The following is a 60,948-nucleotide window of genomic DNA, read 5'->3' on the forward strand; positions in this document are numbered from 1 at the left end:
GTAGTCAGGGGCATCACCCGTACACATGGCAGTGCCTGATGGTCTGGAGGGCATAGTGTCATTGCAGAGGTAAGGCCAGGTTGTTTACCATCTCACCCAAAAGATTTCTAGTTGGTGACTCCCTGTCCATCCAAGCTGTGTGAGCAGCAGTGTCCGTTGGGAAGGAAGAACCCAAGAACCCAGTGTAGAGCAGGAGCTTGGGCCTAGAAGCTTGTTATAATAGTAATGGGGAAGGGACTGCCATTTTCTAGACATCTGGGTCTCTCCCTGCTAACAGCAGAGCCGCTGATAACTTCCTGGTATGTTTTAATCATAACTTCATCATCCAAGACTTGGAGAAGCCAACAATGAGAAATTCTATTCTGGAGATGGTTTCCATTCCTAGGGAGAAACTGAATGTGCAGGGTTCAAATGGTGGGTATGTCCTATGTAAGCAACCTTTGAGACAGGAAGTATCACAACCCCCTTTTCTACTGATCAGGAACAGACTGGGAAGGTTAATTGAAATGCCCTGAATGACTCAACTAGTAACCGATTTAGATAGGAATTGTACTCATATTTCTCACCTAAAGGCGAGCACTCTACTGTTAAAAAAGAAAAACCAAATGGCCAGTATCAAAAATGTAAAAGTAGGTATCAGAAGAAATTGAAAATAAAGGATGCTATTAGAAAGTGATTTTTGTCCAACTAGATGTGAATTAAACTGATAAATTCATTCTTAATATTCCTATAATATCTAGATGTGACTTTTATTTAATATACTTGTATCATTTTAATATTTAATATCTACAGGTCATCCATTTGAAATTTTTTTGTTTTTAAAAATGTTTTTGATACTTTAGGTTTTTATATCATTGTAGTTTGTATATCATTGTAGTTTTCCCCAGTGTACTTCTCTCTCCATTTCCTAGAGAGCCATCAAAGACAGAAGAATAGAGTAAATGAGCACAACTATTCGATATGATGAAAAAGTCAAAATGTGTGCAATGTGTAATGCCTGTGGATCTCCCAACTTCACAAAGGAATGGTTTGGGGGTATTCTCTCATCTTTTCAAGTCCTGCTTGATCTTTATAATTGTTCTGTGTTCCAAGATTTTTTGGCATGTAGTTGTAGTTTGTTGTAGTTAGTATTATGTTCTTGCCTCTGCTGACTTCACTTCATCAGTTCATAAAATTTTTCCCATGCTTCTCTATTCATTGTGCACATCATTTCTTACAGCATACCATTCAAGTATCACAGTTTGTTTAGCCATTTCCTGATCATTTGTCATCTGCTTTGTTTCCAACTCTCACAAAAGGTGCTGCTATAAATATTTTATGGTATGTGGAAGCTTCTTAACAATGGCTTCCTTGGAATATAAGCACAGGGATGGAGCTTCCAGTTCAAAGGCTATAGGCATCTTAGTCACTTTATTTGCATCATTCTAAATTGCTTTCCAAAATGGTTGTACTGATTTACAGCTCTACCAGCAATGTATTAGTGTGCTTACCATCCCCTCAAATGCTCCAAAATGGTGCCATCTAAAAAATCCTCTTTGCCTATTTGTAGGTTGTGAGGTGAAACTCCAGTGTTTCTCTCTTTTTTTTTTTTGTTTTGTCTTTGGAGGGGAGAAGGGAAGGCAACTGGGGTTAAGTGACTTGCCCAAGGTCACACAGCTAGTAAGTGTTAAGTGTCTGAGGCCGGATTTGAACTCAGGTCCTCCTGACTCCAGGGCCAGTGCTGTACTCACTGTGCCACCTAGCTGCCCCCAAGGTTTCTCTATTAGTGATTTAGAACATTCTTTTATGTGATTGTGAATATTTTGCAGTTCCTCTTTGGAGAATTATTCATATCCTTTGACTATTTTTTGAGGAATGGCTATTGGAGAATAGTTATATATGAAAATAAATAATATGATATGATGTATAGGACAGTAATGTATAGGTATATAATGTGTGGTAACAATAAAATTATGGTAATTCTAAATATATGACAAATACACTAGGTATAAATATATAAAATTGCATGTATATATGTATATATACACTTACACGTGTATACACACACACGTAACCTTTCCCTAACAGTTAAGTGGTCAAAGAATATAGTGTGTGTGTGTCTGTCTGTCTGTCTATGTCTGTCTGTATATGTGTGTCTGTGTGTGTGTGTTTGTGTGTGTCTTGAATGCCTACAAATGAGATCACAGATCACAGTGCTTTGCAGGCATCATTCCTTCAGTCACTTCACTGCCTTCAGGAGGTCCTCTCAGTACATTCAGAAAGTTAGCAGTTCTGTATCTGGTCTCTTAACTATTTGTGTCTCTCATTTTCTCTGAGAGAACTTTTCTTTATAAGTTGACATCTTCCTTTTGCAGAAGTTCTTGTTGCGCTGTTTTCAGCAGCCAAGGTGTTCTCAGCATGGGTGCGGATGCCCTTTCTGAGTCTGATGTTATGAATTCAAATAGGAGACTGTAAGGCCAGGCTTTCCTGCCCTAATTATGCCAGTCATAGGGTGGTATACCCCCCGAGAGAATACAGAGATACCGAAGAAAGAAGGGCTCATTTGAGCTTGGTTATGGATAGGTTTTATAAGGGTTGATTGAGTTGTTTAAGTGAGTTTACTCACAAGAGGCAGCAGGACAAGGGAACAACGTGGATCCCCACACTAACCCCAGGCCAGGCAGGTATTATGCAGAAACGGAACAAGGAAGACAGGGGGCCAGGATGGCCCAGGGCAGGTTTCCCCACGGGATAGTTGGAACTTTCTTACACTTCCTTAAAGGAATTTACATTGTCTGTGGGACTTGAGGTCACTCCACTACCCCTGTACACTCCACCCCTCTTGACCCGCTCAGACAGTCTTTCTGATAGTGTCTTCTGCAGAGTTCCTGAAGTGATACATGAGCAGCGTTGTTAACATAGAGGAAGCAGAGGAGCCTACCAGTGAGTTACAATGGAGACTCAAACCGCAACAGCAATACAAGTACAAGCAGGGAGACAACAGGGCCATGATTAGCAGTTGTTACTGTTTTCTCCCATCCCACCCTTAGGGGTCAAAGGAAGAATTAGTGGCATTTGGGGCTTAGCTGTAGTAACTGGGTTTCTGAGCTGGACTCAGTACATGCCCACTGAGTTTCTGAACTAAGTTCAGAGACAAAGAAGCAAACAGCTTGGGTGGTTGTACAGCATTGGAGGTGATACAGAATAGAGTCAGTTAGAAAATGGAATCAGAATAATTGGATTTTCTCAATTTGCCCCTTTTTTGGTCAATGGGAGACCTGTCCCAGTTTTTCCTGACTAGTCGGTATAAGAGCAGCAAGATGGATTAATCCCAGTACAAGCCATAGCATGTATGTCTAAGGCCACTGCCTAATTTAGAGGGGAAGTGACGTGACACCAAGACAACCGAGAGAAGGCAGTGAAGCAGAAGTCAGAGTAGTACAGTAGTGACCATCGGCATTACCAAACGTTGAGTCTTTTTGCATTTTAGTGACCTACTCCCAAAGTCCATTTAATCAGCAAATTTCATCTTAGCTCAGATGTCCCGTGTAGTTGTCTGGTTTTAGGAAACATCTTTTCTTGGACATTCTGGGGTAGGTCTTCTCTCTGGTTCCAAGTTACTTGTAAAGACTCCTTAGATATTCCTGCTAAAATCTTTTATAAGACGCATCTTAATACACAGTACAGCCTCTCAAATTTTGCTTCTCCAATAACTGGTTCATGTGGTGAAAACCAGCCCAAACCTTATAGTTCTGACCTTATTAACAATATAGCTATAAGAGGAACATCAAATGAGGAACCTACCATTCACTTGAAATTTCTGGAAATTTATGTTTTTACATGCCCCCATATAATTATTTACATTTGACTTACAGAATTGTCCGATTTTGTTGCTTTCTCAAAAATTTTCTATCCTAATAATTCCAATTCCTTTAAGAAGCTATTGAGGATCTAATCCTGTATGTGAAAATGTAGGTAACAATGCTCTTGGTAGTTGGAGGCTTTCCATCTTTGGTTCAATGCTTACACAAATGTATTTATAAGAGGCTAATTTTTCTCCAATTGTAACAAAAAACTTGGGTTGTGTACATATATTTAAGTAATTAATTCAAATTGTATGTGGAGAACAGTGTCTGTGAGATGGGTTGCCTGTGACAGAACATGTTCAGTTGTTAACCATATCCAAATGGAATAGATATTATACAAATGGTACTCTTCACTAAGATGACCAATGGTATTGAATTTCTGTTTCTTAAAATAAAACAGAAGAGACTTTAACCTCATAAATTAATAGATTCCTCTCTGGCCAATTATTCCCATAGCATTTTGAAAGAATGGGCTATGTAAGTATTAGCAGGTACATGACAAGCCCAAGTACTCCTTTCCTTGGTTGTTTGGGATATCGAATGACTACAATTAAGATTGAAAACAGGGGCAGCTAGGTGGCCTAGTGAGTAGAGCACCAGCCCTGGAGTCAGGAGGACCTGAGTTCAAATCCAGCCTCAGACACTTGATACACATGAAAGCTTTGTGATCTTGGACAAGTCACTTAACCCCAACTGCCCTGCCTTCCCCCCTCCAAAAATAAACAAACAAAACAAAAAAAGATTGAGAACAGTAAGATATTACATGCTTGCATTGTATTTAAGGGGTTAAGTCCCTTGCCCAGACTCACAGAGCTTCTCAAGTGTCTGAGGCAAAATTTGAATTCCTATCTTCCTGACTTCAAACCCAGACTATCTATTATACCATGTAACTGCCCAACATGAATGCACAACTCTGGAAGAATTGCCAGTTACTTACAGCCATGTGAAAGAATGCTGTAAGTCACTAAGAATTAGTGAGATTCAGGTCAGAACAACCCTGAGGTTTCACCTCACGAATTGGCCAGGGGGAGAAGAGTCAGTGGTAGAGGGGCTGTGTAAAGACAAGCATACCAGTGCTTTGTTGGTGGAGCTGTGAATTGGTCCAAAGTTATGGAAATACTCTTTAAGCCAGAGATTTTACTGCCAGGCATATATATGTCAGATACCATATACACAAAACATTCATCAAAGCATTTTTGTATGTGTGGCAGCAAAGCATCAGAAACAAAATGGATGTCCCTGTATTGAGGACAGGCCCCCAAACTGTATAATAGAATATTACTGTGATGTGAGAAGCAAAAGACATAATGAATCAGGGTTAGAGACAGAACAAGAAATACTGTCTTCAGAAGGAGCAGGCTGTGTATGAGCCAACCCTTGTAAGGATTGCAAAGAAAATGTCCTTCATGTCCCTGGAAAGGATTCTTGGCAAGTGGGTGGTTCAGTGGGCAGAGCAAATGGAAAGATTTCTGCTAATTCTTGCAACGTGAAGTAAGCAGAACCAGAAAAACAACATACAAGATGACTACGGCAATATAAATTAATAGTTCACCAGCAAACTCAATGCTTCAGATGCTAGTATTGCATGTATAGGGCCAGTTGCTAGGACCTGTGAGGAGCCCGGATGCCAGAGACATGCACACACAGACACAGACGCACACACAGACACACACACCCCAGGAATACTTTAAAAGGTACCATTATCTGGAAGAATACAGAGAATCACCTGTAGCCTACTCCACCCAGGCCAGGGATATAAAGGAGGACTTCAGAATCCTTCAGCCACTTAGACACTCATACCAGGGTAGACTTGGCACTGTGCAATGCCAGGTACTGGAGAGTTTTGGTGCTGCCTGAGGGCGTGGATCAGAGCCTAGTAGCTTAGAGAATGCTCTGGATAAACATTTGCCCAGGCGAATCACAGATTGCCCAGAGTTGGAGCTGCTGCAGGCAGCTTCAGGCAGGGCATTAATTAGTGTAGGGTGCAGGGTCTGAGGCAAGAAGTAACCCTAAATGGGAGTGGTCATGGCAGCCCCTAAACTGAGCATCATGGGGAAGAGGCCCCAGGGGAAAAAAAACTAGGGGGTACCCTGGGAACCCTGTGTAAGAGGGAGCACCAGCTCTGGAGCAGCCCTGAAGTCCTGAGGAAGAGTGCCATCATACTCAGGACTGTGCAGGCCTGCTCACCACATTCCAGAGTATAGCAGTAGAGCCCGACCCAAGTCTAGAACTCCCATCCTAGACTCTGAAGTGACTGATGGGAAGAAGCCAATGAAAACAACAGATATGATGAGGAAATACCTCGGACAATGTGATAACCACAGCAAGCCCAAGGAAGTTTTGGAGAAAAAATGTCCTGGCTGTAAGCGCTACAGCCATATCTGGGAGAAAGGAAATGAGATGCAAAATGTAATACTGAGGGAGGAAAAATTGGCACCCTGGAACAGACTTCATCCAAGAACTGTCTTCTGTTGCTATTGTTCAGTCACGTCTGACAATCTCTGACCCTGTGTGGGGTTTTCTTGGCAGACATACTGGAGTGATTTGTCATTTCCTTCTCTAGCTCATTTTACAGATGAGGAAACTGAGGCAAACAGGGTGAAGTGACTTGGCGAAGGTCACACAGCTAGTTTGTCTGAGGCCAGATTTAAACTGGGGCAGATGAGTTTTCTTGACCCTGTGTCTAGCCACTGGCCACCTGACCATCCTCAAAATTAGAGTGAGCCAAACCATTCAGTGAAACCACAAGAAATATTAAAGCCAAATCTCCAAATCGAAAAAAAAAAACCAACAACCTGAAGACAAGGTGTGAAAAATAATATAAAACACAACTTACCTGGTCAACAGAGAAAGGAGAGAAGACCCAAGAACGATCACACTTTCTGAATATTAGGACCAAAAAAGCTTGGATACCATAGTTCAAGAAAATGTAAATGAAAATTGCCCATAACTCTTAGAACCAATTGGCAAATAAAAATACAAACCATCAACTGGTCAACTTCTTTTAAAAAATACATTTTTTCTAATTATATTCTGTTTCTTACATCATTATAGTTATCATAAGTACCCCTCCCTCGCCATGAGAGAGATAATCAGCTTCTCTTCTATTTGATAGTGTGATGAGGTCAAGGAACCATTTAGATTGTATTGTGGAATGTGACGCACTGGACAACTCTTCAAAGAAACCCTGAAATGAAAACTCCCAGGATCGGCATAGCCAAAATCTAGAATGTCTAAGTCGAAGAAAAATATTATATGCAGTGCTCCCCCGCAAAAAGAAACAGTTCAAATACATAAAGACCTCATCCAAAAGTGTAGGAAAGCAGAAATCCCAAGATCATATCGCAACAAAGATTATACTTAATAAAAGTTCCTTGAGGAAAGAATTAACAAATAATTGTAAACTAAATTATATAATTTTAAACAACTGATATGTCAAAGAACAAATTATGGAAACAACAGAAAATTTTATGCAAAGATGAACAATGAGATAACGTGAAAACTTACAGGATGAAAATAAAGGAGTTCTTAGGGCCAAATTTATATTTCTAATTGCTACCATCAACAAAAGAGATGAAACAAATAAATGAATTATTTAACTTTTTTTTTAAAAGTGGATAACAGCAAACCAAAAAAGCTCCAACTAAGCATTAAAGTAGAAATTCTCTTAAGTTAAAAAGAGAATAATAAAGCAGAAGCAAAAAAAAAATCCTATTGAACTGAGATATCTAGGAGCTGTATTTAAAACAACAAAAAAAGATGATTTTAAGTAGGCTTTTTTTAAAATGAAAGAAGTCAAACTATATTAAAAATTCACAATTGAAGAGAAATGATGTTATTGTTTTGTTATATAAATATTTTAATAAAGGAAGTTATGACCACCTATTTTGTCCAGTTACATGCTCATAGAAATAATAGAGGAAATAGATCAATATTTATAAAAATATAAACTATCTTGATAAAAGAAGAAACTTTTATATAACCGAATATCAGACAAAAAAATTGAACAAGCCATAAAGGAAGTCCCAAAGAAAAGGTCTTTAGGTCTTTACAAGTGAATTCTATCAAACATCCAAATAATTTCAGGAATCTATGAACTATTTGTAGTAAAAGGAGAAGGGTACCCTTCCAGTCTCAATCTCTCTCTTCATATGTACACACATATATATGTATATATTAGTAGCTTTTGAATGCCTTCTAAACCTTAACATTGGGGACCGAGCTTGTAACTTTAGTCGGTGACACAGTTTTCATACCGAAGTTTGCTAGCTGCTTTTTCTAACCTCCGCTGGCTGATCTGCTAACATTGCTAACCTGCTCTGGCCTTCTTTGACAGCACACCTGTATAGGCTAGCATTCTGGGCAAAGAGCCAGCCCCCACAAGGTGGTGGTGAAGCTGGGACACTGGGTGACCCTTGGGTCCCCTGCATCTGGGGATAAGGCCTGTAATGGCTGAGGCATTTAGGGAGAAAAACTCCCCTCCTCACTGTGAGATGAAGGGTAATGCTGCACTCCCATCCAGAAGGGGGATGTGCCCGAGAAAAACTACAGAAAGCACACTGAAACCCTCAGCTGGGGGAGCAGTTGCTGGCCATGTGTGGACTGCTCAGTGGTCTCCATCTCTAGGCTGATGCCCAGAGGTCTTCCTTTTCTGTCCCTCAGGGTTCACTTAAACCCTGGCCTCTGCCCTTCTTTCCTCCCCTACCCAGAATTAGATCTCGCTGTTGCTCTGCCGACTGCCTCCGGGACCACTAACTGCTGGTGCTGGTATCAGTGAGCCACTGATTAAACCTGTAGTAACTCTAGGAGTCATCTCTTCTTACCAGAATCCAAATGAAACGCTCAACGGTCAGTAGGTCAAACCAAGACTACAGATATCTTTCTTTAGTCCATGAGCCACTGCCCAGAGGTGTGACTTGGTGGCCTGACTGATGCTCTTCCGTGGAGGGGGCAGGACAGGCATCTTCACTGTCACCTCTCATTCATCCTGGAGTAGTCAAGAGTCAGGCCATTGAATTCTGTGCTCCAGTGGTAGGAACGCTGGCATCCCTGGTAGCTCATGAACTGAAGAGGGATCCCTCAGCCTGGCAGATGCATTGCTGTCCTGGTGGGCCTGGGACTGTGATTCAGAACTTGAAAATGACAGCTGAGAGTCTCAATCTTGTGTTTCTGTAGACCTGAGGGCTGGCCAAGGCTGTGACTAGGGCCTGCAGGGGCTGCTATCAGGTGTGGAGTTGGAAACATGTCTTGTGGTCAAGGCAAAGCCAGCACCCACCAGGGCAGTGTACTGACATTACCAAAATGTCATCACCACAATTTGTTACAGACCTGCAAATGCTAGCCACAGCATTAAGACAAGAAAGAAAAAATTAGAGAATAAGCAGGCATAAAGACAACTTAAAGTTTGCTTTTTTTGAAGATATGATGAATTACTTAGAAAAGCCCAAAGTGTCAACCAAGAAATTAATGGAAACAATAAATTCAATAAAGTTGTGAGATATAAAGCAAATCTACAGAAATCTCCAGCATTCCTTTATATTATCAACAAAACACAGCAAAAAGAGCTTGAAAGAAACGGTACAAAATATTTGGGAACTTATCTACCAAGATACACCCATCAGTTATATGAATCCAGCTATACACTTCAGAAGTAAAAACACACCTAAATAACTGAAGAAAGATCCATTGCACATGGGCAGGTTGAGGCAACGTAATAAAAATGTCAATATTCCCTAAATTAATTACTGCTTAGTGCTCTGCCAAACATATCATATCACACTTCATGCCGAGGTAGGTGACTTAAACATAAAAGGTGATATCCTGACTAAGTTAGAGGACTAAGAAGACACTGCCATTCCAGTCTATGGATACATGAAGTGTTCCTGACGAGTGATAGAGTGAATCCCACATAGTAGCACAGATAACTGATTATATAAAATTGAATGGTTCTGCACAATTTTAATGCCATTAATATTAGAAGGGGGAAATCTCTGTAGTTAAGTTTTTCCAATAAAAGTCGATGATCCAAGATGCAGAACCATTCCCAGTAGGTAAATGGGCAGGGGATACGAATGAACAGTTTCTAGAGGAAGAAATGCAAGCTCTCAATAATCCTATGGAAAAATGTTCCAAATCACTAATTAAAGCAACTCTAAGGTTCCAACCCATACTCTTTCAGATGGGAAAAGATGAGAAAAGAGGAAAATGACAAATGTTGGAGGGGATGGAGGACGAGGAGCACCTTTGTGCGTGGTCAGCGGAGCTGTGCAGTGGTCTGGGCTTTCTGGAGAGCAATATGGAACTGCGCCCCCAACATCATTAAACTATATCTGCCCTTCAACCCAGCTCTACCGCTCACCTGCGTATACACCCACCCAACGGGATCGAAGAGGAAAAGCACCTGTATGCATGAAAATAGAGCCACTTTTTTCACAGTAGCCAGAATCGGCCCACCAATTGGGGAATGGCTAAATAACCTGTGGTATAGGAATGAAAGGGAAGATAATTTATTGTGCCACAAGTAAGGACAAACTGGACATTTTCAGAAGAAACAGAAGACCTCTATGATCTAACTGCCATAGAATTTACACGATGACAACATTTAGAGAAAGAGAATTTTGAAGGATCCATGGTTAATGTATTGGTAGTCCATGGGGCCAGAGGATTGGAAATGAATCGTGTGACCCAGAAAGAGACGTTATTATGGCCAAGGTGGGAATTTCCATTGCTGGACTGTGAGCTCAGCTCTGTGAGAAGCTCTGTGTGTGTTTGTTGTTCTCTTTGTAATACGTGTAGAATATTTGTGAGTGACGGCAAGTTTACGGGTGGGCCTGTGGCTGTGTCTGCCTGCAGATATGAACTTGTGATTTCAGGACTGGGGCAGTTCAGCCTGAAGAGAAGACTTGGGACAGCTGAAGTGACTGACTCACTGTGGGATCGCTTGTTCTGTTTGGTGCTAGAGGTCAGAGCCAGGAGCAAAGGGAGGCAAACTTGGGCTTAATGTCTAGGAAAACTTCCTGGCAATTAGAGCATCCCCAAAGAAGTGTTATGGGGTGCCCCGCAAGGTGATGACCTGAAGCTGCTCTCTCCAAGGTGACCAGTGCAGTGACTTCTTGACCTCTTTTAGGCCTCTGACGCTTGGTCACCAGCTTCTGGCTCCCTTCTCCTTTCTGGGTTTTCATGGCATAGACTGCTGGTTCTAATTCAGGCCACTCATTGGAGTCAAGAAGACGAGTTCAAATCCTGTCTACAACGTCCTCATATGTAAAGGAGAAATCACAATAACCAGCCTCCCAGGGTTAAAAGAGATTGTAAAGTACTTTAAAACCTTTAAGTTCAACGGAAATGCTGCTCTCCTTCTCCACATCGAGTTTCCCGGGGCTCTCTAATCCCGTCTCTAGACACTCCCTGGTGATCCCTTGGCATCCACGATCGGAGCCGGATGTGGCTCTTCTCTCTGCCTCCTGGGCTCCGGTCACTTAGCACCAGCCGCAAGTGGACCTTTGCACCTGGCCTCGTCAGAGTTAGGCGAGGATAACCGCATCCCTGCCGTCTGCCCTGCACCGCCACACTCGAGCTCCAGCCCTTCCCTGCGGTCAATCCTTCCAGGACACACCTGCCCTCCCACAGCCTTCTGGGTCCCCTCTTCTGGGGCCGCTTCCGCAGCCTCCTGTTCAGCCAGGCCAGGCTCAGGTGCACGTGGAGCAGGGCTGGGCGTGTACGGGATGCTCTGGGGGCGGGGGAGGGGGCTGGGCGTGGGCCTAATGACCTGGGGCCGGGGAAGGGGGCTGGCTCTAGGACTGACCCTCTAGGGGTGGGGCTCGGAGGGGCCTGATGCTCTGGGGGCAGGACAGTGAGCGGGGCTGGATTTGGGATGGGGTGGAAACGGCAGGAAGCTGGGGCCGCGATTGGGCGATTGTCACAGCGCCGCGAGCGGACCGGGCCTGTGATGGGAGGCTAGGGGCGGGGAGAAGAGGGCAGCGGGGCCTGTGGTTGGGCGCTTGTGTGGGCAGTGGGCGGGGCAGAGCCTGGGATGGGGTGGGAGCGGGGCAGCGAGAGAACAGGGGCTGTGGAGAGCCTTGGATGATTCTGATTGGCGGAGACGTTGCGGGCCCCCTCCCTAATCCCTTAGTTCTCCTGCTCCGATTGGGAAGTCTGGTCATGGTGAGTTCCGCGTGGGAGCCTCGCCTCCCTCCACGCCCCCTTTCCACCGCCCGCCCACGGAAGGTTGGAGGGGATGAAGGCCTGAGAGAAAAGGCTCGGCGTGGGGATCGGGCGGCCACTCGCAGCGATGAGTTAGCGCATGCGCGGCGGGGCCGGATTCGCCTGTCTCTGCGGGAGGGTCTTGGGGGGACCGTGCCTGCGTGAGAGTATATATGTAATATACCCGTATATACAGATACAGATAAAGTATATGTGCCCGCGGTAGACTGAGCATGCGCGAGAGCTGGAGCGCCCGACCGGACCTGGGAGACTGCGCCTGCGCTGAGGCCCGAGTTGGGGACACTTCGGGGGGGAGTGGGGGGGAGTGGGGAAGGGTTCCAGGTGAGACTGAGCATGCGCAGAGGCTGACCAGCCCGCCCTGGGAGCAGTCTTTTGGGGCGCCCTCTGTCGGGTGCCTGGGATGGAGGTGAGACTGAGCATGCGCAGTCTCCCCACCCCACCCGCATTGTCGTGGGGGCCTAGGAAGGAGGCCTAGGTTGGGGGCGGGGCGGGGCAGGAGAGGAAAGCACCTACTGTATGCCAGGCACTGTGCTTGGTGCTGGGGATACAAGAGAGGAGCTGCCCACAATCCAATGGGAGAGACAAGAACCATCCGAGGGGGGAGGGGCGCGCAGATCTGAGGGGGTGTGAGTTACAGAGGTGATGTCATTCTGCAGGGTGATGAGCGTTTGGTGATGGGGAGAAGGGAAAAATGGGGTGAGGAGATGGGGCCGACCTTGGGGTGTCTGCATCAGATTGCTCGTCCTTCACCCCCATGCACCCGTGCCCGCCGGGTGCTGTTGCCTGTGTCTTTCCCCCGGCCGCCCTCCTAGAAATGGCCCTTGGTAACTGGTGCCACCACCTCCGTTCTTCTCCCTCTCCTTGTTCCACTTATCTGATGTAGAAATGGCCCCTTCTCAGGCCTCCTCCTCTTGTCCCCCCTTCCCGCAGCCCGTCACCCTCTTCTTATACTCTTCTCTAGATTTTGGGGACACTGCTCTCCCTGACCTCTCCTTAGCTTCCGTGGCTCATCCCTCCTCACACTTCCGATGGCTGTCCTTCCGTGCACCATCTCAGCTGTGATCTTTGCCTCAGATTTTACAGGAAAAAATTGAGGCTGTTCGCCATGAGCTCCCTCTTCTCCTTTCTTCTTCCTCATTTCATCACTCATGCCTTCTGCCTCCCCTCCTTCATCCCATCTCATGGGAACAGGCAGCCACCTTTCTGAGACCAAACTCAATACTTGTTCAAGTGGTTCCATTCTGTCTCGTGTTCTCTAACAGATAGCCCCTTCTGCCATCCTCACTCTATCCCGTATCCTCGATTTCTCCCTGGGCCTACGTACAGACATGCCCATGTCTCCCCCATGCTCAGAAAAACCTTTCTCTCCCCGTTGTTGTCCTGTCTCTTTGCCCTTGGTGGCTGAACTCCTTGGAAAGGCCGTCCACAATATGTGTCTCCATTTTCTCTCCTCTCATTCTCTTCTTAACTCTGTATAATCTAGCTTTTGACCTTCTCATTCCTCTAAAACTGCTCTTTCCAAATCCAGTGGCCTTTTTTTCAGTCCTCATTCGCCTTGACCTCTCTGCAGCCTTGGATGCTTTTGGTCACCCTTTCTTCCTGGATATTCCCTTCTGCCTAGGTTTTTGGGATGCTACTCTCTCCTAGTTCTCTAATCTATCTGACCACTCCTCGGTCTCCATTGATAGATCCATTTCCGTGCCCTCTAACCATGGGTGTTCTGCAAGGCCCTGTCCTGGGCCCTGTTTTCCTTCTGTATGACTTCATTTGGTGACCTCACCAGCTCCCATGGAGTTAGTTAGCATCTCTATCTATGCTGAGGATTCTCACATCTACCTATCCTGCCCCAACTTCTCTGTTGATTGCCCATCTTGCATCTCCAACTGCCTTTCATACATTTTAAACTTTCATTATCTTTCCCCCTACTGCCTCCCCTCCAATCTGCCCTTTTATTGTTAAGGGTAGTGCCATCCTTCCAGCCCCTCAGGCGCCCAACTTACAAGTTACCTTGGATTCCTCACTGCCTCTCCCCTCCCATATTCAATCTAGCCAAGGTCTATCAGTTTTACCTTTGCAGCCTCTCTCTAACACTGCTCTCACCCTGGTATGGGCCCTCATCAACTCCCACCTGGACCATTACAATAGACTGCAGAGAAGCCAGCCTGCCTTATGTCTCTCCACACTTCAATCCATCCTCCCTTCAGCCATTAAAGCGATTTGCCTAAAGTGTAAGTCTGGCCACGTCATCCTCTAATCAGTAAACTCCAGTGGTTCCCTGTGGCCCCCAGGATTACATACAAAATGCTCTGCGTGGCATTCAGCACCCTGTCTAACCTGCTCCCCTCCCACTTTTCCTAGCTTCCCCTCTTCAGCTGTCTTCCACATAATGGAGGTGTAGCCTAGCTCTTCTTTCCATAGGCCCCCATGTACTGGCCATCCCTCATGTCTGCAGTGTTCTGCCCCATTGCCTTGGCCTCTTTTTTTCTGGCTTTCTTTGAGTCTTAGCTTAGATCCCACCTTCTGCAGGTGGCCTTTTTTGGTCCCCTCCCACTGCGACTCCCTTCCCACTCATAGGTTGTCTTGTACCTACCCTGGAGATCATGTGTTAATACTTAAGAAAGGTGCAAGATAGCCTTGCCTCTCAAGGATCTCACAGTCTAATAGAGAGACAATATGAATGAAACTGTATACATACATGGGGCAGCTAGGTGGTGCAGTGGATAGAGCACCAGCCCTGGAGTCAGGAAGACTCATCTTCATCAGTTCAAATCTGGCCTCAGTAGCCATGCGACCCTGCACAAGTTACTTAACTCTGTTTGCCTCAGTTTTCTCATCTATAAATCAGGTTGGAGAAGGAAATGGCAGATCACACATGTGGGGCCTTGAGGCTGCAGGTTCCCCAGCCCTGCTTTAGAAGATGGGTTATTAGCCAGGACTTGAAGGAAGCCAGGGAAGACAGGAGGTAGAGATGATGAGAGAGATCATTCCACTAATGAGACATATGGTGAAAATGCCTGGAGTTCTCATCTTTTGGGAGGAACAGCTTGGAAGCCAGGGTCACTGAATTGTAGAGCACAGAAAGTGTAGTAGGTAAGGAGAGTGGGCAGGTTGGGAGGGGTGTGGTTTTGAAGGGCATTGCATGCTAACCAGAAGCTTTTCTGTTGGATCTTGGAGTTGTTAGGGAGCCAGTGCATTTCATCGAATTGGGAGTGGAAGTGGCAGAGTCAGACCTGTGCTTTAGGAAGATCTCTTTGGTGTTTGAGCGGAGCATGGCTCAGAGTGGGGAGAGATTGGAAGCAGACAGACCAAGCAGCAGACTACTGCAGTCATCCAGATGGGATGTGGTGAGGGTGGGGGTGGGATGTCAGGGCGATGGTGGGGCACATACAAGGAAGTTAAGAAGGAAAAATCAGCAGACCTTGGTACCAGATTGTATGGAAGAACTCGTGAGAGAGAGGAAAGAGCAGAGGAGGACACCGAGGTCATGAGCTGGGGTGACTGGGAGGATGGGGAGCCCTCAACAACAACAGAGAAGAGAGGAGGGCTTGGTGGGAAAGAGCAGACGATGCGTTCAGTTTGGGATGGACCTTTGGCCTTTCCTCCTTGTTCCTCCTCTAAGTCCTTTTTACTCCTGTTACTTTTTCTATTGCATTCTCTGACATCAGTGAAGAGGCAGTTAGAGGACTCAATACTTTGAGGATATCCCCTGTAGCTTTGCACCTTACCTACTCCTTGGGTTTTCCAGGGAATGTGAGAGGCGTGATCCCTGGCTGAGCAGAGATGTGTTCGCTGTTTCAGCATTCAGTGACATTCAGGGATGTGTCCGTGGACTTCTCCCTAGAAGAATGGAGATACCTGAGCCCGGCCCAGAGGGACCTGTACAGGAACGTGATGCTGGAGAACTATGAGAACCTGGTGTTTGTGGGTATGGATGACCGTCCCTGTGGTTTGGACCATCTCTGCATTCTCCTCTCTATCTCCTGAGGTCTGAAGGGCTGCCCTGGGCTTTTCTTTAATTTGCAGGAACATTCGCAAATACTTGTTGGGGGGAGGAAGGGAAGAGTCCAGAATCCGGCAGAGCCCAAATGTGAATGTTTTTACTCCTCTTTCCCAAGTACCAGATCCTTCCTCTGGATGAGGGGGAACCTCATCCTTTCCTTGGGCTGGTCCTGATCATGTGGCTTCCCTCCAGGGTGGCTTTTCCCTTAAATCAGAGATTCTTTGTAAAGTCACGAGACAAATAGCTAGAGAACTGCAAAGATCCTACTCTCTTATCAGGCTTTGGGTCACTAATAATCTGTTTGTGCCCAAATCAGGTGTATAACATACTCTGGAACTTGGATAAAATACAGCACAGACTGTGTGTCAGAGGTTCTTTTACAAAATATCCTCCTCTGTGGCTGCTCATACCTCCTTCTTTTCCCTAAAGAAGGAGGAAGAGGACAGGCTTGGACTCTGAGATGGCTTTGTGCCCCAGTACTTTCTCTTCTCTCTCCCCATGATCAGGGCTTCCAGTGTCCAAATCTGAAGTGATTTCCCAGTTGGAAAGAGGAGAAGCACCATGGATGCCCAAGGCAGGAGTCCCCAGAGGCCCCTGCCCAGGTGAGCAAGAAAAAAGTAGGCTGAGGGATATCACTGGAAGCAGTCAGCTGGTTCCAGGGTGGGAGTGTGGAGAGAGGGTTGGCACTTTGAGATATTGGTCTGGGAGTTATCTTGGAAGCCCTGAGGCATTTGGGGAAGACCTTGGGCACTATGGTACCAGCTGCCTTTCTTATATGGCCCATCTTTGTCTTGGGCAAAATGGCTGCTGGCCCATGTGGAAGCATTTTCTGGCTCCATAAGTTCTGCTCAGAGGCTTTAGAATCTCCTTTCTTCCATCTGCCTCACTTCACTTGTCTCACCATATGTCACAATGCTTCATTTTCTTTTGTTTTGGGGGAGCACAATATGATTTCATTAATTTGATATTTTATGCCCTCTTTTGTTTTATAATTTTATTTTTTAAATTAATGAGCATTTTTTCTTCCTGTCTTCACACCTCAACCCAAGGGAAACAACCCTTGTTACAAATACTTGTAGTCAATCACAACAAGTTCCAACATTGTCCATATTCAAAAATGCAAGTCCCTTCTGCATCAAGAGTCCATCATCAGCTAAGACTTGGAGTTCTAAATTTTCCCCCCTTCCCCCTACTCTCCCCTCCCTAAGTAAGCATGTAAATTAATATAGACTATACATGTGTGATCATATTAAACATAACCGCATTAGTCATGTTGCGAAAGAAGAATCAGAACAAAGGGAAAAGCCAGGAGAAAGAAAAAACAAAAACAACAGCAAAAAAAGAGAAAATCCTCTGCTTCACTCTGCGTTCAAACTCCACAGCGCTTTCTCTGGATGTGGATGGCATTTTCCATCATGAGCCTTTTGGAGTTGTCTTAGATCCTTGCATTGCTGAAAAGAGTTAAGTTTAACAAAGTCATTCATCTCACAGTGCTGTTGTTACTGCATACAATGTTCTTCTGGTTCTGCTCACTTCACTCAGCATCAGTTCGTGTGAGTCCTGGTTTTTCTGAAGTCTGCCTGCTCACCATTTCTTATGGAACAATAGTATTCCATTACATTCCTATACCATAGCTTGTTCAGCCATTCCCCAATGGATGGGCATCCCCTTGATTTCCAGTTCTTGCCCTCCACAAAAAGAGCTACTATAAATATTTTTATATATGTGGGTTCTTTTCCCTTTTTTATGATCTCTTTGGGACATAGACCTAGAAGTAGTATTGCTGGGTCAAAGGGTATGCACAGTCTTATAGCCCTTTGGGCATAGTTCCAAATTGCTCTCCAGAATGGTTGGATCAGTTCACAACTCCACCAACAATGCATTAGAGTTCCATTTTTCCCACATCTTCTCCAGCATTTATCATTTTCCTCTTTTATCATGTTAGCCAATCTGATAGGTGTGAAGTGGTACCTCAGAGTTGTTTTAATCTGCATGAAATACCATTTCCAATGACATCTCTCTCTGAGTACTTCCTTGTCCTAGAACAGAATTGCCTGGTCTGGCTTGTGAGGCTCAGCTGGCCCTTTGCTTGCTTGTCTTTCATCTCACTTACCTCTTAACAGTTTTCATTTTTCTGAGTACATGTAAAGTACCTTTACCCTTGGTGGGAGAAACTTAATGAATAACTTACCATGAAGCCATTTCTCCTTACCCAGCGAAGATGAAAATAGCAGCTGACACACTTGTATTTATTTGAAAAGGTCATGTGTTTGTAATTATTTGCAGTTTTGTTATTTATTCTGGACACGACAAACATGAAATAAAATAGACATTTCCCTGTATGGAACCAAATAAAAGGAAGATCGTGCATGCCACTGAGGATTTCTTATTGTGTGCATCCTACTCTTCCTTTTAATTACGTATTTACTCTGTATCCTTCAAACCTGTCCTGCTTGTCTGACATAGTTTTATTTGTTTCAGATTACCTGAGTTGGGACACTAGGTGTGAAACCAAGGACTCGGTTCAGACTGAGGTTATTCACTCAGAAACATTGGCCCAAGAAAGATTGCCAGTGGATAGTAGCTGGTATCTCAAACTGGGAGAATCTGAGGAATGGGAAGTTAGCTTAGAGAAACTGCAGGGCTACCAGGAGAGACAATCCCGGCAAGTAACAATGATTCCCAAAAGAACTTTTAATATGGTGAGTGGACCTGAATGTAGCACATTTATTAGAGGTTTTAACCTGAGCTCACTCCTTTTTCCACATTGGAGAGGTGACATGGAAGAAAGATTCCATAAATATCATACACTTGGAAAAAAAGCCTTTGGCAAGAGATTAAATCTTAACGTACAGCAGAAAGTTCATACTGGAGAAAATCCCTCTGAATGTGATACATGTTGGAGAACCTTCAGGAACAGGGAAACACTTAGTAAACATCAGAGAACTCACACTGGAGTGAAATTATTTGAATTTAGTGAATGTGGGAAAGGCTTCAGTGAAGAGGTAATGCTTATTGGACATCAGAAATCTTCTGGAGTGAAACCTTTTCAATGTAGTGAATGTGGGAAAGCCTTTTGTGGGAAGGCTTACCTTATTATCCATGAGAGAACTCATACTGGAATGAAACCCTTTGAATGTGATAAATGTGGGAAAGCCTTCATTCGGAAGGAATACCTTATTAGCCATCAGAGAACTCACAGTGGAGTGAAACCCTTTCAGTGTAATGAATGTGGAAAAGCCTATAGTCAGAAGGGAAACCTTATAAGCCATCAGAGAATTCACACTGGAGTGAAACCATTTGAATGTAATGAATGTGGAAAAGCTTTCAATCAGAAGGGGTACCTTATTAGCCATCAGAGAACTCATTCTGGACTGAAACCCTTTGAATGTAAAGAATGTGGGAAAGCCTTCACTGCTAAGAGAACCCTTATTAGCCATCAGAGAATTCATACTGGAGTGAAACCTTTTGGATGTACTGAGTGTGGGAAAGCCTTCAGTGAGAGGGGTACTCTCATTAGCCATCAAAGAACTCATACTGGAGTGAAACCTTTTGAATGTAATGAGTGTGGGAAAGCCTTCCTTCGGAAGGGTCACCTTAATAGCCATCAGAGAACTCACACAGGAGTGAAACCTTTTGGATGTAAAGAATGTGGGAAAGCCTTCACTCAGAAGGGACACCTCGTCAGCCATCAGAGAATTCATACTGGAATGAAACCCTTTGGATGTAATGAATGTGGGAAAGCCTTCAGGCAATGGGGAACTCTTAGTAATCATCAGCGAACTCATACTGCAATTAAAACTTTTATATGTAATAAATGTGGGAAGACTTTCAGTGAGAGGAGCATTCTTACAAAGCATCAAAAAACTCATAGTAGATTGAATGAAATGAATGTGGGCACATGTTTGGCTAGAGAGAAAAATTTTCTAATGTAAGAGGATTCATATTGGGGGAAACCATTTGCAAGTAAATATGCATACGTAATTATTTAAATGTAATAAAGGAGTAAGACTTAAAGAATCTCCATTATTTTGTAGTTTCTTGAGTAAAAACATTGACTTTCAGAAGCAGGGTGGTCCTCTTTCCTTCTCTGTCAACTTTTGACCTCTTCTGGGCCTGTTCCTGAGGGATGATGTGCTGTTTTCATAGAGTGTGCATTCCTACTCTGGTTTCATTATTCTGCATCACTTCATGTAAACAACAGCAGGCAGGAGAAACAGGGAATCTCAGCTTGAGGCAAATGTGACCACAGAATCATCCCTGAGACTCGGTTGGATGAAACCCATGGCAGGCCCTTGGCTTTGGATGTGAATAACAAGACAAGCAGAGTGGGTGCAAAGGGGGCTGTGGCAGCGTTGGTCGAGTGAGTCAGCTCCTGTGAGGGAACTCCAGAGGCTGGGGGAAACGGTGGAGAGTGTTTAGGTGAAGGTCGCAGGAGAGGTGAAACATGAACAGCTTTTTCTTCAGAGCCCACATTGAAGCCCGCAGAAAGAGGAAAGGGATGAGTGGTTTGGGGGAACAAATCTCCATCCTGAAATAGAGTGCATAAATGAATAAAATGATTCCAAGATTTATCAAGTGCTTTTTGTGTGCCAAGCACTGTAATAGGTGCTTGGAAACAAAATGGAAATTCCATGCTATAGGGGAGTCCCTACATGAAAGAGTGGAGCTGATGGGGGGATGTCTAATACAGTGTTTAGGGGCTGTGTAGAGGAGAGGCCCTGTGGTAGTTAGGGGCATCATCCATACAGATGGCAGTCCCTGGTGGTCTGGAGGGCATAGTGTCATTGCAGTGGTATGGCCAGGTTGTTTTCCATCTTGTCCAACAGATTCTAGTTGGTGACTCCCTGTCCATCCAAGCCATGTGAGCAGCAATGCCCATTGGGAAGGAAGAACCCAAGGGTCAGTGTGGAGCAGGAGCTTCGGTCCAGAGGCTTGTTATAATAGTAATGGCGAGGGGGCTGCCATTTTCTAGACATCTGGAGCTCTCCTTGCTAGAAGCAGAGCAGCTGATAACTTCCTGGCATGTCTTAATCATTACTTCATCATCTAAGAGGCTAAGCTGGTGGTTCTCTTTCCTTTTCCACTTTCGTTTTTACAGGTTTTAACTAGTGACTTTTCTAGTAAGGTCCAGTCTCCATTTTGAGCTCAAAGTAGGAGGTGGAGGCTGGGAGTCTAAATCTGATTTCTACTAAACTGCTTTATGGTTTTCTCTGCTGTACTTGTTAAAAAGGGGAATCCTTCCCCTACCATCTATGCTCTTGAATTTATCAGTTGCTGGGCCGCTGCATTCAATTGTGTTTTTTCTTATTTTGTTTGTTCTCCTTCATCTTGTATGAATTAATGCAGAGAGAAATGCATAGGCCACGAGAACCATTTTCAGTGTATACTGTACAAACCCATTGTACTGTACATTAATGTAAATGGGAAGACCAAAGCAAGTAGCCCTCTGAGTAACTGTCCAGAGCAGTGGCTGTCTCTGAGATCAGATAATGAGAGAGACCTCCTCCTTCACCAAGAGACCCAGAAGACTCAGTCACTCCCAGGGTAGGAGGTTACCTCCACTAGCCAGTGTGCCTGTGGGATTGGATTCCCCATCTCAATTATTTTTCTTTGTCACAAGAGAGGATTCAGTCTAGAGGGAGAAAGATGGTTTGTCTCCCCTCTGGTATAAAGACAAAATGCACCAATAAAACCACAAAAGGAAAGAAGATGAGAAAGCTTCACCTAGAGCACAAACATTACATCAGATAAGTTAGAGTTGACAGTATTCCTGATAAGTTTGATGGATATGGGAGAGTGTTTAACCTACCTTTAGTTTAGTTTGGCCTGTCAGACAAAACTTAGTGGGCAGGAGCCTTGTAAAGTGATGTGAGAAACGAAATAAAAATTAAGTTTCTATAGAAAAATTAAGTGTCAGCTTGAATGAGCAAGGGAGTAAAAATTAACCAAGGTAGATGAGCCCAGCCAATCAGAAAACAAATAGTGGTTTTGTGAAACTACAAACCTAGGATATTGGGAGAACTGGTTTAAACCAAACAGATAACAGGATTGAAGAGAGAACTGGGTCAAATTGCTATTGTGCATGCTTAATTGGCTAATTAAATATTACCTTTCCTTATTACCTTTCTGCCATTTTTGAACATGGGACATGTATGTTGAGGGGAGGGAACATACTAAGGAGCGGCATGTAAGGGGCATATAGGGAAGATTGTAACCCAGAAGGGGAATGGGCCAATCCATTTTCTGAAGGGAGGTACTATGTTGATGCTGTGTTGGATTAACACTGTAAAGCTGCTCTGGCTTCCGTATTCCCCACTTCTTCCCAAAGAAGAGCCAGGAATATAAGCCTAGCTTCTTTGGAGTCCTCAATAATAATTGTCTGTGCCAGGCATATTTCTAACAGTAATCACTGTGGGAGGGATTTAGGCTTGAACCTCTTTCTGACACCTAGAAAGTCCCTGCTTTTTAATCTCTGTATAAAAGCCCATCTCACAGAACCCTTTGGGCTCATTCTTGGAGTTTTTGCTGTTTGTTGAATTTCCTAATAAAGCTGTTCTAATTTCCCTCCAGCTTCAGGGTGGGGAATCAGATCCAACACATCCCCTCTGGTAAAAAGACAGAATGCATTAAAAAAACCTCAGAAGGAAGATTGGAGAAGGCCTCACCTAGAGCACAAACATTACATCAGATAAGTTAGCATTGGTAGTGTTCCTGATAAGTTTAATGTGTGTGGGAGAGTGTTTAAACAACCTTTGGTTTTTGTTGGGCCTGTCAGACAAATCTTAGTGGAGAGGAGCCTTGTAAAGTAATCACTGTGGGAAGGCTTTAGGCTTCAACCTCTTTTTGACACCTAGAAAGTCCCCACTTTGGCCTGGCCTCATTTCTGGGCCCTTGGTGGAAAACAACCTCAGAATCTTGGGAGAGACTATGAGCACGTCTGACTCTGGGAGGAGGCTTTCAGTGTAGCAGATGCCTTTGTGGACATTTTCTCCTTGAAGCACATTTACAACCTGTGGGAAAAGGGGATTGAGTTGTTTGAACCTCACCCTGTGTAGCTTAGAGACTGATTTTGTGTGATGCTTTGAGACCAGCTTTGTTGCTTAATCAGAACATGTAGGTTGTGCTGACCCCAGAAACCTTCAGGGGAGGGAATGGTCCAGAGAGTAAAGCAGGGAATTTTCTGAGATTTGCCTTTGAGTGTCCTGTATGTGCGGTATTTGGAAAATGCCTGCCAGCTGGCCCCTCAGCTGTGGTTTCCTTGTTCCTGGGTTTGAAAGTAAAACTTACCGAAGGCTATGGGAGCAGCCCCCTATTCCAGCTCTGCCCTCTGCTGAAGGACTTAACGAGCTTTCTAAAACCTACCACTTCAAAAGTAGATATGGAAGTATGTGTGTTGGCATGCATTTATTTGTGTAGGTGTGTAGATTGTGTGTATACATGTATGCTTATGTACTTAGTGGTATGTAAGTTATCTATTTTCTTCTTCTGTCCTTGGTATCTACAGAGGCTACTGGTGCACTAGATACTTAATAAATGCTTGTTGACTTATTGACTTAAACCACTGGAATGTGAGCTCCTTGAGGGGAAGGACTGTTTAATCTTTCTTTGTATCTTCAACACTTAGCCTACTGGCTGCCACATAGTAGGTGCTTAATAAATGTTTATTGATTCTTTAATTAACATGATTGAGTCCCCAGTTCCAGAGAATTTGAGGCATTCTCTTCTTTTCTGCAATCCAAGATCTGACAATATCAGCTCTAGTCAAGGAAGGAGCACTGTTTTGAATTAAGGCTGGGGCCTGTTGAGACTAAGGCAACTCAAAGGTGTCACTTCAATGCATATTGTGTGAGGTAAATAAAATGTGAAGACTTCACAAGGAATATAGATATGTATAAATATATATCTATATCTATTCATATCTATACTCAGAAATATTTAAAAATCAGGAAATAGGGAAGTGGAAAATTCTGCCGAGGCTGTGAGAGTCTGATTGTTCAGCCATTGGGAAAGTTTACCCTGAAACTTTTTGTTCTTTCTTCTGGTTCTGGTTTAAAGATTTGCTCAGTAAGAATAGGGTCACTGTGACCTGCTTTCCTGTACTGTAAAAGTACTGTAGAAGAATGGAGAGGGTCTCCCCCTCCCCTTATCCTATTCTCCTTCATATTTATAGATGTCACCTCAGTTGTAATCATTAAGTAAGGGAATGGGAATTGGAGTTTCTGTGCCTTGATTTCCCAGTTCTTTGTCTAGTTTTCGTGCTCAGATTGTAAACCTGCCTCCTAGCCAATGGTGAGAAGGGTCAGAGGTGAGTGGGAATTCTCTTGCCCTAGGTATAATTATTGGTGCTTTGCTCCTTGTACTCTGCCTCCCTTGCTGCTTCTGTTCTGTGCTGGCAGAGGACACCCTATTCTCACGAGAACTGAATAAAATTCAATTTCTGTTCCCAACTTGAGATGGCTCCTTATTAGTATTATTTGGTGAGGGTCAAATATCCCACACAATATTACAAGTTACAAGTATCATCTTCCCATGTAGGAATGCAATTCTGTTGTGCTCATGGAGCGCAGTGCTTTTGATGCAGGCAGCTGTGCTAGGTACTTCTTTGCCCCTGTTTTTCATGTCATGTAATCGATTCCAAAGTTCTTCAGAGAGACCTTGAGAGTGTCCTTGTAATGTTTCTTCTGATCACCATGTGAATACCTTCCTTGCATGAGTTCTCTGTAAAATAATCAAATAATCTCTTAGGCAAATATACATTTGGCCTTCAAACAACATGGCTAGCCCAACAGAGATGCACTTCTACAACAGAGTGTGAATGCTTGGTAGTTCAACTAGAGAATGGACCTCAGTGTCTCGTACCTTATCTTGCCAGGTGATCTTCAAAATCTTCCTAAGATAATTCAAATGGAAGCAATTCAGTTTCCTGGCACAGAGCTAATATACGGTCCAGGTTTCACTGGCAGATAACAGTTAGGTCAGCACAATGGTTCTAGTGACCTCCAGTTTTGTAGACAGTTTAGTATACCTCTTCTCTTCCACTTTCCTTTGGAGCCTCCCAAACACTGAACTAGCTCTAGTTATGTATGAGTTAACCTCATCATTGTTAAACCTGAAAATTTGGTTGAAGGAAACAACAGAGCTAGGTGATAGAAAAATCCATGTTGTTTATTATTTTCCCTTAAAGCATAGCGAAGCTAGCTTATTTGTATGTACAAGGAGTCAGAGCATAGGCTCTGGCTGTCTGAACAAAGCAATGAGAAAACTTATATACATTATTTTAGCAGACCTAGCAAGCCTGTATTACCTTACCGACATGTATGTTTAACCATGATACAAGAAGAGGATTTTCCTTAATTGAATAGAGTTGTAAAAGATGTTGACAAAAGTCAGTTGAAATACAGCCCAGCATCTCTGTGTCTCATTACATTCCATAACATAGTATATACCTGTAGAATATTAAGCAAGGTAATCTCTCTTGGGGTTAGGGTAATGTCCTTAGGTCAGTCTAATCTGGCCTTGTTGACAGAGGTAAGGGTATTTCCTGAGCAAACTTTTAGAGAGAACAAAGAAGCCCAGGTCCTGGATCTTCATCCAGTTACTCATTAATTCAGGCTCTGGGTCTAGTTGAAATTAGAAATGATATAAAATAGTATAATATTTTCCACATTATCTATGTGTACATTCCTGTAAAGTATACTGCCAAGGTAAGTGAACTTATCCATAGCATTCAAAATTTCTCCATTTGCTGTAATCGATGGTTCCATGTGTGGATGATGTGGTGCTGGTTGGTGGAGAACCCATGTTTCCTTGGTGTTAATTGTTAGGCCAAAATTAGCATAAACGTCAGAAAATCAATCCTTATTTAGTTTCATCTCAGCTTCAAAGGATGCATTGAATGCACAACCATCTGCAAACAAAAAATCATGTGCCAACTCTCCTTCCACTTTAGTCTTGGCTTGTAGCTCTTTCCAGTTAAATAAATTTCCATCAGTGTGGTAGCTGACCTTGAAGCCACGTTCATCCTCAATGAAGGCATCTGACAACATTGCTGAAAACATCATACTAAAAAGCATGGGAACAAGCACACAGCCTTGTTTCACTCCACTGGTGACTGGGAAGGTGTATTAGGAGGGCAGAGTTTATAATCTCAAAGAGGATCATATGTATGTCTGAAAGGTTTGGAACTGCTGGGTATAAGTAATTCTCAAAGTAGGAGGCAGAAGAATCAAAGCATATATTTAGGCTCCACAGTAACCAACCCATGAACCAGCATCCCCATTTTGACATATTGATCAAAAGCTTCCAGGCCCAATAAGTATGCCTCACAAGAGTAACCAGGAGGCTACAGAGAAGCATGATGGTGTAAAGCAAAATCATGCTTCCCCCTCTATGGTAAAAAGATTACCCACTGGCCTCAAGTCCTTGTTCAGCTTCCTCCCATAGGTCAGCTCTGCTACCGGCAGCTCCTGCTTCAGCTTCGGCTGTGGCTGTAGCTATAGCAGCCTCTGGCTCCAACGGAAGCTGTTTTTAACCATCCAGCTTCTTTGGGGGTGTAAGGTACGCTGGGGAAAGCACAGGTTCTTTCAGTCTGCTTAAGCAAGGTGAAGGGGTTGACCAGGAAAGCACAGGTTCTTTCGATCAGCTTAAGCAAGGGAAGCAAGGTGAAGGGGCCGACAAGCTTACTCCAATCCCACATACAAACAGCATTCAGTTCAGGGGAAAAAGCCAAACTAGTCAAGGGCACTTGTTGACTAAGTGCTAAGGAGCCCATTTTTTGGTTACCAACACAGTTCTCCACCCTTTGTTCTAGGATACATCTAATCAGCCATGTATCCTAGAACATACATTGTGATGCAATTACAAAGGAAACTAAAACATATTATTCATAATAAAGCAAAACATATCATTTGGTGACATTCCTAAGTATTGGTTTATGATTCAAATGTGATCCACCCCTAGGTCCCAGCAAGATAATCTCTTCAATCAATCATCCCCAAAATAATTATTAATAATTCAAATGTCCACCCCTAGATCCTTGTATCCATTGCATAGGATCAATAATATCATAACAATAAAACAACATAGCAAGGATAACACAAAATAAGTAAACATAGAACACTATCATCATTCCCACCCCCCTTGGATGATTGGGGCTCAAAATCTTGGGGTAAGGGGTGAAGGTCTCATTTTCCATAGCTTCTTCTTGCTGAAATTGGATGTAGAGGTGTCCCTGCCCCCAAAAGTCCCATTCCAGAGGTCAGTTCTTTAACGAGCTGGCAGGAATTCCAAGAATGCTACGTGCTTAGGCAGTCACCGGAAAGTGCAGGGTGCTTAAGCCTAAAGGAAACAGAACTAGCAACAAGGTTAGCCAAAACAAAGAACAAAAAGAGTAGGCAAGTATGGGCTATTATCCTTCAAATAAAATCATCTCTAGTTTTGTTGAGATTTCAGTTATGCAAAGATCCAACATCAGAGCCAAACTCAGGTGGGAAATGTTTCTTTTCAAAAGGAACATAATGAGGAAGCCAAGAGGATCCCACCCTAGATAGAGACTAAGATTGTCTTCCCAGCCTTTCTCCAGATGTACAAGGAAACACAATGGGAAAATTAAACTAAGAGGATCCCATCCTCATTGCCAAATGTATTAGGAGGGCAGAGTTTATAATCTCAAAGAGGATCATATATATGTCTGAAAGCATCAGCCATACCTGTGGAGTCCGTGAATCTATTATTATAACCCTATTCACGGTAAAATATATGGTTCAGGGGTACGATTTGGTAAAAAGATTACCCACTGGCCTCAAGTCCTTGTTCAGCTTCCTCCCGTAGGTCAGCTCTGCTACCGGCAGCTCCTGCTTCAGCTTCGGCTGTGGCTGTAGCTATAGCAGCCTCTGGCTCCAACGGAAGCTGTTTTTAACCATCCAGCTTCTGTGGGGGTGTAAGGTACGCTGGGGAAAGCACAGGTTCTTTCAGTCTGCTTAAGCAAGGTGAAGGGGTTAACCAGGAAAGCACAGGTTCTTTCGATCAGCTTAAGCAAGGGAAGCAAGGTGAAGGAGCCGACAAGCTTACTCCAATCCAACATACAAACAGCATTCAGTTAGTTCAGGGGAAAAAGCCAAACTAGTCAAGGGCACTGGTTGACTAAGTGCTAAGGAGCCCATTTTTTGGTTACCAACACAGAAGGCATGAGAGCATCTTCCATTATCCAGAACCTGAGCAAGCATGCTGTTATGAATTTGATGTACAATGCTGATGAACTTCTCCAGGCAACCATTTTTTCCGTGATTTTCCATAAGCCCTCAATACTGACATATCAAAGGCCTTGGTCAGATCTATAAATGTTGGGTACAGACCTCTGTTCTGCTCCTGGCATTTCTCCTGAAGTTGTCAGGCAGCAAACACCATATCCACTGTTCCTCGGCCCTTTCTGAAGCCACACTAGCTCTCAGGTGGAAGACCATTTACCAGGTGAAGAATCAACCTATTAATGAGGACTGTGGCAAGAATCTTGTCAGCGATGATTAAGAAGGAGACCGACTATGACTGTCACAAGACAAACTATTTCCCTTCCCTTTATAGAGATGGACAACGGAGGCAACTCCTCTTGCCATATAATCCAGAAAACTTCAGTCAGCTTTTGTATGAACAGTGGACCCCCCACCTTGTAAATCTCAGCTGGAATAGAATCAGCACCAGGTGCTTCGCCACATGAGAAGAGCCTAATGGCATTCAAAACCTCTTCTTCAGTTGGAAATTTGGCTAGAGAGGGATTGACTTCAACCTGAGGTAAACGGTTGATGACTTCAGCATTGATTGATGATGGTCTGTTGAAAACGCTATGGAAGTGTTCACCCCATCTCTCCAGGATCATGTCCTTATCACTAATCAATGTGGCTCCATGAGCATTGAGAAGTTGAGATGCAGTACAGGTCTTTGGCCCATAAGTAGTCTTCAAGGCATCATAAAAGAACTTTGGATTGTTACTCTCAGTGTAAAACTGAATTTCCCCTTCCTTATTCCTGAGCTAAGAATTCTGCATCTCTCTAAGTTTTGCTTGCACTTCACTTTTGTTGGAATAAATACTGCCTTCTTAGAGATAGATGAACTATCCTGCTGGCAAACCCTATGGAGTTCTCATTTTTCATCCAGGAGCTTCTGAATTTTCCCATCATTTTTGTCAAACCAATCTTGATGTTTGTGAGTGTTCTGGCCCAGATGAATAAATGCAGTGCTCTACACCAAATTTCTCAAAGCTGCCCACTCCTTTTCTGCTGCACTGTTGCCAACTGTGTGTTGACTCAGCTTTCCCTCCAAGTTAGCAATGAATTATTCCTTCTCAGAGAAGTGCTCTAATCTGGTAGTCATTTTGCCTTGGGGCTGCTGCTTTTGTTGAATGCAAATATTTTGCTTGGAGAGGATAATCCTGTGAGCAGTCTAGTACTCCACACCACATCCAGTCTGTCTCTTCTCCTTACAATGACACAGTCTATTAAATGCCAGTGTTTGCTGTGAGGGTGCCTCCATGAAGTTTTACTGTGTTTAGGCAAATGGAAGACAGTGTTGGTGACGAGAAGGTCATGAGATGCACACTTCTTCAGTAGTAAGGGACTGTTGCTGATGCTGCTTCTGACTCCATTCCTCCCAAGGACTCTCTTACCATTTCTGGTAGTCTGTGCCTACTCTTGCAATAAAATCACCCAGAATTATAAACTTCTCCTTTGGCACACTGATGATAAGAGTCTCCAGGTCTTCATAACATTTTTCTTTGACCTCATTAGGGTTCATCATGGTGTGAACATACACACTCATGGTGGTGGCGATGGGAGCCTGTTGGGTCCTTTGCCCCTCAAAACCAATCCATGAAATGGAGGCTACTGTTATGCCGGCATTACAGAGGAGGAAACTGAGGCTGATGGAACTTAGTGTATTAGAATCTGGGGTGGGCCTGGCCCCATCCAGCTGCCAAGAAGGGGGGGGGGGCGGGACGCATTGCGCGTGCGCTGGTCCACACTCGGACTACATTTCCCAGAAGGCTGCTCGTCGTGACCGGAAACAGACTTTCTGGAACTAGAGTTTGGTAGTGGCTCCGCCCCACGGAAGTTCCCGTCGCTTCTGGGCCTGCGCCCGGGCACGCATGCGCACTTTGATTGTGGGCGGTGCTGGGCCAGGCCTGTGGATTGTCTGCAGTGAGCGGGGGCGGGGGAGCCGTGAGGGGCAGCGGGTGAGTGTGTCACTGCAGGTATTTGTGTCAGAGAGTGTGTGGGAGAGGCCGAATGTAGTTGTGTCAGAGGGGTTGGGGTGAATCCAGGGCAGGGGTGGGAACCCCGCGGTCCGGAGGCCCCCTATGGCCCTCCAGGTCCTCGAGTGCGGCGCTTTGAGGGGATCATTTTGTCGGGCGAAGTTCGGAGCCCATCAGAGGGCCGCACTTGAGGACCTAGAGGGTCTCCAGGCCGCGGGTCCCCCTCCATCCGGGGCCTTGGTGCCCTGCCGACCCCGCGTGTGCCCCGACCTTCTCGGACCCCGTCTCTTCTAAACCGTTTCCGGGGCGTCTCATCAGCCCCGATGCCGGCCTCCAGCCGCCCCTCGGACCCGTTTCATTTCTCGCTTTTTCATCCCCTTCGGCCCCCTCCGCTGACAACCTTGACCGACCCCCGATTTCTGCGCGGCGGCCCCCGAGATCCCCCCGGAAGCTCCGCACTGGGGCGCCTGTTCCGGGGTTTCCCTCGGGCCGTGGCCGTGGCCGCAGGGTTCTCCGTGCCTGCGCTGGCCCCTCGGGCCTGATCTCCGGGCTCCGGGCCGTTGTCTCGGAAGCTTCCTGGACGCGGGGTACGCGGGGTGCCCGGGCCCCCCTCGGCCATGGCTTGCGGGTTCCCGCGTTGCTCCCCGTGAGCCGGTTTCCTTAGGGACACGTCGCTTTTTCTTCCGCTTTCCTCCTCCCCAGCCTGTGGCCTCACTTTTCCCGTGCCTTTTCGGTCCGTCCGCATTTTCAGGGGGTGCTGCGTGGGTAAGGCTCTGTATCTTTTGTGTTGAGCAGTTCAGGGCCTTTGCAGTTCCTTTTTTTCACCACAGCTCTCGTTTCTTTTCAGTTTCTTCTCTAACAGTCTTAATTTATAGAAAAAGAACCCCCCCCCTTTTTTTTAACTGTTGCTTCATCTCTTTCAGAAATTCTCGTTGGATCGGTGCGCAGGCTTCATTTATCTTTGAGGCCTCGCTTGTAGATGTCAAGGAGTCTTTCTCGCCTTCTGGGTCTGGGTCTCGGTGGCCCCCCTCCCCATGACGGCTCTTTTTTTGTTTGCGCGTTCTTCCAGCCTCTGTCCTGATTTCGGACCGGATGGGGGGGCTGGCCGGGCCGCCCTTGTGAAGGGAGAGGCCGGGGTCATCCTGTTGATGGTTTCCTGACGTATTGAGCTGTTGTATTCCAGGCTTCAGACCTGCCGTTTTTCACTGCTCCCGCGGCGAGCCAGATTGCTGCCCCCCCCCCCCCTCCAAGCTCTGCCGGTTCCTGATGTTCGGGTCTCAGTAACTGCCCCTGTCAGGCAGCAGGGAGGGACAGGACTTCGGGCTCCCCTTTGGTCTGGGATTTTTGCCCCGGGCCAGAAACTGCAGGTGTGTCCCTGCTCTGTCGCTGGCTTCTGAACTGGGGCTCCTTACAGATTCTTACCCAGGGATACCCCCAGTGTGTTTGAGTCCCGTCCAGAGTCCGCCCTGGATTTGCGTCCTTGACCTGGGTAGCGGAGAATAAGGCCGCCTGTGCAGTCTGTGCCTTTACCTGGCCGCTGGAGTGTTCCACCAGACCCTGTCCCGTCTTCCTCTGACCCTGTGGGCTGGAACCGTGGCTCCTGTGATTTGTTTTTGGATTCCATGTGGGGCCCGTCCTACATCCGGGGGAGAGTTGGCCATACAGAATTTGCTGTGCCTCCGTCCTGTTGCTGCCCTTAGTCCGGGATGTGTGAGGTGTTCAGGAGGACCAGCACCCTTGATGGGAGGGCTGCTGTGCCTTTGCGGTCCACCTGTCATCGGTCTCTCCCCTGTGGCTCCAAGAAGCTGTGGCAGGCGCAGGGTCCACACCCCAGTAAACCCTTGCAGTAGACAAGTTAAACCAGGCCTCAAACCCACCAGTGAGGTGGGGGGCGGGGATGTCTACCCCAAGCGTGTGAAGATGCCCCCTGATGGAAGGGGAAGATGAGAACAACAGCTCTGCGGGGAGTCGAGGCAGCCGCTTGGTCGGGCACCGAAGGCTCCAAGGTCATCTGCTGCATCCTGGGCCACGTTCAGTTGGCCTGACTTTTGTCCTGCCCCTGGACTTCAGTGATTCTGGAAGTAAGAGTGAAGCTGATGACGTGGCACCACTCTGCCCCACTGAAATCCAGTTCATTGCAAGTCATCCCCCATGATGTCATTGGTCCTCTTTGAAACCTAAGGACAAGAAGCCCTCAGTCCACACACGCATTTAACTCACCACATCCCAGGCTGAACTTAGCCCCTGCCCCCAATCCCTCCTCCCTTCCACACTTCTCTTTTAGTCTTTTTAAAAAATTTTATTTATTTTTAGTTTATAGCATTCAGGTCCACCAGCTCTTGAGTCTCCTCCCCCCTCCCCAAGATAGTGTGCAATCTGATATAGGCTCTGCATGTATATTCACATTAAACATTGTCACATTAGTCATGTTACAAGAATTATAACCTATGGAATGAATCACGAGAAAGAAGAAACAAACGAAAAGAGACAGGCAGACTTCCCTTTTACTGCTTTTACAACCATCCTCCAGGTCACCGGAGCTTGAAGCCTTGGGGGGCTTCTCTCTCCTCCTCTCCAGTCTGTTGCCACATCCTGTAGGCTCTCCCCACGTAGCATCCATTAAAGCTTGCCCTTCTCCTCTCTGCCATGGTTGAGGCCCCCATCACCTCGAGCTGGGACTAGTTCAGCAGCCTCCTCTGTTTGCTTCTAAAGCCCCTTCTAGTCTGGCCACTTCCTCCCTGGCCCTCCCATCTTGGGCTCTGGCATCCTTGCTCTTCCTGGCCACCTCTTGACTGGACACTCACTGGCTGTCCCTTATGCCTGAAATTCTCTCCCTTCTCATCCCAACTTCCTGGCTTCCTCTGGTCCACCTTCTGTCTTTGCCAGGCCTTATTCCCAGAGTGCTTTGCCTCTGAGATTATCCCCACATTAACTCTTGTCCATGGTTCTTTGTATGCTGTCTCCTCCATTAGGTGTGAGCACCCTGTGGGCACGTCTGTCTTTTGCCTTTCTTTGTATCCCCTTAGCTCAAGCCTGGGCACACAGTAGGTGTTTAATAAGTGTTTGTTACCGTAACAACTTTAGCTAAAAATTTTAGTTTTAAATTTTAATGGTGTAGTCAACTTCACTTTGAGCAGCTAGGTGGCACAGTGGGGGCAGAGGTTGGTGTCAGGAAGACTTATCTTCCTGAGTTCAAATCCAGCCTCCGATTCCACCAGCCCCGTGACCCGGGCAGATAATTTAACGCTGGTTGCCTCAGTCCCTCGTCTGAAGGAGAGGGCAGACAGTCCTGTATCTGTGCCACTAAGTCAGACGCGGCTCCCAGCTGCTGAGCGCAGCGCCAGTGCTTTGACAAGAGCAGTGAGATCGGGGCGTGTGAGGAACTGAGGCCAACAAGTCTAATGACTGGCCCAGGGTCACACAGCTAGGAGGTAGCGGCCTGATTTCAGAGTGGACTCCTCTCCCTGCTCCACTGGGCCACCTAGCGGCCGAAGGCAATAAAGCACGAGGCTAAAAAGGAGACCAAACTACTGGATTTCCTGAATGTCCGATGAATATACAGAGATGAAGTTTTGGTGAAGTGTTGTTTTTTTTACCTAGTATACATAGGATTTGTTTATGTTATAATAATTTTCTATAAAATCTCAAAATCGGGTTAAAACTTTTTCATATAAAATTGATTTACTAAGTTGTGAATAAATTTTAAATCATGTTTTCCCCCCTGCTTTGAAATCTGTCTGATAATATGAAGAGACAGAAGGGCTCATTTTACAAGCATCTGTAATACCTGCCCTGGGACCAAGGGGTCCTGACTTCCTGGCCCTAGCTCTTCCAGAGGATCCATTTGTCTTCCAGGGAGAGAATGTGCCTTAGGGAAGAATAACATGATAGAAGGAAAGGTCCCCAAGGCTGTCCAAATGAGCCCAGGCTGGAGGAAAGGTGTGTTGGTAAGCAAAATGGGCTCCTTGGCACTTAGTTCAACAAGTGCTCTTGGATAGTTTGGCTTTTGTTGTCTTTGAGTAATTGATTGAGGCTTACTAGGTGCTAAGCCCCAGGCCCAAACCCCTATTAGGTGTAAAACCTTAGTGGGTGTGGATTGGCAACTAAGGTGGGGCCCAAGGTGGGGCTAACTCCAGGGAGGGCCTAGTTTACATGTCTCGGAGAGCAGAGGCTTTTAGACCACCGTGGGTTTAAGTCTGCCTCTGTGACGATTCTAGGTCAGGTGGGTGAGTCGCATGTGTGACTCACCCCTGACACTGAAAAAGATATAAAAACCAGGGGTTGGCTGTTTGTTCTTTGGAGCTCATTCCCGCAGCAGTGGTGGCAATCCATGTGACTCTGGGCCAGCCCTTGTTCTGAGCTCCCGGGCTGAACCTAGATGTTGGTAACTATGAATCTGTATTGGGTCTGTCTGTTGATATTTGTGATTTGTTTGTACTTTGTTCTGAAGTTCAGGGTGCTGGATTTTTTCCCTGAACTAAGTGAATATTTGTATGCTGAATTAAAGTAAGCTCGTCAACCCCTTTACCTTGATTTCCTTAGTTAAGCAGATCAAAAGAACCTGTGCTGTTGGCAGCTTTCTGGATGCTGGCTGTGGGTGGAGCTTACACCCTGACAGAAGCTGCTAGCTGGATTGTGGAAACAAGAGGGTTAAACTGAGGTGGGTGAGACTGGAGTCCAGACTGCAGGGAGGACAGAGACATCTGCCTGGTGGGGGAGGGGAATGGTTGGGAGAGTCAGGAGGGAGGGTCTGGGTGTCCTAGTATGGAAGAAGATGAGTGCTGGTGGGAGGGGGGAGAGCTGGAAGAAGACCACAACATTGTGCTCAGAAGGAGGAGGATCTGAATCCCAGAGCAGGGGGAAGGAATGAGGGAGATTGTTGCAAGGGGACTCTGCCAGATGACCAGCTGGGTGGGTGGAGGCCCGGGTGGAATTTGAGCCCTTGGATGAAGCTTGGAGGCTTGGGAAGGGTCGAGAGAGAAAAGGAGTTAATGCAGTGGCCAAGGTATTCCCTGTGATGGAGGGCAGGGCTTGGGGAGGAGAGGGAGGCAGGGTCTGAGGTCCTGGCTCTGGGAGCCTTTGGAAGAAAGGGAAGCTCCAGGGGTCTCTGCAGGGCAGGGCAGGGGCTCTGGGACTGGGAGGACCCCCCCCCCCCAGATTGGGCTGGCTGGAAGCAGGAGCCAGTGGATCTGAGAACAGCTTGCCTTCTGTCCTTAGAGCTGAAATCACTCTGCCTTCCCTTGGAGCTGAGATCATTGTTCCCACCAGAAGCCAGCTCTGTGCCTGCAGCTCCCAGGTGGGTCTGAGCCAGGAAGCTATGCAGCCCTTGGCTTCTGGCTGCCCTTCCCTTTGCGTTTCAGCCTCCCCAGATAACCTCATACTGAATGTCCTCCAGGGCTGCCAGGAGCCTTCCTCCTTCCCAAGGCTGTCTGACTGGCTCCCAGTCACGTCAGTCTCCCCATCCCATCTTCAAACATCCTGGAGTTTCATCCCCAGCTTTACCATTGGGTCACACTTGCCCCACATTCCAGCCTACCCCATAGGGACACAGGACTAATATGTTTTTCCTCCCCATCAGGACCCAGGTATCCTATCTCCTTGCCCACAGGATCTACCTAGGACCAAGGCACCAAAGCCCCTGCCTGGCATCCCTCACCTGGACTCCTGTGGGACCTCACCCTCTGTAAATCCCTGTAGGCCAGCCTCCTGCCCAGGAAGAGAAAGGAACGACCTCTGCCCCCCTGGGATCCTTCAGCCTCCCCAGCTCAGCCTGCAGAGGACCAAGGCCTGGCCCAGGCAGGGAGCCTGGAGCCAGAGGGAATGGCCCCTGGGAGCTGCAGACCCCCAGCCCAGGTGAGTGCACTCTGTCCTCAGACTTGACCAACATCAGCCAAAGAGGCCATTTCCAGAGACCCAGAGGATTGTCTGTGAGGCTGGTAATACCTCACCTACGGATTGCTTCTGTGCAAAAACAGGCAGGATTTTGGAAAGGTTAGTAACAACACTGCCCTGCTCTCTCCTTCTGGGTTTTGAACTGATTCATTAGCACTTTGGCATCTAGTGCACTAACAGCGCCTCCACCAATGTCCCTTCTTCCTAATCACCACCCTCCCCTATTTGTTCGCCTTTGTGTTCTCTGACTCACAAGGACGACACATCACTCCTTACTTTCTGTTCTTTAGGCATCATATCTTTGCTCTCTTTCTATATGCCTAGCAGCCCCCCTCCAACATTTAACTTTTTCCCCCTCCTCTGTTTCTTGTGGCCAAGTTCTCCCTTGTAGCCACTGAAGGTTCAGGAAAGCCCTTGACCCTGAGTCCTGCCTAGCCAGGCCTGGAGCAGAGCCCTGGAGGCTCCCCCAGCCCTGGTCCTTGGCAGTGCTGTCAGCAGAGCAGAGATTGTCCTCCTGGTGCTGCTCATGTCCTCCTGCCTCAGTCACACACATCTTCCCTGGTCTCTCTGAATCCTTTCCATGTACCTGTTCTTAGGTGAAGTCCACAGGCATTTAGAAAGGGCAGGGACACTGTACTAATATACTGTGGATACAAAGGAAGGAAAAACCAGTCCCTGGCCTCAGGCAGCTCCCAATGTAATGGGGGAGACAACATGTCAGCAGCTTTGTCCAAACTAGCTCTCTGCAGTGTGGATGGTGGGCATCCTGAGAGGGAAGGCTCTACACTGGCCTAGTGTCTGAGGCAGCATCTGGACTCCTTTCTTCCTAACTCCAGACAGCCAGAGAAAATGCTCTGAACTGACAGATGGAGTGTCTTCTTCTGGAGTGGTAAGGAGGTCAGTGTCATTGGGTCACTTTGGAGGTGGCAGGAAATAAAGCTTTCAGAAGAGTGGAATACCAGGTGATGTCTAGGTCATGGTGGGATTAGAATGCAGGAGAATTTGTACTTGATACTGGAGGTGATAGGGAGCCATTGGAGGTTATTGGTAGAGGAGTCACAGGATCAGGCCTGTGATTTAGAAAAATTCCTTTGTTGACCAAATGGGGGATGCATTGGAGTTGGGAGAGTCTTGAGGCCAGCTGACCAGCAGCAGGCCATAGCAACAGTCCAAGGGTGATCGCATGAGAGCCAGTACCCAGGTGGTTGCAGTATCAGAAGAGAGAAGGGGGTGCATTTGAGAGGTGTTGCAAGGTACAGTTCACAGGTGTGAAAGGCAGGTGGGAGCAGAGCTAGGTCAGTTTGGATGGCTTTGGTTGGGAAAGGACAGTAAGGAGGGAGGGCTGAAATGGGAGTGGTTGGGTGGTTGATAGGCATTCACCATTTATTAAGCACCTACTGTGTGCTATGCCCAGTGCTGAGGACTGGGAAATGAAATAAAAAAAGTGAAAGACTGTCCCTTCCCTCAAGGAGCTTATAATCTAGTAGGGGGAGACAACATACAAAAGGAAGCTGAAAAGTCTAGGGGATGAGAGAAGGTCCCAGACACTGGGGCCCTGTGGGGAAGCCAGTCTGATTAAGTCCCAAAGTGGTGTAGCCATGTCAGAAATGAGATGGGCCAGCTGGGCTTTCTTCTTAAGTGAAAGTTCATGTCCCCACCCCACATTGGTAAAAGATGAGTGTGGGAGGGTGGAGAAGGAAGGATTTGGGAAGAGGAGAAAAAGAAGTTTGGATGTTTCTGTTGGGAGTGAGTTAGGGACCCAGTTGTTAATCAGCAAAAGCCTGCCATCCTCCAGTGAGAGCCCCCACTGTGAATAAATGCTGTGAAGTGAAGCAGGGACTGAAGTGACTTCAGTGAAAAGGAGACATACGCAACTTCTTGGGAATCTCCAAAAGTGGGAAAAGGCCTGTAAATTCCCTAATTGTTCAGCAGATAAATAATATAAAGGAAGTTAAATTGAAATATGGATTCCAAATAAAGTACAAATCTTCTTTTAAAGAATATATCAAAATGATGAAAATGTAAGAAGAATTTTATCCACATGATAGAGAAGGAGCCAAAATAATAGAAACTCTCTAAAGGTGAGTCAGGTCACTACATAATGGAAATGGAACAAAATGAGATGGAAGACCATGGATGCCTAGGACATTGTCGGACATGTTTTCCACATTTAAAAGGTTGGAAAAATGGATGAGCTATCCCAAATATCAATGTATTTCCAGATCTGGCCAAGCTGTCCTGTGTGTTGTTCATCAGTCCGCTGTGATCCATTTTCTTGACTCTTGTTCTCCCAAATTCCAGAGTTTTAGGGGTCTCTATAACCCCTTTATTTCTCATCAGGAAACTGGCAATGTCTTTGTCATGAATTAGCTCAAATGCAAACCCTGATTAATAAAACATTACCTTTATAATAAATGAAGAAAACCTCCTTTTCCCTTCCTGGTTATCAATTTCTTTATCGCTAAATATCACAGTGAATGAATATATGCCATTAACAAATAAAAGCAGTCATAAAGCAAAGGCAGGAGGTGTCTTGGCCCTGACACGTCATACCTGGAGTGACCTCAAGCCTCCATATAACAACTGATTGCTTTTTTCCCCTGTAGCAAGAATCCGGCTAGCAGCTGCTGTGTGGGTAAAAGACCAACACAAGCCCAACAACAAGAATGCTGCCAGCACAGCTTCTTTTGATCTGCTTTACTAAGGAAAGTGACATTGGGGGTTAACAATCTTATTTCAATCCAACATACAAATATCATCCACTTAGTTAAGGAGGAAAAGTCAGCACCCTGAACTTCAGGGCAAATACAAACAAATTAGAAACATTCACAATATAAACAGACGAAGTCACAATTCGTAGTTACTGGGAAAGCATTAACGTGGGTTTACAAGCCAGGGGCTCTTAACAATGGCTGCTCAGAGTCTCCACATGAACACTCCTCCATGAGTGAGAGCCCCAGGGAAGATGCCAACCTCTTGAGTTTATATATTCTGTTCAGGGTCAAAGGGCGTCACACATGCAACCCACCCATGTGACCTAAAAGTGTCACAAACCTGGGACAAACTATACAAACCAGGCTTTCCCTTGAGGCAAGGAGGTCATCAAAGACTCCTAATTTAATCAAAGAAACAAAGGCCAGACTCATTAAGGGCACTTGATTAAATAAGTGCTAAAAGAGAAAACAGTAAAAAAAAAAAAAAATTAATTAATACTACATCTACTTGACTGGCAAAAGTCTCACTTCACTCCAGAAAGTGATCAGTATTTCTCTTAAGAATCCTTTTCATGTTTTCATCTGGACAAGACTTCATTTCAGCCCCTCAGAAAGTTGGACTAGATCAATTCTAAAGTGTCTCTCGGCTCTAAGTCCTGTGGCTTTTGATGGTTTAGGAGTTGGTGACATTCCAGGATGTGGCTGTGGACTTCACCCCAGAGGAGTGGGGCATCTTGGACCCTTCTCAGAAAGAGCTGTACAAGGAGGTCATGGTGGAGAATGCCCAGAACCTGCTGTCCCTGGGTAAGGACACTTCCCCTGGAGCTATGAATTGACCATCAAAGGAACTGCCTTCCTGGTCTCCCTAGTGTTCAGGGTTTGGAGCATTTATCAGTGATTGAAAGGCCAAAGTGTAGCTCTCTTGTGTCCAAGAGACAGGGTCCTCCTGCTGCCTGGTTTCCTGTAAAAGATCTTAGCAGTGTGTAATAGGGAGCTGAGGGTTTCCTTTCTTGCCCCTGAAGGTTACTGGTTCTAGGCAGCCTGAGGTCAAAGATCAAGCCAGTGTTGAAGAATCTCAGACTTGGAAGTGAAGTGAGAGGTTGTACCTAGGCTGACCTCTCCCTGAACATGGATTAGGTCTGCCTAATCTCTACTGAGGCAGCTTTTCCTTGGAGAGGGGCAGTGAAGGGAAGCCCCTTCCTCCCAAAGCAACCTCTTCCCCTTTGGGTTGGGTCTGGTCTTTGGAAGGTTCTTCTTGTTGACAAACATAAATTTGGGCCTCACAGCTCCTGGCCTTACCATCAGATGCCTGGTATTGCAAAGGTGTCCTTGGGTTTCTTTCCTAAATCCTCAGAATTCCAGCACAAATGATGGGAAGAGAAAGGAAGGAAACATAAGCATTTATGTATACCTACTATGTGCCAGCATTGTGCCAAAAATGATTTTAATTTGATCGTCATAACAAGCCTGTGACTTAGATGCTATTATCATCTCCATTTCAGAGTTGAGGAAACTGAGGCAAGCAGAGGTTAAGTGATTTGCCTGGGGCACTGAGCTAATAAGTGATTGAGACCATATTGGAACTCAGGACAGTCTCTCAGCACTGCACTGCCAGCTGCTTCTTCTAGATAATGGAATCTGTGGGTTCAGCCCTCCTTCTATGAAGGAAGTGGAGAAAATAGGATTTTCTGCTTCCAAATCAGCTTCCACATGATCTCCTTTCCATCTCTCACCAAAGCTCCCAACAGTAAATATCATAGAAAAAGTTATTGAGGCATCCTGGGAACCCTCCTGTGACCCTCCTTTCATGCCTCCTTTCCCTAAAGAGAGCTAAGTTACCAGTGTCTCTCTATCCTCTTCCCTTCCTTATTCCCATGCCCAGGAATTCCAGCTTCCAGAAAAGTTTTGATCTCCCATTTTGCACGACGGGAAGCACCATGGACGCTGGAGCAAGAAGACCCCAGAATCTCCTATTCAGGTGAGTGAGGGGAAAGCAGGTGTGTGAGGGCTGTCATCAGAAGGGGTAGCTACAAGTCATAGTGAATGGAGTGCTAGACTTGGTGTATTAGGAGGGCAGAATTTATAATTTCAAAGAGGATCATATATATGTCTGAAAGGTTCGGAACTGCTGGGTATAAGTAATTCTCAAAGTAGGAGGCAGAAGAATCAAAGCCTATATTTAGGCTCCACAGTAACCAACCCACAAACCAGCATCCCCATTTTGATATTTTGATCAAAAGCTTCCAGGCCCAATAAGTCCGCCTCACAAGAGTAACCAGGAGGCCGCAGAGAAGCGTGATGGTATAAAGCAAAATCATATACATGCTTCCCCTCTATGGTAAAAAGATTACCCACTGGCCTCAAGTCCTTGTTCAGCACTCCTTAATCCTCACGTAGGTCAGCTCTGCTACTGGCAGCTCCTGCTTCAGTTTCAGCTGTAGCTGTAGCTGTAGCAGCCTCTGGCTCCAACAGAAGCTGTTTTTAACCATCCAGCTTCTGCGGGAGTGTAAGGTATGCGGGGAAAGCACAGGTTCTTTCAATCTGCTTAAGCAAAGGAAGCAAGGTGAAGGGGCCAACAAGCTTACTCCAATCCAACATACAAACAGCATTCAGTTCAGGGGAAAAAGCCAAACTATTCAAGGGCACTTGTTGACTAAGTGCTAAGGAGCCCATTTTTAGTTACCAACACAATCAGCAAGGCAGTAATCGTAATATAGATGATAATTGTCAAAATGCCTATGTGGTTCTGCATCACAAAATATATGAGACTCTCCACATAGAAGATAGAAGAAGTAAACCAAAGAATTCAATACACAATACCAGAGCATGAAGCCTCTCCATCCCCAAACCATCTACCCCCCATCTGGGGCCTTCCCAAAAACTTACAGCACAGCTATCGCAGGTCAGCTCTCTTTCCTTCAGTTCTGTCATAACTGCTCTCTCAGTATTTCCTGTGACACAATTTCCTCTTCCTCTCAGGAAGCTCCTCCCATCACTTGTGAATTAGGCTTCCTATGATGTAAGCAGGTCACATGGGCTATTAATGGGTGGGAAAGATCTTCAAATCTGAATTGCTATTACAGGAGCTCACAGACAGCAAGGACAGAACCATGTAAAACATGCTATATACAGGTTAATTTGGAGCTGGTCAAGGGAGGGAAGGCATTTAGATTAAGGAAGGTTGGAAAAGCCTTATTGTGGAGGGTGGGCTTGAGCTGGGGCTTCAGAGAAGCCAGGGGGAGCACTCCAGGCATGAGAGGCAGCCAGGGAAAGCCCATGGAGACTGGGGATAGTTTGTCCTGTTCAAGACATAGAAAGGAGGCCTTTGGTACTGGATTATATTATATGTGGAGGGGGAGTGAGATGAAAGAAGACTGGAAAGGGAGGAGAGGGGCAGGTGAGGAAGGCCCCTAAGAGCCCAGCAGAAGACTTTACATGTCATCCTGGTGCTAGGGAGCCACTGCAGTTTATTGAGGAGGCAGTGATGTGGTCAGATGTGAGCTTTAGGAAGGTGAATTTGACAGCTGGGTAGAACATTGACTGGTCCAGGGAGAGACTTGAGAGAGTGAGAACAAACAGAGGTAATTGGAGCCTGAACCTAGAAGGTGGCAGTATTGGGAGAAAAGGGGGGAATGTATGTGAGAGATGTTACCAAGGTGGCATAAATAGGACTTTCCAAAAGGTTGAAGTAGGAGGCGGGGTGATGTTATGAGCGTGAGAGACGGTGAGCAGTGGGTGACCTCTCCTTTAGGAGTCTGGACAATTGGGGGGAGTAGGTTTCCATAACTACCAGTGCTCCTCCCCCATCTAATTCCTCTGTGTCAGTTCTTCCTCTCACATATCATTTGTATAAGATAATTACTCTTTTTAGCTGTTCCTAAATGGTTTTACTTTTTAAAGTCATGTCATACTCAGGGCTACCCCAGTCTTTCTTATGAACTACCCAATTACTAATAACAATCTTAGACATGTGTTTTACATACATAAATTTAAACAGGCTGTCCTTATTGAGTCCCTTGTAATTTGTCTTTGGTATGTACCTTATATTTCTCTTGGTTCTGTTGTGCCGGAAAAAGCGAGCGAGACCCAGATATAAATTTAGATGTGGATTTATTGAAGCGTGTGACTGTTTGGAGTAATTACTCAAATCGAACAGCCCCGAATAAAGGAAGAGAAAGAGTATTTAAAGGGAAAGAACACAGTTAAATATCCGTGGAGATGGGGACACAAACAGTGGGGTTCGTGGAGATGGGAGTAAAAACAGTGGGGGGAGCTAAGGCAAGATGGAGAAACTGGAGAGGGGAGCAAGGCATAACATTCCCCACTTTCTTTTCAAAGTGTCAATTCTTGGACACATTCTCAGGGGATCTGTCACAACAATCAGGGGGACTGGAATTTGCAAATCAGTAATGGAGATCCCTAATCAATAGTAGTTTAACAGAGTTTATGTGGGACTTAACAAATTGCAGAAAACGATTAATGAGGCAGGGGCCCACAACCAGAGCTATAATGAAGAGGAGGAGGGGGCCAGCCAGGGGCGTCACCAGGGTAGTGAGCCAAGGGGATCTATGAAACAGGGACTGGTGCCAGTTCTCAGAGTTTTCCAGCTCCTTCTGTCTATTGGCAATATTTTGGCGTACCAACCTCAGGCTTTCCTGCACCACCCCAGAGTTGTTAGCGTAGAAACAACAAGCCTCTCCCAGGGCCACACATAGGCCACCCTGCTTGAGAAAAAGGTCAAGGCCTCTGTGGTTCTGGAGGGCCACCTCCACCAACAAATCCACTTGTTTTTCTAGGACTGAGATGGACCGCTCTATGTGGGAGAGGTCAGTGTTTACCTGTGCACTTAAGGCCTAATAGTTGAGATCCCCTTTGACTAGGGCTGCCATTCCAGTGCCGGCGGAGCCCACAAGCCCCAGGCCCACTAAGATGGGGATGAGGAGTGGTATTGCTCGCCTTTGACGGTAACTTGGTTGCCATTTGGGGGAAAAATAGTGCCAGCCTTCCTCACCCAGGAGGAGGGAAACCCCGGGGAATTATGGCCACCAAGATGCACAGGGGGCCCTCTGGGTGCTGTTGGTGTCTGAGGAACACAGTAGCAGAGACACACTGGGTAAGACCATTGTGATGTACCCACCAGGCTCCTGGAGGGGCCGGGAAGTAGTCTGAGCTGGAGGCCTGAATCTCCTGAGTTTGTTTGCAAATGGAGCCATACTGAGAACTGGATAAAGTGGTGTTAGATGATGTAAGGCAAAAGCCTGTTCCCTGCACATCCCCAAGGGTGAGCTGTGGTTGGTTCCACTCACAGTTCTCCATGTTGGAGGTAGGGGTGATGGAGGCATTTGGTGTCACCACTACATAGTAAGGAGGCTGGGGCTTAACACAGATCCAACAATTTTTGCCCAGTATGTGGGTAGAGCTGTTAAGTGTCTTATGAACAGCCGATAAAAGGGCAAGCAAGGAAACCTGATAGGTATGGGGTTCCTGAGTAACAGGTGTTGGGGCAGGGATGGCTAGGTTCCCTAATGGGGCAGGGATGGCCAGGTCCCCTATTGGGCCAATGGGATGGGGACCTGGTAAAGGCTTCTTGGTCACAGTCAGGGTCACCGTCTCTCCCACATGCGGAAACCCCATGGGCACCCAAGGGATAATAATGAGTCCCAGTACCTGAGAGACTGGGCCTCTCCAGGCTGGGTCCAAAGGGTTTAGGACAATAAGATCGAGTTTGGGGTGCCAGGGGTCAGACTTGATTATACGGATACAGAGTAATGGGTCCGAGGGTTGTCAGATGCTGCCCAGTGGGACACACAGGGAGTCACTAAGGTCAGTTGAGGGGAGGTTGTAGGCCGTGACACAAGGGCAGGCACATGTGGTTGAGCATCCTGAAGTAGAACAGAGCAGGTAGCCTGCGTCTGCTGGTGGGGCCTCAAACGGACTTGGCTGGGAAAAAGGGTATTGAGGGGGAGATGTATGTCTTCGTGACTTTGGAAAGTCCAGGAATGTTTGTTCCCTGTAGTGATTACCCAAGTAGAGCTTAGTTTTGGGGCATGGGGATTGCAAGGGACCATGGAAGGGCTTAATAGAAAGATTAAGAAGGACATCAGAACAGTCTTAGCTTTAGGGGGTCGTCGAGGGGCTCTGCCTTCCATTGTGCAGATGTAGCTGCTTGCACATGGCTGTGGTGGAGCCAGACAGGAATGGAGTTAACCTTGAATGCAGATGGGGTGGTGAGGATGACAGTGTAAGGGTCCTTCCACTTAGACTCGAGACCAGAGGCTGTATGTTTTTGGATTAGGACAGAGTCCCCAGGCTGGAAGCGGTGGAGGTGGTCAGAAGTTGGAGTAGGCAGGGCTTCCCGGACAGATTTATGAAGCTGAGACTGGGTATGTTGCAGACCCTGTAGGAACTTAATGAGGGAAGCGTTAATAGGAGGGGGCTGCCCAAAAAGAATTTCAGAGGGGGTTCAAACCTAGTTTATTAGGGGTGCATCGGCTGCAGAGCAGGGTCAGAGGGATTAGAGTGACCCAGTTCTCCTGGGTTTCCAGGACAAGTTTAGATAGATCTTTAAGGGTGCAGTTTGCTCATTCAACCTGACCAGAGCTGTGGGGCCGTGGGCACACCTTAAGATACTTTGGCAAGAAAGCTAGGGCCGTTATCTGAGCTTGGGGGGGGCCGAACTGGGGGATCAATTCATTCAAGAGTTTCTTTATAACCACTGGGGCTGTCTCTTTCTTCAGCAAAGACCAAAGGACATTTAAAACCTGCTGCTGGTGGTTTGACTTCAGTAAAATCCATTTCCCAATGTTTCTCTGGTTGCGCTTCCCTGGCAGCCCCACCCCCAGTGGAGCTGTCACTGCCTGTTTTACACTCACTTGGGCGCAGGACCGCATCTGGTGACTGTGCTGGTAAGGATGTTGTCTAGGTGAGGGATGTAATATCTGTCCCTGAGTAGCTCCCCCCCAGGGCTGTAATCTGATGGAGTCTTCCACCCAGTCCCTCCCCAAGACCTCAGGAACAAAAGTTTGGCCGTCTCCCAAAACTCACCACCCGGACTCCTTCTTCCCCCCCCTTTTTTCTTTTGTCTGCGAAGGAATCATCCAGGGGTGAATAGGAGGAAGGAGGGGTGGCAGAGGGGAGGGGGTCTGAAACAAGAAGAAAGGGGGCAGCTTCTGAGAGGTGTGCTGCTTGGGCAGCGGCTTCAGCTGTGCAGTTGCCAATTGCTTCAGGGGAGTCGCCAAGTTGATGGCCCAGGCAGAACTTGAGAGGGGAGCCAAATAGAGTCCAGGAGGGCGAGGATCTCCCCCCTGCCTCCGACTGTCCTGCCGGAAGATGTGAGGGGGCCCCGTTCTTTGTAAATAGACAGAAAAATTGTCAGAGTCAGGAAGGAGTGTGGCAGGGTTAAGGGCTGAAGACTTAGAAAGGGTAGGGCAGTGGCTGATCTGCCACAAAAAGATGAAAGGGCTTAGTGATGTTAGGGAGAGCAAATGCAGGGGAAGAGGTGAGGGACCTTTTTTAGGGAGTCAAGGGAGTTTTGTTCCTCTGGGGTCCAGACTAGAGCGCCAGACCCAGCAGTAGAAGAGTAAAGGGGTTTGGCAAGGTCAGCAAACCCAAGGATCCAGCAGTTCACAGACCTGCTTCTTGGTCATAGGAAAAGGAATGTTTAGGACGGCCTGGATACGAGCTTAGGAGAGAGAGAGAGAGATTTCCAGCCTCAAGGCAGTGCCCAAGGTAGGAAACAGAGGTGCAACAAATCTGCGCGGTAGCTGAGGGAATTTAAAAGAGACAGGAGAGAGTGAGTAGCTTGAAAGCAACCGTTCTCAGTGGATGTAGCTAACAAGAGATCTTTAACATACTGAATGACAGAGTGAGAAGGGTTATATTCCCAGAAAGGCAAGAGATTCCGGTGGAGGGCTTCATCAAAGAGGGTGGGGGAATTTTTGAAACCCTGAGTTCAGGTCAGCCGGCCAGAGAAGCCCGAAGAAAGGTTGACTCAGGTAAAAGCGAAAAGGAGCTGACTTGCAGGAGCCAAAGGAATGGAGAGGAAAGCATCCTTAAGGTGCAAGATGGTGTACACAGTGTGGGTGGGTGGCAAGAGGCTGAGGAGGGTGTAAGGATGGCACTGGCTGAAAGTCAGAAGTTCCAGGCTTTCTAACAGGAAGCAGAGGGGTGTTCCAGGGGGACCGGCATGGGACAAGGATGCCAGCCTCCTTGAGGCGGGAAATATGGAGAGCTACTGAGGAAAGAGAACGAATCTATCTGGAGGCTAGAAAAGTAGTTTTGGGTCCTGGGGGAGGACCACTGGAGGAGAGAAAAGCAAAGAGCTATGGGCTGTGGGCTTCAGAAAACATGGGATACTGATGAATAGAAACTGGAGAGGCTGTGGCTAGAAGCCAGGAAGATTAGATTTGGCCAAAACCCTAAGGACCAGGAAAAAAAAGGCGGTCCAGGTGGGGGCTGGCAGAAGCTGACTCAGTCGGCTCATGAAGGAGGAACTCAGCATAAGAAGGGCAGGTGGAGGTGGGGCAACAGGAGGGGAGGTTGGGGCTAGGTCCAGGGAGGCTGACTCACAGGGTATCACAATTTGACAATAATAACATTTTATGACAATACCTTTTCTTTTTAAAGCTTTTACCTGGACCTAACAATCAAATTTTAATTTTTAAAAGAATATCCTAAAAGCCAATTATTAAAAATTAGTCCTACTGACTTTAAAAGCCAGGTTCAGGGGTCAGCTAGTTTCTGACTCCACTGTTCTCTTTTCTTTCAGTAAAAACTTCCACTTCCAGGCTTTTCCCAACTTACTGTACAAATAGGGATCCCAGTACTGCTGTTACAAAACCTGGAGGTTTAGAACTTCTTAAATTGAACTTCTTTAAAAGACATGGTCCTATGAAATGACTTAACAGTTTCCTAATCCATTCATTATTTTAACAGTCCAATTGTCAATCTAACAGCACTTAGAGAAATTGTTTGTCTAACAACACAGATGAACCAAACAGTTGTTACCTAGCAACATGAACTTAATTTTAGAAATACAACAATAAACAGATGTCATGTATTTAAACCTTTAAAATCATAATTAATTAATTACCAATCTGGCTGGTTGTATTTTCGCATTCATGTTATCTATCACCATTAAAATAAATTTCACATCTGAGGAAATTCACATATGAAGCAATTCTATTTAACTTGAACGTTTGTTTTTGCCAATCAATATACTAAATAATTTTACAATTAAGAATACTATTACAATTTGGAATCACCTGCTATAACCAGGTCAGTTTAAAGTGACATAATGATGAATATTCATATTAAATTTAATAGAATCTACTCACAGATCTAGTCCAAAGGGTGGGTAGACATAATCCTTTTCCATCTCTCTATAACTTCCATCTATTGGGTTTTTTAACTCAGGCTATCAAGCCTTTTACTCTAAGCTGCTTGCTCAAGATTTTACTCTCAGATTTGCTCAAGATTTTTAATTTACTAATCTTCCACTTTTTATCACAGTCTCTCTTTTCCTTTTCCCATAAACTTTAGTGACAAGCAGTAAAATGAACTCTAATTTATCTTAAGCATTAAATTAGGAATGACACATTTTCACTTTTCACTTCTTTACTAGTTCGTCCCATTACACAAAAACTTTCTCCTTTATGTAGGCAGAAAAAGGGTTAAAATACCTCTCTAGCTGTTTCCCTTTTGATCTTTAGAGAGAGAGTTAACCCTTCCTTATCTTGAAATTTTTAGTGCAGAGAAGTTCAGAGGAACTTCTCCCATGTACCTTTAAGTTTTTCTCCTGAGCGCATTCTGCTCAGATAACTCTGCCTTTTGAGCAGAAGTTATGCCAGAGCCCTGAGAACTCGGTCTTAACACTTCTCAGGCTTTCTGTTCTCACATACCCTGTTTTCTCAGGTCTTCAACATAAATCAATCTCCTCCCCCTCCCCCATAACTTGACTTTAACTTATGGGTATTTCTCCTTACAGTGTTAAACTTTAACCAGACTATGGATACATAGCCTGCTCTGCTCCCTCCTCAGGAATGCCAGTGTGATAGGGAGGGGCAAGGGTAGAGTTTGCTGCCTGCTGCTGCTGCAGCAGCTGACAGGCTCCCCTCACTCACGGACACAAACACATACAGGCACAAATGGACAGACAAAAAAACACAAAACATAGAACAGAAAGACACCCCAGGACAGATACCAGAAACCAGAACAGGCAGAGGCTGGACCATCTCCAGCTTGCCTGGGAGATTGGTACTTTTTTCAGAAGGTGGGCCTGTCAGACTAATTAGGTCAGTCTCCCAGCATTACTGACAGCTAAAGGCACGTTTGGCCCTGAATCTCCACCAGAACCAGAAGGGAATTCCCACCAGAAAACAGAAACCTGACTCAACTTACCCTCTGCGGCTCTGGAATGTCTCAGAGATGGATTCCCCTAGAGGTTTTGGGTTTTTTTTTTTCTTGATCCACAAAAGTCTGAATAGAGGGCAGGTCGGGGGGAGGGGTGGGGTGGGTTAGTTCTTCTCCCTCTTGAGCTCCAGGGGATCTGAAACGTCTGGCCTAAAAGCCAATTATTAATGTTTCAGAGGCCAGAGCCGGCCTTAGAGGTCGGGACTAGGAGGCGCCCACTACCCGAGGACGAGACCCCACGAGACCCCACCTGGCCCAGGTCTTGGGGTGGGGGGGTGCCACAGACCACCCCCAGATCTTGCTGGGGCCTCCAGAAATGTTGTGCCGAAAAAAGCAAGCGAGACTCGGATATAAATTTAGATGTGGATTTATTGAAGTGCACAACTGTTCAGAGTAATTACTCAAATCAAACAGCCCCGAATAAAGGAAGAGAAAGAGTATTTAAAGGGAAAGAACACAATTAGATTTCCGTGAAGAAGGGAACACAAACAGTGGGGTCCGTGGAGATGGGAGTAAAAACAATGGGGTGAGCTGGGGCAAGATGGAGAAACTGGAGTGGGGGGCAAGGCATAACAGTTCTTGTATGTCAAATCTTCTATTAAGTTCAGGTTTTTAAATTTTTTTTAATAAAGTCCTGAAAGTTCATTTTTTTTTTTCATTCAGAATTATGCTTAGCTTTGCAGGGTATATTTTTGGCTGGAGGCCCAGTTTGCTCTTTGATATGTGGAGTTCCTAGACCTGCAGTCTTTTAGTGTTGCCTGTTAGTTGTCGCTGCTAGGTCTTGTGTGATTCTAATTGTGGCACTAACTACCATTTAAAAATGTTTTTTGTTGTTGTTAGTCAATATTTTTCCTTGACCTGGGAGTTTGGAATTTGGCTATAATATTCCTGCAGGTTTTCCTCATAGGATCTCTTTCAGGTGCTGATTTATGGACTTTTTCTATTTTTTTACTTTCCCCTCTTGTTCTATTGCTTCAGGACAATTTTCTTTAATTATTTCTTGTATTATTGTGTCAATATTATTGTTTTGATCATAGCTTTAAGGTAGTTCGATTATTCTTATGCTTTCTCTTCTTGATCTGTTCTCCAGGTCAGCTGTTTTTCTTTTTCTTTTTAAATTAATTTATCTATTTTTAGTTTACAGTATTCAGTTCCACAAGTTTTTGAGTTCCAGATTTTCTCCCCTTCCCTCTCTTCCCCCTTCCCCACCTAAGACTGCATGCAATCTGATGTAGGTTCTACATATACCTTCACATAAAACATATTTTCACATTAGTCGTATTGTAAAGAAGAATTGTAACCAATGGAATGAGCCACAAGAAAGGAGAAATGAAACAAAACAAAACAAAAAGAGAGCAAATACTTTGCTTCAATCTGTATTCAGACACTGTAATTCTTTATCTGGATGTGGATAACTTTTTCAAACATGAGGCTTTTGGAGTTGTCTTAGAACCTTGCATTGCTGAGAGAAACCAAGTCTATCAAAGTTAGCCATCAGAGATATAATATGTCTGTAATTGTGTACAATGTTCTCCTGGTTCTGCTCCCCTCACTTAGCATCAGTTCATGTAAGTCTTTCCAGGTTATTCTGAAGTCCATTTGTTCATTTCTTATAGCACAATAGTATTCCATTACATTCATATAGCACAACTTGTTCAGCCATTTTCCAAATGATGGGCATCCCCTTGATTTCCAATTCTTGACCACCACAAAAAGAGCTACTATAAATATTTTTGTATATATGAGTCCTTTTCCCATTTGTATGATCTCTTTGGGATGCAACCCTGGAAGTGGTATTGCTGGATCAAAGGGTATGCACATGTTTATAGCCCTTTGGGCATAGTTCCAAATTGCACTCCAGAATGATTGGATCAGTTTACAACTCCACTAACAATGCATTAGTGTTCCAGTTTTCCCGTATCTTCTCCAGCATTTATAATTTTCCTGTTTTGTTATGTTAGCCAATCTGACAGGTGGGATGTGGTACCTAAGAGTTGTTTTGATTTGCATTTCTCTAATCGATAGTGATTTAGAGCATTTTTTCATATGATTACAGATATCTTTAATTTCTTCTTCTGAAAACTGCCTGTTCATATCCTTTGACGATTTATCAATTGGGGAATGGCTTGTATTCTTATAAATTTGACTTAGTTCTCTGTAAGGTGTTTTTCTTATGAAATGTTTCATATTCTCTTCTATTTGTTTATTCTTTATATTTTGTTTTATTATTTCTTGATCTCTTGTAACTTGCTGGCTTCCTCTTGCCCAGTTCTGATTTTCAAGGAGTCATTTTCTTGAGATTCTGGATCTCCTTTTCTATTTGGTTGATATTCTTTTCATAGTCTTCTTGTTTATCTTGGATTGTTCTTATTTTTTTTTAAATTTTTCCTAAGTGTCTCTCATTTGATTTTCAAAGTCTTTTTTAAAGTTCTTCTCTTAATTCTTTTTGGGCAGGTGACCATTTGATTTTACTCTTTGGGGGAGAAGAGGGTTTCTTTACTTCAGTATCCTCCTCTGAAGATGAACCCCTGGCTTGTGTATTCCCATAATAACTCTAAGGTTTGATTCTTTCTCCTTTGCCTGTGCATTTTAAAAAATTTGTTGTAGCTTAGTTTCCGTAACCACCTCTAGTCCTGGGACCTGGGGGATGGTGTCTCTGGCCTCAGATCCCCCTTCAATTCTTCCCCTGGCCTGGAACCAAAATCAAGACCTCCAGCTTCCTGTAACTGGCCATAACCAGCAGCATTCCTGCCCCACCCCTTCTGCACTCATAGGCATGTGCTGGTTCCTTCTCACCCCTAGCCATGACTCTGCAGCATAGCTGGGTCTGGCATTCCTTGTCAGCAGTGGTTCCCTCAGTCTTTCCTGGCTCAGATGCCCAACTCCCCTCACTGTTGTGGGGTCAAAAGTTCCTGTGGCTGAGGCTGAAGCAGCCTCCCGACCCAGCTACCCTGGAGCTTGCAACTTATTGTTTAAGTGGACTTATAACCTAGCCTGGAGTTGTTTACTCTTCACAGGGATCAAACCTCATTGTGGGATTTTTCTTCAGATATTCCCTGATTGTCCCTGGAGGACCCCTGTTCTTCCTGTACTCTTGTTTTGCCCTGAGGTGCAAGTTCATCTCTTTTGTGGGGGAAAATCTTGAGAGATTGGAATTTTCTGACCCACTCCACTATCTTCTCAGAATCCTCTCTAGTGCCATTTTCGAATGATTGATTCTGCCAATTTAAGTTTGAAAACTCTTCTGTTTCCCTAGGGAAATAGATTACAAATCTGTTACTTTGTGTCAATGGATGGAATGGGATATATTCATGTATACATATATGTGTCCATAAATAAATAAATATGTTTCTTTGTTTCCTTCAGATGGAGAGACCAGGCTTGAAATCAGGAAGATTGCTTCAGAGCTGAGCATTTCCATGAAAGAATCACAACAGGCAAGATTCATGAGTGATGGCCACTGTGGCTTCCATTTGACAGATATCTGTAAGTCTAATACCAAGATCAAGAAGAAACAAAAGAATCACTGTGAATTTGATAAACCTGGAAAGAATTTCAGACAAAGTTCAGTCCTAATTCACTGTAAGAAAAAGACCTTAGAGAATGGTTGTTCACAAGGTCATAAATATACAGAAAGCTTTACTGGACAAGTAGGGCTTGTTGCGTCTCATAGGAAGCCTCTAGAAGTGCAAACCCATCAATGTAATGAATGTGAGATGACCTTCAGCTTGAATTCAGAGCTCATTAGACATCAGAAAAGTCATTGCAGAGAAATGCTTTACACATGTAATGAAGGTAAGAAGGCCTTCACTCATAATTCAAAGCTCATTGACCATCAGAAAATTCAAAGTGGAAATAAACATTATGGATGTAGTGAATGTGGAAAATCCTTTAAGCAATGGTTATCACTTATTCACCATCAAAAATTTCATACTAGTGAAAAGCTACATAAACGTATGCACTGTGGACAGGCCTTCAGGCAACATTCATCACTTACTTCCCATCAGAGAATTCATACTAGAAAGAAATCTCATGACTGTCATGAATGTGGTAAAATTTTCAGTGAAAACTCCTCTTGTATTGTACACCAGAGAAGCCATACTGGAGAGAAACCTTATCCTTGTAATCAGTGTGGAAAGACTTTCAGACAGAGGTCCAGTCTTGCTGAACATCAAAGAATTCACACTAGAGAGAAACCTTACAAATGTAATCAGTGTGGAAAGACTTACAGCTACAACTCCAGTCTTGCTAAACATCAGAAAATCCATAATGGAGAGAAACCTTATGAATGTCATCAGTGTGGAAAGACTTTCAGATATCGTTCTGGTCTTGCTGAACATCAGAGAATCCACACTGGAGAGAAACCTTACAAATGTAATCAGTGTGGATTCTCTTTCAGATGCAAGTCTAAACTTGATCAACATCAGAGAATCCACACTGGGGAGAAACCTTATGAATGTAATCAATGTGGAAAGACTTTCACACAGAGTTCTAGTCTTGCTGAACATAAGAGAATTCACACTGGAGAGAAACCTTACAAGTGTGATCAGTGTGGGAAAACTTTCACAAACACATCCAATCTTGTTGAACATCAGAGGATCCACACTGGAGAGAAACCTTATGAATGTAATCAATGTGGAAAAAGTTTCAGAAGGAGCCCCAGTCTTGTTGAACATCAGAGAATCCACACTGGAGAAAAACCTTATAAATGTAGTCAGTGTGGAAAGACTTTCAGACACCGAGTTAGTCTTGCTAATCATCGGAGAATCCACAGTGGAGAGAAACCTTATGGATGTAATCAATGTGGAAAGACTTTCACCTGCCTTTCTGGTCTTGCTGAACATCAGAGAATCCACACTGGAGAGAAACCTTATGAATGTAATCAGTGTGGAAAGACTTTCAGATACAGTTCTTCTCTTACTCAACATCAGAGAATTCACACTGGAGAAAAACCATATGAATGTAATCAATGTGGAAAGGCTTTCAGAGTCAACTCCAAACTTGTTATCCATCAAAGAATCCACACTGGAGAGAAACCTCATGAATGTAATCAGTGTGGTAAAAGCTTCCGACAGCTGTCATCCCTTATTTCCCATAGAAGAATTCATAATCGATAGAAATCTTATTACTGTCATGAAAGGAAAAGCATTCAAATGGCATGTAAAGCTTGTTGGACATCAGAAAATTCATTCTGGCCCCAAAGTCAATTTGGACTCAATGTGGGAAAACTTTTAGTCAGAGATCATCTTACTTTATATCAGAGGATTCATAGTGGAGCTAAACCTTAGGCATAAGCTGAATGGGCACATGCCTTTTAATGGAAGATGGAGGTGCCTAGACATCAGAACATTCACACTAGAAAGAAGGGTCATAAAAGCAATGATCTGTGGGAAAGCCTTGAAGAGGAGCTTGAACTTGACTATACATTGGAGGAATTATGCTGGAGACCTTTTGCTTCAGCACACTCTTAGACATCCCACATTTCATGCTGTGCATAAACCCCTTTACATGTAATGATTTTTCTCTCTGAAATACTATTGTTTTTCAGTTCTCAATAGTATTCCATAACATTCATATCCCATAACCCTGTCAGCCATTCCTCAGTTGATTAATACTCACCTGTTTCCTGTTTTTTATTGCCACAAAAAAATTCTAGTATAAATATTTTGGCAACCATTAGACATTTATTTATGTAATGATTTCTTTAGTATGTGGCACAATGGAGAGAGTGCTGCCTCTAGAATCAAAAGACCTCAGTTCAAATTCAGTCTCTGACACTTCCTAGCTGTGTGACTATGGGCAAATCATTTAACCTATTACTGCCTCAGATTTCCCCATCTGTTGTAGGATGTGTATACTAATAATACCTTTCTCTCAGTGTTGATGTGAGGATCAAATCTGATAACGTCTTTAAATTGCTTTGCAAGCATTAAATCACTATTTAAGGGCTAGCTATTCTTATCATTCCTTGGGTCATATGTCTCATAGTAGAACCTTTGGCTAAAAGGTATGAACAATTTAGTCTCTTTATAATTGAAATTGCTATTCAAAACAGTGTGGAGTAAGGCAGTATGTTGTAATTATAGGGCACTGAGTTTAGAATCAGGGAGATTTGGGTTCAAATCCTGCCTCAGATGCTCTCTTGTTGTGTGGCTCTAGGCAAAGAACAACTTCTATTTACCTTTATTTACTCATCTCTAATGTACTCATTTCTAAAATGAAGAGATTGGTCCCAGTGACTACAAGCAAGACCTCCAAGAAAAATCCAAATTGGACACAAAGCCCAATAAGAATTCCTGGAAGAGCTCAACAAAGAAATAACAAAAAGCAAAATATTTTAAAGTTCCAATAAGAATGTTAGACAAAATTTGGATAAAGAGAAAAATGCAGTGCTTGAAAATTATGATAGAAGAAAAACACCTTAGTAAAAGGCATAAAAAATACTGGGGGAAAATCCTTAAAAATCAGAATTTCCCAAGTGGCAAAGGAGGTTCAAAACTCGACTAAGGAAAATAACCACTTCGATATTAGAATTTGTTAGGTGGAAGGTAATGACTCCGTGAATAATCTAGAAACAGTAGTACAAAATAAAAATTAAAAAGAAGAAAACATGAAATATCTTGTAGGAAAAACCACTGGCCTGGAAAAGAGATCAAGGAGAGGTCAAGAATTATTGTACTACCTAAAAGCCATGATAAAAAACAAAAAAGCATAGACATGATATCTCAAGAGAATATGTAGGAAATCTGCTCTGATATCTTATAACTAGAGGGCCAAATAAAATTTCAAAGAACCCACTGGTGACCTCCTGAAAGAAATCCCAAAATGAAAACTCCCAGGAATATTTTAAACAAAATCCAGAATTTGTAGGTCAAGAAGAAAGTCCTGCAAGTAGCCAGAAAAAAAAGAATTCAAATACAATGCAGCCACAATCAGGATCACCAAGATTTAGCAGACACCACTTTTAAGGACTGGAGAATTTGGAATATGCTATTCCAGAAGGCAAAGGAGGTAGGATTAAAATTTAAGAATGATCAATTCGGCAAAACAGTATAATTGTATGGGTGAAAAATAGATATTTAATAAAACTGAAGAATTTTAAGCACTCTTAAAGAGTTTAGAGCTGAATAGGAAATTTGACATTCAAACAAAATTCAAGAGAAGCAAAGAAAAGGTAAACATGAGTAAGACATCATAAGGGACTTTAAAAGGTTAAACTGTTTACATTCTTGTATGGGGTTATGTAAAAACTAACTAAAAAAAGAACCTAAAACACAACATCACAGCAGGGAGCCAAGCCATTGCAAAACCCTTCCTGCTATCTGCTGGGGCCTTGCCACCAAGAAACACTCAAAGCACAACTAGCACAGGTCTGTTCTCTCCCTCAGTTCTAACTACTCTGAGCATTTCCTGCTCCACACTTTCCTTTTCCTCTTGTTCAGTAAGCTCCTCCCACCACATGTGACTTAGGCTTCCTGTGACATAAGTAGGTCACAGGGCCTATTAATGGATGGGAAAGATCTTCAAATTTAAATTACCATTACATTCAGCCACAAGATCTTTCTTATCTGTTACATAGGTCAATAGGAGTTTTGGGATGACTGATGTCAATAGAACTTTGCAACAGTATAACAGGGATAACAAAAGATAAGCATATAAAACAATATCATCATTCCCCCCTCTAACGAATGGGGCTCAAAATCTTGGGGTAAGGGGTGAAGTTCTCGTCCTCCATAGCTTCTTTCTGCTGGAATTAGATGTAGAGCTGTCCTGCGCCAAGAAGTCAAGAGACCCATTTGAGAGGTCAGTTCTTTAGCTGGCATCCAAAGCTTGGTCGACGCCAGGTCCAGGCATGGCACATCACAGTCATGGACAGGTCCAGGGGTGACACATCACAGTCGCAGACAGGCCCAGGGGTGACATCTGGCTTAAGTGATCAGGGATTTGCAGGTGGATGGTACTAAGCCTGAAGGAAACAAATATAGCAAACAAATTTAACAGACAAAAATGCAAAAAGAAACAAGGAGACAATAACCAGAAGCAGGGTAGATACAGGATCAGCCATGCTTCTGAAGTCCATGAAGTCACTATAATAGCCTCATTCATGGTAGAATACGTGACTCAAGGGTACAATCAGGTAATCATTTCCTGAATAAACAACAGTTACAGTATTATCTTTCCCATGTGCTATAATTTCTGCAGCCTTTGGAACCTCATCTGGCTTCCATTTTATCCATACTTTAGCTCCCAATTTTATTCTATCAGTAGAACCAAACCCTTTTCTCTGCTAGTTATTTCAGAAGGAAGGTCAGTTTTCACAAGGGGTATTGTTTCACAAGGAATAATAATCTATTCTATCATTTTTACAAAACTGTATGGGTTCTTCACCCAAATTCTGGAATGTCACAATAATTTCACCTTGATAATTAGAATCTATTACTCCAGCCAATACATGTATTCCTCAAGCTGTTAATCTTGATTTAGGTAATATCCATCCAAAAATTATTTTTAGGGATTTTCATGCATATTCAGCAAAGATATTTCTCATTCTTTTCTATACAATGTAATTTACAGTGTAAATCATCCTGATGAACCAGGTATTCCTGGATATAGAGGTGGGACATCTTCCCTCACAGTCCAATACTCAATATTTGGGATCTTATGAGTTTGTTGTTTTATAATTTGCAGATTTGGAGTCATCATTCTGGCTAGAGGTGTACTTCCTCCTAATGGTCTATTATTCAAATTATGTAAAGCAGTAAACAAATTATCCTTCCAATGTTGATATGACTTATCAGAATTTAACTTCCTTAACTGTTCTTCCAATAATTTATTCATTCTTTCAATTACAATATCTCTTCATCTCATTACCTTTGAAATGTGACCCCTCGTCACTTTGAATCTGCATTGGGGTTCTATAATACAGATTTATGATATGTAATTTTACAAGTGTTTTTCTGAGTTACATCCTTATAAGGACAAGCCACTAGTACACCTGAATAGGTGTCAACACAAGTACATATAAATTTGCATCCTTTATGTTGGGGAAGTGGTCCAATATAATCTATCTGACATATCTGGGCTGGAACTTTTCCCTTTGCTATTTCTCCAGTTACTACCCTAGGAGCAGTTTGTTCCTTTTCCAACTGACATATATAACATTCCTCTGCTACTTGTTTTAACATTGAATGAGAGATACTAATACCTCAATCTTGTGCCCACTGGTGTGTACCCTGGACCCGTAAATGGCCAGCCATTTGGTGGACCCATTTTGCTAGTACCAGATCATCAGCTGGTGTAAGAGTAGGGACAAAATGTTGAGTAGCAATCTTTGCTAGTCAATCAGCATGTGCATTGTACTTGTGTTCTGGCGTAGTGAGGGCCACATGAGCATCTACATGAAAAACTGACAAATTAGTAACCAAAGACATGTCCCATATATCTTCCCATAATGCTTTGCCTGAAACTTGTTTACCATGAATTTCCCAATTCTGATTTTTCCACATGGGCATCTATGTGGCTAACCCATTAGCTACTGCCCATGAATCAGTGAATATATGACACTGTCCTCCTTTCTCTGTTTTAATAGGTTGATGTACTTCCATAAGTTCAGCATATTGACTACTTTCACCTATCCCAGTACTTTCCAAAGCCCACTTAGTACATGAGTTATAGACTACTGCTTTCCATTGTCTTTTATGGCTCAAATATTTTGCTGTCCCATCAGTAAACCATGCATGTTTCTTCTTTTCTTCAATTAATCCATCATGTCCATCATTCCATTTTACCAAGGATTGTACCAACTATTGCCTTAGTTCAGGGGTTTACCATTTCCATCAGCATCTATATTTGCTATAGATTCATGTAGAGTAGAAACTCCACTTTTGCCTGTTTTTGACCTATTTTGAATATGCCATTTCCATTTAGTTATGCTAGCCTCTTGTGCATGTCCAATTCTGTGAGATGCTGGGGTACTCATTACCCAGGTCATAATCGAGATTCCAGGCCTTAATATCATTTCATGGCCTAGAATCAGTTGTTCAATCTCTACCAAAGCCCAATGTGCAGCTAACAACTGCTTTTTGAAAGGTGTACATTGAATTACAGATGAAGGAAGTTTTCAAGACCAAAATCCTAAGGGTACATTTCGGCTTTGTTGTTTTTGCCATGAATCCCTGTTCACATAGTCATCCTGTACAGTCACTTGTAATTCCACTGGTCCACTTTGCATAGGCCATAAATCCAGAGCCAATTGCAAATTGCATAGCAGCTTTAGCTTCTTCAAAAGCTTTACTCTGTTCAAGTCCCCAATCAAATTTTTTCTTAGGGAATGCATGATGGCTAGTTCAGTTTCTTTTTTGGAAGTGGGGTTATTTAAGTATTTTATTCCCTCTTCTGTTAATCTGGGGAGTTTATAATTTGTAAATATTCATCCATTTCACTAAGATTGTCAAATTTATTGGCATACAGTTGGGCAAAATAGCCCCTAATTATTGTTTTCATTTCCTCTTTGTTGCTGGTGAATTCACCCTTTTCATTTTTGATGCTGGTAATTTGGTTTTCTTCTTTCTTTTTTTAATCAAATTAACCAAATCTATATCATGATTTTTTCATTGGTATTTTTTTTCCCATCAAACCAGCTATATAAAACGAATAGTTTTCTTAGTTTCAATTTTAGAAACCCCTCCTTTGGTTTTCAGAATTTCTAATTTGGTATTTAATTGGGGTTGGGGGGGGTAATTTGTTCTTTTTCGAGCTGGTTCTAGCTGGTTGCCTTCCCAATTAATTGATCTCTCTCTATTTTATTTATGTAAGCATTTAGGGATATAAGACTTCCCCTAAGAACTGCTTTCACTGCATGCCGTAAGTTTTGCTATGTTGTCTCATTATTGTCATTCTCTTGAATGAAGTTATTGATTTTCTTCTGTGATTTGTTATTTAACCCACTCAGTCTTTAGGATTAGATTAGTTAGTTTCCAATTTATTTTAAGTCTATCTTTCTATGGCCCTCTATTATATGCAATTTTTACTGCATCATGATCTGAAAAGTATGCCTTTAATATTTCTGCTTTTCTGCATTGGACTGTGAGGTTTTTATGCCCTAGTACATGGTCAATTTTTGTGTAGGTGCCATGTACCACCAAGAAAAAGGTATGTTCCTTTCTATCCCCATTCATCACTATTGATTAGAGAAATGCAAATCAAAACTCTTGAGGTACCACATCACACCAATCAGATTGGATAACATGAGAAAACAGAAAAACAAGAAATGTTGGAGAAGAAGGGGGAAAATTGGAGCACTAGTTGGTGGGTTTGTGAACTGATCCAGCCATTCTGGAGAACAATTTGGAACTATGCACAGAGGGCTGTAAAACTATGCATACCCTTTGACCCAGCAATACCACTTCTAGGGCTGTACCCCAAAGAGATCATAAAAATGGGAAAAGAACCCACGTGTACAAAAATATTTATAGTAGCTTTTTTTTTGTTGTGGTCAAGAATTGGAAACTGAGGAGATTCCCAACCATTGGGGAAGGGCTGAACAAGTTGTGGCGTATGAATGTGATGGGATACTATTGTTCCATAAAAAATGATGAGCAGGAGGACTTCAGAAAACCTAGA

At 44.4% G+C, this 60,948-nt stretch overlaps 2 protein-coding genes across 5 annotated transcripts; both read left to right on the top strand.

Moving 5' to 3' along the window:
* The first annotated feature begins 11,947 nt into the window (after positions 1 to 11,947).
* Positions 11,948 to 20,068, top strand: LOC118839941 (zinc finger protein OZF-like). Its single transcript, XM_036747451.1, has 4 exons — positions 11,948 to 12,008; positions 15,867 to 15,993; positions 16,575 to 16,670; positions 18,550 to 20,068. Exons 1-4 carry the CDS (start codon positions 12,006 to 12,008, stop codon positions 20,001 to 20,003), a joined length of 1,680 nt encoding a protein of 559 aa, XP_036603346.1. The 5' UTR covers positions 11,948 to 12,005; the 3' UTR covers positions 20,004 to 20,068.
* A 10,154-nt stretch (positions 20,069 to 30,222) lies between these two features.
* LOC118839939 (zinc finger protein OZF-like) lies at positions 30,223 to 56,775 on the top strand. 4 transcript variants are annotated; one of them, XM_036747444.1, is made up of 7 exons: positions 30,223 to 30,292; positions 34,853 to 34,970; positions 35,528 to 35,606; positions 36,008 to 36,163; positions 39,594 to 39,720; positions 40,799 to 40,894; positions 52,693 to 56,775. In XM_036747444.1, the coding sequence occupies exons 4-7, from the start codon at positions 36,131 to 36,133 to the stop codon at positions 54,441 to 54,443; spliced, it is 2,007 nt and encodes a 668-aa protein (XP_036603339.1). In that variant the 5' UTR covers positions 30,223 to 30,292; positions 34,853 to 34,970; positions 35,528 to 35,606; positions 36,008 to 36,130; the 3' UTR covers positions 54,444 to 56,775. The 4 variants fall into 4 exon arrangements, with proteins under 4 accessions (XP_036603339.1, XP_036603338.1, XP_036603340.1 ...); XM_036747443.1 differs by having other exon boundaries at positions 30,229 to 30,292; positions 35,889 to 36,163; XM_036747445.1 differs by lacking the exon at positions 30,223 to 30,292 and having other exon boundaries at positions 34,935 to 34,970; positions 35,919 to 36,163.
* The last annotated feature ends 4,173 nt before the right edge of the window (positions 56,776 to 60,948 follow it).

This window comes from Trichosurus vulpecula, chromosome 2 (genome assembly GCF_011100635.1).
Source record: "Trichosurus vulpecula isolate mTriVul1 chromosome 2, mTriVul1.pri, whole genome shotgun sequence".
NCBI lineage: Eukaryota > Metazoa > Chordata > Mammalia > Diprotodontia > Phalangeridae > Trichosurus > Trichosurus vulpecula.

Excerpts from the sequence above, each read along its gene's own strand:
- LOC118839941 (XM_036747451.1), top strand. Across the intron at positions 15,994-16,574 it reads TGAGAACCTGGTGTTTGTGG|GGCTTCCAGTGTCCAAATCT; the intron begins GTATGGATGACC and ends CCCCATGATCAG. Across the intron at positions 16,671-18,549 it reads CCCCAGAGGCCCCTGCCCAG|ATTACCTGAGTTGGGACACT; the intron begins GTGAGCAAGAAA and ends TATTTGTTTCAG.
- LOC118839939 (XM_036747444.1), top strand. The coding sequence starts at position 36,131 with ATGGCCCCTGGGAGCTGCAGACCCCCAGCCCAG. Across the intron at positions 36,164-39,593 it reads GCTGCAGACCCCCAGCCCAG|GAGTTGGTGACATTCCAGGA; the intron begins GTGAGTGCACTC and ends TTGATGGTTTAG. Across the intron at positions 40,895-52,692 it reads CCCCAGAATCTCCTATTCAG|ATGGAGAGACCAGGCTTGAA; the intron begins GTGAGTGAGGGG and ends TGTTTCCTTCAG.